We start from the raw sequence: 56,098 nt of genomic DNA, 5'->3' as shown, positions 1-56,098 counted from the left end.
ACGTTTTGTGTGCCAAACTCTATCTTTTAGAAACACAATACAAATGCAGACGTTCAAAACACGCTTGTACACTCATCTCTAAAAACGCATCAACTTCCGGTTTACTTGGCATCTACGATTAACCGATAGTGCAAGTGGTTAACTGTTGGAGCGCGATCGCCGGATCCACTGCGGCTATGAGGGGCTTATGTGGCATGGAATTTGTGGACAGAAAGAAATCGCAGCAATTTTCGGAGGAAGAAAAATTCTGTTCCATGGAGAACATTGATGGAGAGGTGGAGTATTTTCGTTTTGCGAGTGGTTTGTGATCTGAGCTTCGTACAGCCGAGCCGTGTCTTCCAGCGTCGTTTTTTCTTTCTTTTCCTAGGTTGTTGAAAGTGCTTAAGCACCTTCCTCTGTTTGTACCGGACTGGCCTTCTCTTTTTCTTTAATGAATCGGCATTAGCCCGTAAGAAAATTAGAATGCACCAACATGCCTCTGCTTCATCTAGAATTACTTGTTCTGGAGTTCTCTGCATTCGGAATTTCTTCTACTTGCTTTGCATCGTTGTTGTACTTTGTTGATAATGAAAGGGATTGCTCTTGTTCTAAGAAAATGAAGTTGACAATGGCAACTTGGCAAGTTGTTAATTAAGAAAAAAAAAGATGGCAGGTTGCTTTAGTCAGGCGCGATCTTTGGATTTTTTTATACAAAAGTCACCACTTTATTTAACTAGAAATGCGAGCAGGGATACAAAAGACATCTGGCGAAATAAGAAGCTAGGTGTGGCGACCAACTGGAAGAGAGGCCGAAGCACTAGCTAGACCATGAGCATCTAGGTTTGAAGTTCTTCGCTCGTGAACAAAACTAACCGACTCAAAGCAAGACGACGTCTGCTTGATCTCCTTCAGCACCGGGGCAAAACGTCCCCGATGATCTTCATGCATGGCTTTGATCACTTCGAGACAATCGGACGCGACACGCAGCCTCGTCACTTGGAGATCTTCGGCAAGCGCCAGCGCTTCACGGCAAGCAAGCGCTTCCAACGTGACTGGATCGGAAATACCCGGGAACACCAGAGCAGACGAGCCCAGGAGAAACCCCGTTTCATCTCTGCAGACAGCATCAACGGATCCCCCATTACCAAGCTTTGATAGTGCCGCATCGACATTGATCTTGGCATGTCCCGAAGGGGGAGGAAACCAGCGCTTGGGTTGTTCCCTTGGGCGAGGGGCACCGGCAACAGTAGTCCTCGGAGAGGACGACTCCAGGTCGCTGAGAAAAGCTTCGATGAAGGCATGAGTCGACAAGGGGCTCTGAAAGCTCCCCTCATGTATCACTTTCCGGCGAGCAAACCAGATGGCCCAAAAAGTAACAAAGCAGCGAGTAAGCTCATCATGTTTCAGGGAGGACATCATGGCAAATATCCACTGCTTTGCCTCGGGTTCCGTCGTGCGTTCCATATGCTCCGTCAAGTTATCCGGTGCTAAAGCCCAAACACAACCCATTGGGAGTGAATTTCAGGCCCGAGGGTTAAAAAAAATCTCCTCATCTGGCCCATACCAAAACATAGGTCTAAGACCGGTTTTGTTCTCACGAGACGCGATCTTTGGATGGATCAACACGTACTGGTGGGTCGTCATTTGGGCGGCATTATTAGCCTATATATAATGGGCCTTCCGCTTTAGTAGTACCACCAAAATCGGCAAAAATACCCATGCTCTGCTAAACAAAAAAAGACAAATACACATGGTAAAAAAGAAGAAGAGGCAACTATGCAGTGAGTGCACGCTGCTTTTGGAACTGTGTGTTAGGTCTTAATATTTTGCACTAGGCTAGATGATCATATTGGTAGATGTACCACCTGAATTCTTGTACTGCTGTATTCTGCAGATGTGGAGTAGTACGTACGTATCTTCAATACGTACCCATCATCGCATTTCCACCGGTGGAATGCTTAACGTGTTAGCAAGGCTGACGTACAGCTTGCCCGTACATGCATGCATGCTCAACGGTTCATAACAATCAATGGGTTTGTTATGATCAACATGCAGCTCTTCCGTGAGGCATGTAGGCATGCAACGCAAGATGAAAAATAATCAATCGGTTTGCTATAACATATACGTCACCTATTTTTTATTTTTTTTTGAGGGAACGTCACCCATTTTTCTGAATGCACGCAACAACAAGATGAAAATAAACAACCTTGATCGAGTCAAAAGTTTGAGAACTTGGGAAATACCACCTGAAGTAGGCTGAAACCAACTCAGAGCCGGCCCATGGATGATATGTATGTACACCATCGTGAATTGCATTAGATGAAAGTTCATCGTGACTGGACAGACTCATCAGTCATCACGATGCGCGACGTCCAGACGCGCGGCGCGGAGCTGGAGCTGGCCCGTCCGATTTGAACCGGCCAAACCCAACAGGCGAACGGCACGCGGCCCACACGTCCGTCGTCTCGCTTTCTGCTGCTGTAGTGCTAATCGATCGATCCGGACGGTCGGTCACGTACGACGAAGCGAGTCAGGGGTCAAACCTCCCGTACTCCGTAGCACTCCACCTACGACGCGCGTCACGTCACCTTCGCGTAGAACCAGTCGCCGATTGCACACACTTTACATATACTTCCCCCGGCCGCACACTTCGATGTGTACAACGCCGCGCGCCTATAGAACCCGGCCGGTCGCGCTCCATCATCATCATCATCATCCTCCAAGCGCGCCTGAGAAAGAGCAAGGCGCCGTCCGTGTTTTCTTTTTGATTGGCCCGGCCGGAGTATTCACCATGTCGACGACGGTGGTGGCGAGCGGCAGGGGCGTGCGCGCGCTGGCCGTGCTGGGGCGGTGCGTGCGGGCGCCGTTCCGGGCGCTGGCCCGCGCGCGCGACATGTACGTGAGCGCCTGCGCGGGGGGCGGGCCGGCGGGGATGGTGGCCGTGCCGCGGAGCCGGAGCCACGTGTTCTACCGCTCCGCGGGGGAAGACGACGACGCGGAGCTCGTCCGGGCCGCCTCGCGCGCCGGGCCGCCCAGGCGGCCCTCCGGCGTCGGCCCGCGGAGCCAGAGTCTGCAGGTGGCCATCGGGCGGATCGAGGAGGACCGGCCCAGCGACTTTGGGGTCGACGATGGTGCCGTGGTGGTGCAGTCGCTGGGCCCGAGGAGCAGGAGCTGCGCGGTCGGATCCACGGCCATGAGGCGGCGCAGGGTCGGCGGCGTCCCGGGCGCTTAATTAACGCCGATGCCACGTATGGACTATGTATCGATGCGCGTATATACGAGACCTGACTAGAAAATCTGCCTAAACACCGTGACAGTGAGATTGAGCAGTCCGGTTCAGCATTTCTCCGAGGTGGCGGATTGTTGTGCCCAATCGATGGAGTGAAATGTAACACGCCGATCAAGTACTATGTTCACTTGCTCCGTGCCATGTCGTGGGTTGGCAAGAAAAAGTGCGGAGTTTCTGTTCTGTTCAAATTCAAGTCCCCGTGATTTCTTTCGTGGGAGATGCCGGCCGCTCGGAAGAATTAATATCCCAGTCATCGATTTTGTTTACAAACGCTCCGGCATTAATATTCCCGGCCATCGCCTTTCTTGACCGTCGAAATTAAAAGAGCGGGCGGCGCCAATCGGTAGAGGACGTGCTGACTAGGGATGTTAACGGCTGCTTAAACGGCGCCGCGAAGCCCGCATAGCAGGCATTTTAGATCAACAGGAGGCCGAAAGCCTCCCGGCTCCTTATAATAAGAAACCAGGTTCGTACAAATGGTGTAACACACACAACATGAAGGCAAAATATCCGGGGAAAACCATCTCTATGGTGCAAACTGTGAAAACTCCACCGAAAAAATTTCAAAAAATTCTAAAAAAAATCACATGTGTTAGAAAAGTGATGTTTTATATATGTGTAAAATTTCGAGTCCAAACTCAATTTCGTTTGGTAGTAGCAAAAAAAACAAATTCTGCATGAATAATGATCTTTCAGTGTTTGATACTATTCATTGTAAATTTCTCTTTTTAATTTCTTCCTAATGTTTTTGATTTTGAACTTGAAATTTTGCAGGTTTGTAGAACATCACAGTCCCAACATATGGTATTTTTGTAGAATTTTTTTGAAACTTCTAAACATGGTTTTTATGGAGTTTGCACCGAATGAGGGTTTTCACCGGATACTTCGCCCAAAATGAAAGCTGGTTTGTGGCTAAACATAGTCAGCCAAAACAGGAAGAAAAAACAGTCTTAGCTGGGGTACAAAAATGCCAAGAAGATACAACAGTCCTACTCTCCAGGAGGCGCCACGGCAAGCTCACAAGCTTGGTGTTCCAGCATAGGCTGGTACTCAGCGTGAACCAGCAGTGGGTTCGGCATCGGAGGAGGAAGCTCCAGCACAGAGCTAGGGCTAACTGAAGGCATCAGGAGTTTCGGTTCCAGCACACCCGAGAACGGGGAGACAACACCTGCAGGCAGATTAGTGGGGGAAAGAGGGCCAGAAATGCCCTCATTCAGATCCCAACCAGTAGCGGTGGCGCGCCCAGGATCCGGGACACCATATAACAGAAAGAGTACACCTGTCCAACAAAATATCTTGAAAGAGAAGCGACCATTTTCTAAGAGACCGGAGAATCAATCACCAAATCTGCTTAAGAGACAACCATACTTGGTTATTAAAAATCATGTTATTACGAAAAGTCTGGATGCTCCAAAGAACAGCAGCACAGACAGAGTTAACTACAGATAGCACAGTAGCCATTTTAGTGTGTTTTCCCGATGCGTATCTGCATGCTTCACTCGTGCCTAAACGGACACTAAACAGGCCACATCCTGAGTGCTGGCGTGCATCATCGCCGACTTCTCCTCCGCCTCGGTGATATATGCCACTGTGTTTTTCTCCCGCGATTCAACGGCCGGAATGTTTTTTTAAGTGGAGCGAACGGAATGTGGGGAACGAACGGAATGTTTTGAGTTCGATAAGACTACTCGTACGTTTAAGGCTCATGTTTGGGCCGCACGAGGAGGAACCTATGAACACCCAATGCTGCAAAGGGCCCAACTTAGAACGGGCATAAAGGCCCGACCTAAGCCCTCGAGGCTCCGCGGCTCCTTTCGTGCGATCCAATCAATTCGCACCAACGAGCTGAGCCCAAAGCTGCCACCGTCAAGATTTCTTTTGAGGCATGCAATCCGTCTACCTTCTTATAGAAAAAAGGCATGAAATCCTCGTGGACCTCTCTCAGCATAAATATGCCATCACGTTGTTTGTTGGATGATAGGGTTTTTATACGTTCTGCTTGATAGGGTTTTTATACGTTCTGCTTCAATAAGCTGTGCTTTGTAAAGTTTTGCAGCCCGTTATTTCTTAGAAATTGGTTCAATTCTTTCTATCTACTACTCCTATATGAATTGCATGATCACCTGCAATACGAGTGATCCCTGCAATTTGAGGAAGATTCTTAAGAAAAAGAAGAAGAGGAAAGGCGATTGCGAGCTTGATTTTTGTACTAACTGAATAGGAGTATGAAGGAAGAGAGTAATAATCCAGCCAGCGGTCACCGTCAGTCGATGGAGTTGGTATTCGTTGACTATATGTCGATCGAGCATATATATGTATGCACATGGATATGCAAAACCTACTGATACTGAATATATGCCTTTATAATTGATTCGGTTAGGTTACCAGCTGACATTTCGTGTATCAGATGCCTAGCTTGTTATCGTTTTTGTTACGATGCACGCCTTGCGTGCTGATGGAGACGTAGCTAGGAGTACTTCTCTATTCGGCTCTTGTGAATTCATGACTAGCTATACCACTTTTTCTCCTTTTCTTTTTGAAAAGAAGACTATAAAATCCGTTCAAATAATAATGGCTTGGCACCTTGCATTCAGCTTTGGCCGAAATTAAGCCCGTGCGAGCAGCAACACTACTGCACTGCACTAGCCACAAGGGCGTGGCAGATCGAGGAGGAGGTGAAAGAAGATGCCGTTCAAGCTTCTCCGGACGCGTCGTGCTGCCGCGCAATGCCACCTCTCGCTGCTGCTGCTGAATCTCGTTCCCGGGCTCCTGCTTCTGCCGCTCCTCTCGCGCTCGGCCGCGGCGCAGAAGGTGGTCACACATCTTCCGGGCTTCGATGGCCCGCTGCCCTTCTACCTCGAGACCGGGTAAGCCGTAAACTAGCCTAGCTCCGTTGAGTCCGTTCGACCCTAAAATTAATGGTCACGCGATGATGCAGGTACGTGGGCGTGGAGGAGCAGACCGGCACGGAGCTCTTCTACTACTTCGTGGAGTCCGAGAGGAGCCCCGCCACGGACCCCGTGGTCCTCTGGCTGACGGGCGGGCCCCGCTGCTCTGTCTTCAGCGGCCTCGCCTTCGAAGTTGGTTAGTCCACCGGGCTCTTACTAATAGCTGGTTACTGCTGCAGAAGTGCAGATATCTTGATTAGTTGCATGATGATATCTACCGTCGTCTTGCACTTCAGGTCCTGTAAAGTTCGTGTTGGAACCTTATATCGGAGGCGTCGGTTTGCCGAAGTTGGTACATAACCCGCTGTCGTGGACCAAGGTGCGTTGCCCGTCCGCAACGCCGAGGGTAAATTTCACAGAATCTTGGTGCAGGGAGTCCCAAAAACCCCTAATCTCAATGATTAGGCGGCTTGATGGTGTTTCTGACGACTCAGGGCCACAAGTCAGTTGCCACGTCAGCCTCCCTGACCTGTCTCCAATGCCACCCAGACCCACAAGTCAACTGCCACGTCAGCTTTCCCAACCCGTCTCCAATACCACGGCCCACAAGTCAGTTGCCACGTCCGCCTCTCCGGCCCGTCTCCAATGCCACGTTGTGGGCCTAGGTCGTCAGAAACACCATCACGCCGACTAATCATCGAGTTTAGGGTTTTTTGAGACTCTCTGCCCCAAGAGTTGTGGTTTTGTGAGACTGTTAGCAACAACTGTGGTTTTGTGAGACCACTGCCAAAAAAGTGTGGTTCTGTGAAATTTACGCTAACGCTGAAGATGCATCTCCACCTCATTTTTCTTCTATGTTTTGTGGTTTGCTGACCGATGACTGTTTTGGTCAGATGTCAAGCATCCTCTTCTTGGATTCGCCTGTCGGCTCGGGCTTCTCGTATGCGCGCGATCCCAAAGGCTATGATGTCGGAGACTACTCGTCCTCTCTGCAAGTCCAAAGGTTTCTGAATAAGGTGATGGGATTGGGAGGCACCAATTAATGCCACATCGTTCATTTCGTACCGTCAAGGGTCAATACGGTTTCGAACGGAAGAACTTATGGGACCAGAACTTATTCGTGCGCTGATTACTGATCGATGTGCCAATGCATGGGTTCATTTTGCAGTGGTTCACTGATCACCCGCAGTACCTTTCAAATCCTTTCTATCTTGGAGGAGATTCATATGCTGGAATGGTGATCCCACTCATTGCACAGAACATTTCTGAAGGTAGAATTGTTGATTGATCTCCTTAGGTTGTGAATAGTGCAGATGATATAACATCACTTGATATGTTCGAATCTGCAGAGATAATCTAATTTTCTTTGCAAGAGTAGCACATCAAGTTTCTTAAAGAAAAACAACAACATTTCAATTTTTTTTAAAGAACTCAAGTCACCGAGCTCACTTTTGAATTTGATTCTGTTATGCTCCAGGAATTGAGAAAAGGCAGCAGCCTCTTATTAATCTCAAGGCAAGTTTTTTTTTATCCAGGGCATCACACAAATATCTCTATACTATTCACTATTGGCAAAAAGAATGCAATATTGTGTGGGGCCCTGTCTCATATTTTTTGTTATGTTAATGTACCTGTTTCCAGGGATACCTGGTTGGCAACCCTAAAACAGACCCGAAATTTGATAATAATTTCAAAATTCAGAGTGCTCATGGCTTTGGGATAATATCTGATCAAATATATGAGGTAATTTTACGCTTTTCACCAAAGTGCAGTGATACATTTTGTGAGGAAGTGATACAACTTTGTACCAGTAGTATTTATTGATCTACAAAAAGTTACGGCTTGCTTTCCTTTTCTTTATCAAAGGCTGCAAGGAAGAACTGCAAAGAAGATTATGTGAACCCGGAGAATCAAATGTGTGCTGAGGTGCTACATACTATCAATAGTGTAAGACTCATGTACTGGTTTATTGTTCTGAACTTCTGTCATTGCCAACATCAGCTAACGTGTATCCCTTTTTACGGCAGCTCATTTCTGAAATTGCAGATGCGCACATCTTGTACAAAAAATGTGTCGTCGCTGTGCCAAAACCATTGGAGGATGATTCAGGAAGAAAATTTTTGTTAGAAGAATCCATCCAGCTGAACCAGCCTCCCGGTCGACCTACTGTCGATTGTTTTGTCAGTCTTTCTTTATCCCTGGAGTGAAAATTCGAAAGATGAATTTCCTAAATGTGACAAATGCCATTTCTCATAGCAAAAGCTTATTTGGATCGATCCTCTTTCTAAACTGCAGACATATGGTTACTACCTGGCATACTTTTGGATGAACAACAACTTGACTAGAGATGCTCTCGGGATCAAGGAGGTAATTTTTTTTTCCACTGAAGAAAGCACCTTATTTGAATCATTTGGGAAAAAATGTAACCAAAATGAATTTGGCAATAGGGAACGATCGGTGAGTGGATAAGGTGCAACAGAGGGCTCCCATACACATATGAGATGCCAAGCAGCATACCATACCATCTCAACCTCACCAGGAGGGGTTACCGTGCACTCGTGTACAGGTAAAAGGGAAGCATATCAGAGCATGTTTTGTTATTCAAATTGGCTGGAATTCTTCTTTCCACGTCTTATATCTGCAACCCTGTGTGAGCGCAGCGGAGACCATGATCTGGAGGTGCCATTGCTCGGCACGCAGGCATGGATAAGATCCTTGAACTTCTCCATCGTTGACGACTGGAGGGCATGGCATCTCGATGGCCAGGCTGCAGGGTTAAGTCATCTAGCACATTTTCCTTAGACCTCCGGATTATGCAAAAGAAACGCCTCCTTGCACATGGATTGTGTGTTGTGTTTGCACTCATTTTTTTTCTTTGTAGTGTTCTCTGAATCTTCTCGTTTTTGGCAGGTTTACAATAACATACGCGAACAATTTGACCTTTGCGACAGTGAAGGTGATCTTCCCTTATTTTTCCAGATCATGTTTCCTGCCCATGAATCGAGTAGGAGAACCATATGTGATAGCCGTGACAGAGCCCTTAATGGTTTGTTTGTTTTTGCAGGGTGGTGGTCATACTGCTTCAGAGTACCAGCCTGAAGAATGCTTTGCCATGGCCCGACGGTGGCTGGACCTTGAGCCTCTCTGATGCCACTGCTTTCACCGCTTTCTTTTTCTTTGTTAGAGCAGATCTTTCCGTATGTTTGCTTCTCTCGATCTGTAAATATGAATTCAGAGATAATGTATCAAATGAAGTTCATCTTGGAACGATCTCAAGATAGCATCGCAACTGAAAGTGGAGGCTTCGGTACCTGAAAGAAGTGTATGCTGCTGAAGACACGGTCTCAAGATAGCATGGCAACTGGGGTTCTTTGATGCAAAGAGGCGGAGTGGGGATTAATCTAGAAGGACTGGAAAAAGAATGTAACCGTTACCTGAGAGTTCCCTTGGAAGAATGGTTTTCCACAGTTTCTTCATCTTTAAGAAATAAGATTGCTGTCGTTTACATGTTCCATCAATTGCAAGAAAAAGAAATGGTTTTCCTCAGTTTCTTTCGGAGGCTCTCCTCTTTTTTTCTACTCTTGCTGGCGGTTCTCTGTTTAAAACAAGTTTTCAATGGGTTCACATATAGCTAATTCTTTTCTAAATCAACATTTGTATTTTTGTACATTTCTTCTAGAAAACAACAGTTTTTTTTGCTGGAAGAGGAAGTTTTCTTTACACAGTAGGGTGTCGTGCATCGAAACACTAGAGGGATCGATTGCGAACCGTAGATGACCTCGTCAGCTTCTGGCTCGTCAGGTTGCTGCTCAAATCCTGCTTCTTCTGTGAATAATCTGTGATGATCTGCACGAGGCCAAATCATCCTCTTGACCAAACCATGTCTCGGGTAGCATTGTTTGTAACCGCTACCTGATATTGCCTGCTCATGGATGCTTGATATTGGAAGGATTCATTCTCTGTAATGAACGGTGACCTTGCTGTAATTGGGATCTTCCGAGAAACAGTTCAGTTTTTTTTTTCACGTAGGAAAACAATTCATCAGCTTTGAGGAATAGCAGTTGTTGGTTCAAGTACTCTGTTTTCCCTCTGTTTCTGACTTCTCTGAGAGGAGAGCGGATTTTCCTACTATTGCCGGTTATCATTTTGAAAAATGTTTCACATGATTTCATTTCATAGTGATTAAATAGCATACATTAGAGTAGATTATAAGATGCAGACTATTCGGTAGAAGATATGTTAAGATACAAATTTATGCCGCTGTCAATAAAATAAGTAATGTATATGTTTCCCCCCGTGAATACTTGCAATTGTTGTAATTAGAGTAAAATACACCACCAGTTCATGAATTCGGCAGAAATGAACATTTTAGTCCACGAACTGGGAGCCGAGCTCGAGCTTGATGAGTTGCAGAGCCGCCGACAAAGATCGGGAGGAGGAGCCGCCGAACAGCGCCAGCCAACGGTGGTGTCCGGCCGGCGCTGGTGGCGGGGTTTGGAGGCGGGCTCGTTGGGGGCAGCGATGTGCGCCATCACCGCCGCTAGCGTCCTATCCGGCTCTCGCCAGAACGCCCTCCGCCCGGCGATGTTGTTCCTCGCCGGCGGCGGGCGTTGGCCCTGGCACTCGTAGCGCGCCATGTTGGTAGCGTGTCGGTCCTCAAACAACTGCGCCCAGGCGCTGCCGGTGAGGTGGTCCCACTCCGGCAGCGCCCGCTCCTCCGCCGTTAGGCCGTCGAAACGGTGGTTCGTGGTGGCGGCCTGCCGACGTGCACCGTGCGACACCGGCGGCGGCGGAGCCAGGATTTCGTCAAGACCAGGGTTGTTGCGCCAAATCGCTAGAATTAGCAAGCAAGACCCAGGGCGAGTCGTGCAATCACCAAAATTACCAAAGCGAAAACCTTCTGCGCCCCAGGCCGCGGCCCTGTCTCCGCCTCTGGGCGTGGGGACACCGTCGAGACTTAGCCGTCACTCGCTGGGGAGGCGGCAGTCCGGCGGCGCAGGGTACTCCGCTGCGTGGAGGGCTTCGGCCTCCTCTACGGCGAGCCAGCGGCGGGTCCAACCGTTCGCGACAGCACCGTCCATCGGGTGTGGGTGGGCGAGAGATAAGGGGGGTGATAGGGCGAGGGCGAGGGGAAGATGAGAGGAATGGTGATGCCCAACGGGGAGGCGCGGCTTTTATAGGCGGTGAATGCGGGCCGGCGGACGGTGTGAACATGGCGAGAAATGGCATCGGGAATGCGCAGGGGCACGCCGCGTGGCAACCGAAGGGATGGGGCGGCGCTTTGACTCGACGGACAGCCATTAATCGCCTCAAGAGCCGAGGAGAAACCGGTGAAGACGATTAATGGACGCTGATAGGACGGGCCCGTCGCCATAACGTGTGCAGCCGGCGCCCCCGTTCGCCTTCCCGTGGCGGGCTGGGTCGGGGTTTTTGCACCGGCGCAGGGGCTTTTTGGGGACTCTTTCTCATGGACGAAGGTGCGATGTTCGTCCATGCCGTTGAAGATGTCTCTCTTTCTCATTTTTCTTTTCAGTCAGTCTTGTGGTTTACTGACCGCCGAGGATTCTTGATCAGATGGCAAGCATCGTCTTCTTGGATTCGCCTGTCGGCTCGGGCTTCTCGTATGCGCGCGATCCCAAAGGCTATGATGTCGGAGACTACTCATCCTCTCTGCAAGTCCAAAGGTTTCTGAATAAGGTGATGAGACAGAGGCACCAATTAATGCCACATCGTTGATGTACTATCGTCCAGGGAAGATAAAATGACACAATTTTCATTCAGTTCGAGGGCGGCCGAAATATTTGTATTACGTTTAAAAAATTCGGTGCATTCAAAACTAAGTTGTCAATCCTATAGTTTTCACATGTATAAGACTGTCACAGAGGCAAGTTGGCCATGGGATCGAACCCTCCTATTTCAACAAGAGATGGGGATTTGAACTCGGTTTGTAGAGATAGGGAGGTGATAAATATGCCAAAACTCTACTCTAGGCTTTTGTGATTTCTGGGGAATGTTCAACGTATTTATAAAATAGATTGGAATTCAAATTTGTGCAAGTTTTTGTAAATTCTTCCAAAATACGAAATTTCGTTAGTTTTGAGGCGTACCAAATTTTTATGATTTCGTGCGTTGATTGCTGACCGCTCCGTAATGCATGGTCAACTTTGCAGTGGTTCACTGATCAACCGCAGTACCTTTCAAATCCTTTCTATCTTGAAGGAGATTCATATGCTGGATTGGTGATCCCACTTATTGCACATATCATTTCAGAAGGTAATCATCTCCTTAGATTTTAGAAAACTGCAGATGTTATAGCATCATTTGATGTATTCTAATTTCCAGGACTCAGATTTTCTCTGCAAGAGTAGTACAAAAAGTTTCTCAAAGAAAAACTAACACTATTTCAAAGAAAAAAAAATCAAGTCACCAAACTCACTTTTGTAATTAATTGTGCTATGCTCCAGGAATTGAGAAAAGACCGCAGCCTCTTATTAATCTCAAGGCAAGTAATTAATTGTGCTATGCTCCAGGAGTATATGTAGACTAATGGCAAAATGAGTGCAATATTGTGTCATTGTGTGTGGGATCATGTCTCATATTATTTCCAATTATTTCGTTATGCTAATGCAACTATTTCCAGGGATATGTGGTTGGCAACCCTATGACAGACATGAAATTTGATGGTAATTTCAGAATTCCAAGTGCTCATGGCTTTGGGATAATATCCGATCAAATATATGAGGTAATTCTACGCTTTTTTAGGAAGTGATAATTTTTGTAGAGTTTGTTGACCTAAAAAAAGTTATGGCCTGTTTTCCGTTTCTTTCTCAAAGGCTGCAAGGAAACACTGCAAAGGAGATTATGTGAACCCGGCAAATCAAATGTGTGCTGAGGTGCTACATACTGTCAATAGTGTAAGATTCATGTACGAGTTAACTGGTCTATTGTTCTGAACTTCTGTCATTGCTAACATCAACTAATGCACGCCCCATTTTGCCGCAGCTCATTTCTGAAATTGCAGATGGGCACATCTTGTACAAAAAATGTGTCGTCGCTGTGCCAAAACCGTTGGACGATGCTTCAAAAAGATATTTTTTGCTGGAAGAATCCATCCAGCTGAACAAGCCACCTGGTCGACCTACCGTCGATTGTTTTGTCGGTCTTTCTATATCCCTGGAGTGACAAATGCCATATGACACTGCTCTCAAGGCACAAACTTATCTGGATTCCTTTTCTAAACTGCAGACATACGGTTAGTACTTGGCATACTTTTGGATGAACAACAACTTAACTAGAAATGCTCTCGGGGTCAAGGAGGTAAATTTAGCATAATGTTTTGCCAGAAATTATATCATAAAGTATGCATTCATAGTATTTCTTGTACCATCAAGTATCATTACCTTCTTTATCTCTAAAACGAGACCTATTTAGTGGGGCAAAACGTTGTTGTCCAACTGAAGAAAACAATGTGTTTTTTTAGATGAACGAAAGCAATGTATTTGAATCATTCAGAAAAAAAAAGTTAACCAAAATGAATTTGGAAATAGGGAACGACCAGTGAGTGGATAAGGTGCGTCAAAGGGCTCCCATACACATTTGACCTGCCGAGCAGCATACCATACCATCTCAAACTTACCAGGAGGGGTTACCGTGCGCTCGTGTACAGGTAAAAGGAACGCATCATATCAGAGCAAGTTTTGTTATTCCCATTGGCTAAAAATCTTCTTCCACATCTTGTAACTGCAACCCCATGTGAGCGCAGCGGAGACCATGATATGATTGTGCCAATGCTCGGCACGCAGGCGTGGATAAGATCCTTGAACTTCTCCGTCGTCGACGACTGGAGGGCATGGCATCTCGATGGCCAGGCTGCAGGGTTAAGTCATCTAGGCTTCTAGCTCATTTTCATTGGACTTCTGGATCATGCAAATTAAAGAAAAGCTTCAACGCACATGGATTATGTGATGTTTTTGAGCTCTTTTTTTTCTGAATCTTTTCTTTTTCGCAGGTTTACGATAGCATACGCGAACAATTTGACCTTTGCTACAATAAAGGTGATCTTCTTTTTTTTTCCCAGATCATGTTCCTGCCCATGAATTGAGCAGGAGAACCACATATGGACTATGTGATGGCCGCCATAGAGCCCTTGATGTTTCTTTTGTTTGTTTCTGCAGGGTGGTGATCATACTGCCTCAGAGTACCGGGCCGAAGAGTGCTTTGCCATGGCCCGAAGGTGGTTGGACATTGAGCCTCTCTAATGCTTTTGCTTGCATCGCTTTATTTTCCCAGTTACTAGTTCCTATGTTTGCTGTTCTCTGCGTGTAATTGTGAATTCTGAAATGATGTATTAATTGACGCTCATATTTTCGAGTCCAAAATACATTGGATAGATTAGGGAGCGGAATCGCTCTAGTGAGAAAACTGGAGTACTACGTTTCCGTGTCACGATGTTTTTCTTGAGGCCTGGTTGGCAGCTAGGGATTGGATCCTTGATGAAACCAATCCTTGCAGGTATTGTGAATTTGACCAGCCATTTAAACACATTTTTGCAGACATTGTATTTGATCGCATGGCCTACGCCTACATGGCAATAACATGGCCAACTCAATCATCGTAATAACAACCCTCTGCTAGGTTATATAAGGCACCAGCATAGTGAGACAGGGAACCGCTAGTCACTACGCTCTGTAACACTTTGCATACGAGCAATCCCATATAAGGAGTAGTGAGTGATTACCTCCCACGAGTGGAGGGCCTGAACTTTTGAGTAAAAAGATCGTGTGTAACTCGTTGTGTGTCATGTCACTTGTTTACTCCCCATTCAATCTATACGTATTTGTCTCCCGGTTAACTGTACGACAATAGTATTGGTGTTATTTACTTTTGTTTCCTCTATGTTTTGTGCGTAGTTTTATTGAGTAAATTTCACAAACCACTCAAGTTGAGGTAAGAGTTTCGACAGACCATAATGAAAAGATTTATTTTTCAGCTGGCAACTGTGTCGTAAGTTTTTCCACCTCGTCTAAATTTATCAGTTTAAACCATTTGACAATAAATCAAACATCGTAACTTTTTTTTTATAAGAACAGAGTAAATTTCACAGAACTACTACTTTTGAGGATATGGTTTCACTTAGACATAACTTGAGGAGCTTGTAATATAAGTACTATTCTCGGGGTAATTATTTTTCACTCAAAGCATTTTGATAGAAAAACTGACAAGCTGGGCTTACGTGTAAGGTCAATCTGGTCCCTCGATTTTTCACTCAGCCCCTTGGTTTTCTCAATCTGCTGCTGTGAGGACCATTGCCAGAAGAACAAGGACCCGCCCGCCCTGCAGCCGCACCGCCCGCCTGCCGGAATTGGGGCCCCACCCGACCGCACCGCCGCGGGTACCTCGTTTCTAGGAATTGGGGCGCCCCGCGTTTGTAGGGATTCGGCGCTGTGGCCCGCTGCATCCCTCTACTGTGGCCGGCTCCATCCCCTCCACGGCCGGCTACATCTCCTGCTTCCGCCGCCGACAAGATGTGTAGGGAAGAAGATGAGTGGGTCCAGAGAAAAAAGAAAAAGATCAAGGGGTCCAATGAAAAAGGAAAGGACCTTACATGTAGGCCCATATTATTGATTTTCCTGTCAAATGCTTAATAGGACGGATTTTGATAAACTGGAAACAAAAATACACAATCATCTCGAGTTGTGACTGAGCGAAACCTAGTTCAAAAGTAGGAGTAGCAGTTAATCAATCCAACGGCATGCATTCGATTGCAAGTTTCACATGGTCAGAGTGACCGGTCGACTTGTCCCTGTGGTACCTGAATGCCACATTGCCACCGCAATCAATAAATAATTTATCGTGATAACCAATCACTGACGAGTGGGTGCTCTATCAATCACTTCACGGCCTATTATCTTATCTGGCAACCCAACACAGGTGAAATAATGGCTTCGTGTACCTTGCATTCAGCTGGGATCGAAAGTCTGCGTGAGCAGCAGCACCAGGGCGTGCCCGCCCAGCAGACAAAAGAGGAGAGGAAAAGATGCCGTTCAAGCTTCTCCAGACGCATCGGGCTGCCGGGCAATGCCACCTCTTGCTGCTGCTGCTGCTGAATCTCGTTGCCGGCCTCCTGCTTCTGCCGTTCTCCCGCTCGGCCGCCGCACATAAGGTGGTCACCCACCTTCCAGGGTTCGATGGCCCTCTGCCCTTCTACCTCGAGACCGGGTAAGCGCGCATTGTAAGCTCAGTTCGATCCTCAAATGGGCGCAATCGATGCTCATAGCCGAAAAGAGATAATGCAGGTACGTGAGCGTGGAGGAGGAGACCGGCACGGAGCTCTTCTACTACTTCGTCGAGTCTGAGAGGAGCCCCGCCACGGACCCCGTGATCCTGTGGCTGACGGGCGGGCCCCGCTGCTCCGTCTTCAGCGCCCTCGCCTTCGAAATTGGTTAGTCCACCGGATTACTATATATACACGTAGAAGTTCAGATTTCTCGCATTAGTGCAGGCTTACGGTTACAGCTAGCGATATCTATCTGATCCAATCGTCACTTTGCACTTCGGGTCCTGTGAAGTTCGTGTTGGCGCCTTACAATGGCCGCTTGCCGCAATTGGTACATAACCCGTTGTCATGGACCAAGGTGGGATGTTCGTCCATGCCGATGAAGATGTCTCTCTTTCTTATTTTTCTTTCCAGTCTTAAGAATTTCCTGTAGGCCAAAACATACACTACTAATTAACTCTGAAAGTTTTACATGGCAAGCCATAATCGAATAGGATAATTACAGCAATATGTAAAAGCTGTAAATCAACTAGGCATAGTTAATTTTATAAAATATAAAAAGTAAAATACATCACTAGTTCACGAACTCGGAAAAAATGAACAATTTAGTCCACGAACTCGAAAAACGCACACTTAAACTTCTAAACTGGACCTACTGTGTCACTTTAGTCCAAAAAAAGTTCGCTGGGACTTAAACATGCCACGTGTCCGCCACATCGAACCATATAGAACCATGTGGTACCCATGATGTTCTTTTTTTTGTTTGTTTCCGCAGGATGGTGGTCATGTTGCCCCAGCGTAGCAGCCTGAAGAGTGTTTTGCCATGGTCCGACGGTGGCTGGACATTGAGCCTCTCTAACACCTAGAGCTGCAAATTTTTGACCCTCAGGGTACCCTTTGACCCTTCTTAGTTCAACCAAATAAACTAAAAATTTAAAATGACACAACTTTTTGAAAAACTAGTTCATTTGTTTGAACTAAGTAGGGTCAAAAGATACCCTGAGGGTCACCATGTTGCACCTCTACTAACGCCTCTGCTTGCATCGTTTTATTTTTCTAGTTAAGGCCTAATTCGGTTGCACCATTCCCGGCCAGTAATGGAGTGGATCGGAGGGAAATTGAAGGGGAGTGGTAGATTCGAACGGGGCCTAAGGCAGATAGTTCCCTATGTTTGCTTCTCTCAACGTGTAAATGTGAATTCAGAAATAATGTATCAAATCAACATTTTATATGGTCCACGCGGGTTGACGGTCCGTTCCAGTCGATTAGCACAAGAAGATCACCTACTGCGAAATTCTTCCGGATCGATGGGCACTCCGCTCATCTCCCCGGATTCCAGAGCCATTCCTCGCTGTTTCTGCATCTATAATCTATTGCCCTGCCTCCTCCTGCTTCTCCTGCCGCGGCTTCCGCTCTCGCGCTCGGCGGCGGTGGTCACCCATCTCCCCGGGTTCCATGGCCACCTGCCAGCAAGTTATTCAGAACGAACTTGTTTGCCGCGAAGAATCAGTACAGAGGGCACGAGAAGCATCTCGCACAAGGAAACTGAAGAGATGCTGGATCAGGATATAGACGAAGATATGGTAAAAGGAATGATGTTCTGTACAGTGGTCAATATGAATTCTTTTCTTTTCCAAAAAAAGTATTTAAACTGCAATTTATAGAATCTAGTGCACGTGCATGCAAATGGGCATTACACACGGCAGGACGCTGACTCTATATGCATCCATTATTGTACCATCAAAGGCATTTTCCCCTTCCACAAATTACAAGTTTCGGAAACTTCTATTGTATTCTACACCCAAAATTGAAGACGTGAAGCAACACTTGGGAGAGATCTCCCATAAGAAAACACGACTGAAGTGTCCATTACAAGTACGAACATTCTGCCCATATATAACTACTAGATATTACAACATACATCCAAAAGTGCCTTCACTCATCTTTTCACATTAACAGATCGTGTAGTTCATGCTAATCGTTGTTTTGGCATAATCCACAAAACGAGGTACACAAAAAAAAAGAATCCTACAATGTTGTCAGCGTTCAACTCCAAAAGATTAGCCAAAATCAGTTTTACCGCAACTAAAAGTCGAGCTTCATGTCTATATCAATCTCAGTCTGCTGAATCCTAAAATTAATTATCCCGAGCTTCTTTTGGAAGTATCTCCCGTCTCCATAACCGTAAAGGGGATAACCGGGCTGCAAATAACAAAATGATCAGCTCTGGCTAACTACAATAATATTAACTGATCAAACCATTCACAGAAGAACTAATTTCAAGGAAAAATGTGCGGTTACAGAACATACCTCGAGAGCTTCTTGAGAAAAATTTCAGAACCTCATCAATCAAAATTACCTAATATTTAGATAAATTACTCCATCAAGTAACGAGAAGTTTAACAAGTGCAAAAGGAACATATCGAGTGTTCAGTTCTTAACCAGCTAGCTACTGCTTAAACAAAATTTGTGCCAGGGCAAAATTCCTACATGTCCTCGCCATTTTTTAATATGCAAATATTAGGTTTACCAGAAATTCAATAACAATGGAAGTCAAGGTAGAAGAAAATACTAACAGGGAAGGATAGATAGAGAACAACTTTCCACTCAGCCAAAGATAATGGAGACACCTGCATAATTAAACCATGTTTTATCAAGATGTCCTTGGGAATTAGTATAAGCTATAAAGAACAAATGACCACATGACCAACTGCATAGTGTAGGTACATAGAAATGAAGATGGATGACTTACTGAGAAAAGAGCTGACAGGGGTTCCATATACAAGACTGACATGTGAAGAAGCATTGTCAGAATGATTGACCCAACAAGCCATAGGTTACTCCATGGGTGAATGACACTGATGAAAGGGAAGTGCAGAAAATGATTTCAGATTATGTAAACTCATTTATATATTAAGCATGTCCTACATCAAGCATACAGCCAAAGGTTACAAGCAGGACAAATGCCTCTGCGCCAGATATGAGTACAGATATTTTGCAGGTGCACAAGCTTTTCACAGCAGTACAAAATATCTCAGATGTTAAACTGGTGGTTACCAGCCTTACTGCCAAGTGCTGACCCCTCATAGGTTAAAAAATGCAGTTGCTTGCAGCTGCAGGGCCCACATTTGTTTGAAATGTATTGAATTTTGTCTATATTTTCACATTTGTCTCATGTATGCTTTAATATCTAGTTCACTGTCACATTTTCATAACTTCTTCAAAACAATGATACCTTCAAAAAAACAATAATACTTTTTCGCAAATCCATATTCATTTCTTAGAACAGGGCAAACTTTGTCTGCCCCATGATATTGTTTTTTAATAACCAATATAGTTTTCCCTGTTTCAGAGACACCTGTTATTATCATTAACAGAAATAAAGGGGGCCCAAACAAAAACAAGTAGCTGGCTTTGTCTCAATAGCAAATACTACTCCGTATTACATCACAAGATAACACCAACTATCAAGGAGGTATACTTCTGATATTATCGCACTGCAGTTATTCAAATAAGACAGGATACTACAGATTCTTCCACATATTTGAGGCTTTGTGCACATTAGAACAATTTTCTAGATGGATTTTGAATGGTTGATGGGAGAAAAAAGAATTGATGTTTGGGAATATGTAACAAGAGACAATGCACAGTTGAACATGTGCCACCTAAAATGGAGATTCGTAGATGTAACCCACTTAGATTATGCTGCAATATTTTAAAAAATGTTCCTAATTACATAGAAACACACATGGCTATTACAGGGGAAATTGGATTGTTAAGCAGGCTAAGCAGATATCTAAGATTACCTTCTGCACATGAAGAAAATAGATACAAGTGTTCATTTACAGGTCAATCGAGAGAGAAAGTTGCACACACAGAGAATCGAAAGCTCCAACCAAAGCAAAAGTTTTCTGTGCATTACTGCATTACAACTAGTACATGGTTGTATCGGTATTGTGTGCTAATAGTAAAAGACTTATGCTCAAAACGTTGAAAGAGATGAGGAATAAGGGCTCTTACAGGAGAGACTGATTTTCACTTAGGTTATTCAACGCATTAAACATCTCGACAACAACAAGAACAGTCATTGAAACTGTTGATGGATGACGATCCTCAAAGATGCTGCAAGAATATGAAGTTTGCCTGGTTGAACATGAATCAAAATTGACCTGCAATAGGAAAAGGAAGATATTCAGATGTCACAGAATCAGTAATGCTTCATAAGACCGCATTGAGAAACAAGATAAATAAGGGGAAAATAGACCATAAGGAACACTGTAAAGCAGGCATGTAGAGGGAGAGGAACAATACCAATCTATCAATGATGAGTTCAGTATACACAAACATAATGAATCAAGCTATACAAAATCGCAAATATGCAAGTGAGCAATGATTCAGTGGTAAGGAAGGGGTAAAAAGTACAAGCGATAACCAACCATCGCTGTGAGATCCAGAGGCAACGTACCATTGATAATTCAGATCAAAGTCTGATTTCTTTTAAAATCAAATAGATGGCCAATAGACCAGGAGGAACTAGTCAAATTCTACATGCTCAAATATGCGAACAAAATCTGCTTGGGAAGAAAGCCCACTTCTAACTGGCTCTGGCTGTGGGCCAGAACTTTTTTATATGCAAGTGTTTTTTCCTTTTATTCAGTACATCCAAACAACCATATAAATTGGAAGTTTAAAACTTCACTATCTGTCCATCCATCTAACCTGAGGCACAAGAGCAAGAATCTCTTTGTATAAGCAGATTTGAGTACGCTGGCAAAATATGATTATGGCCCATCCTGAACCAGTTTCAATGTTTCATAACTTTACAGTGCAGATCTGTTGGCGCACGCTATGATTAACCACAGTGCTAAATTAATCAATGCTAAGAAAATACTTCAGCGCAATCCTCTGAGTCCTCAAAAAAATCATCTTAAACCTACTTGAGTTCCAAGTTCCTATCAAATAGAAAGGGTTTTCCATTGTCTTCCATACAGTTTGTTTCAATATGAAAAAGTAACAGCAGAGTTCGCTGCTATTGTTTTCCTTCGACAAACAAATAACAAGGTTTCTTGGTAAGGCTCACTCAAGCATGTGTCACCAAGATCTCCCGGAAAATGCAACCCAATGAGATAAGCAAACAGTGCCAACAGCAGAAATATTTGATACCAACGCAACTGTACTACAGACTATAGGGATATCATGTCGAGTATAAACTTCTGTGGTTGATTGTAAGCCCTACAATCAGGTATAGGCATTATTGCAGTTCCAGAGTTCCCGGAAAACACCATAAGTAACAGTGCAAAAGTGGGAAAGAATTTCGAATTTCCAGCTTACCAATTCAGAGTATGGCAATCTAGGACCATTTTCAGAATAAACAAACCACCAAACAAACCCCGCTATAGTAGCAAGACCAACATAAGCTGCATTAGAAAAACTGTAAGAAACAAACAAAACATTTACGGAAGCAAAGCTAACAATAAGTAGATACAAGCAACAAGTGCATACCACCGATGACCAAATAACGGAAAAAGAGCCATCCACTGACCACAGCTTCGTTAACCTGCAATACAAATATGCAGTGTTAAAGAGCATTTCAATAGACTGGACAGACTAGAAAATATAAACCATAGCTACAACTTGAACTGACCTACCAAGCAATTCGTACTTTTTGACCAATACCTAGCAATAGTACTCATCAATGTATAACTCATGTTTTCAGATAGCATATAAGTCGTTGTGCAGTAATTAAAAGGAAATAAGTAAAGAGTTCTCATGGATGCAACAAGGAATCCAGTGTACACATGGAGCATAATATGCGCAAGCAAAAGTAACAGAAAGGGACTTCAGCCACTGCAACATCCAGTTAATAGCACTTGACAATATTCCTGTGCCAAAGGATTTTAAATCATGAAAAAATGAGGCTTTTGTAAGCCCTTTTTGCTATGGACTTGCTCTATTTCACAATTGGTAGAAGAGTTCAGAACTTCTAATACTCCAGAACAGCTACATAGTCAAGCTTGATAAATTACTGACTATACTAATACAGTCAACTGCTTAAGCCAAATTTAACTTAAGTTTACAGTAGTAATGGGGCGAAACTAAAATGCACGATGTTTTATACAAAAAGGTTAACAAGAAGCTATGAACATGAATTTTGACTAGCTATTTAACACTGTTAAGTACAAATACATGTATAGGCCTGTTAGCAAAGATTGGCCCATGTATAAGTTGTACATCCTTTCCAATAATGAATAAGATGGAAAGATCCTTCCCATCAGGTACATGACCATTTTTATATTACCTTACGAGGCTTAACTGTCATGATGTTGCCATCAGGCTTGTTAAAACCAATTGCAGTTGCAGGCAACCCATCAGTGACAAGGTTTACCCAGAGTAGCTGGACCTACAAAGAGATGGAATAGAGATGTGAACTGATTTTTCATCCAGTTATAAAATCTGCATGCTCCACAAATATGAATGTTATGGATGTCAAGAAATTTATGTTAGCAAGTACACGAAGCAAGGTAAACATGCCACATTATCTCATCTCAAGAAACATAGCAACTAAGAAAGAGTTTTGACTCACAGGTACAAGTGTGTCAGGCATTCCAAGCACTGCTGCCACAAAAATACAAACTACCTCCCCAATATTTGATGAAATCATGTACCGAATAAATTGCTTGGTGTTATTATATATGGCCCTTCCCTCTGCGACAGCCTATGAACAGATGATAATAAAAAGTTTAAGTGAACAGAAGAGCATAATAAGATCCAGTGGCCATGTCTTATTTGTATGTTATTCGATGAGGACACAATCTTACTGCGACAATTGTAGCAAAGTTGTCATCAGCCAATACCATGTCTGAAGCACTCTGAAATAGAAAGTAAACATAAGTGCATCAAATACAAGAAAGCCTGTAAAAGCAGCTAAAATGAATAGAATAATTTATGAAAGAAAAGAAAGCGCAAGACAATGCAATGTCCCTATTAACTTCCCATCCATAGTAGCAATACCTTTGCAACTGCAGTTCCTGATCCCATTGCTATTCCTATATCTGCTTTCTTCAGGGCAGGTGCATCATTGACACCATCACCCGTCATTGCAACCTTGCATGTGAAAGGAACATGGTATTGCATAAACTGAATTATTTCATGAAGAATGGCAAAAGTGAAGCATAAATTACCGTGATCAATTCCATGGCAATTAAATAAATCCATTTATCATATGACTAAAAAGTCTCAATAGAAACTTTGTCAACAGATGGAATTTGTGCATAAATGTACAGGCTTACCACTTCATTTTGTGATTGCAAGGCTTCAACAAGCATCTTTTTATGAGAAGGTTCCACTCTGCACCATCCAGTAAAACTTTTCAGGAACAGAAAGGCAGTCGAGAATGCAAAACTGGACAGTGGTGATTAGTTCATAGATTCATTGATGGATAAAAAAAATTCAACTTTTTGTCTGATTTATCACAAAGCCCAATTTTGTCACTTGCCACATAGGTAAGCATATATTATGTTCCATGCCATTAGGTGCTGATAGAGTGAAGAGATAATTACTACTCAAAACTGTGATGGTGAATGGCGTAGATGATCTATATCGGAAGTAACAAGGCACTCAATATGGGAACAAATTATCTAGTAGGAACTCCACTCCAACCAGAACTCCAACCTCAGTCATTGGATTAAATTACGACCACTTGTCACTAGAGCTAGCAAGATCCTAGTACAAGTGCACAGCATTATTTTTCTCCACTGAGCTCTGGTAGCCGCCAAACAATCAAGCATATAGACAGCAAGTACATCAGTAGTGAGCTGGGTGTCCCAATTCCTGAACACTGGATAAAAGCATTTTTCATACAGTAATGCTGCAGCATTTTGCATTATACTCCTTAAGTTCATGGAGCTGATTAAAAGAGAAACAGGGATATTGGCGTCATTACCCATTAGGGGGTAGCTACATCCTAAATTCTAGAAAGGTAATGACACTCAAATCACCTGGAAAACAGAACCATCCTTCGCAATGCATTTGCCCTTTCCAAGGGAGGAAGCCCTTCGAATTCTGATGCTGTATATGAATACCCAGTAAAGTCATCCAAATGCTCAAAAGCACCAATTTGCCGACACAGAGATTCTGCAGTGGACTAAAATAGCACAAGTTTATTTTCTCACCACTAGCATATAAGGTCTCCGAGCAAACAAACAAAAAATCAATATGCCCACCAACCTTGTTATCCCCAGTAACAACAATAACACGAATCCCTGCAGACATACAAGACTGGACAGCATCACAAACTTCTTCTCTTGGAGGGTCAAGCATCCCAACCTAAACCGGTAGCAAAAGAACTTATAGTCATTGATTATTATGTCACTACAATCTTAGTTGACATGAATTGGTCAATCAGACATAGAAGACTTCAAAAAGGACGTGTGAAACCAGGAGTGACAAAGCATACCAATCCTATAAATGTGAGATTTGTCTCATCTTCATAGGAAAGACTTTGTTGACCTTCTGGCATTCGTTTTAATGCTAATGCTAAGCACCTTAGGGTATCTTTTCCTGCAAAACTGAAGTATTTGAAGATCATTGAACATATTCAACTAAACGTTTGATTTCAAAAACAGGAGGGTGACGAGTATATCCAGAGAAAAACAACAGAATCACCCAACAGACGATATGTCAGTTCTATTGATAATGATCCAACAGTGGTGGGGTTTGGTCAGAATTACAAAGGTCCCATAATAGAAATATGTCAGTTCTATTGTTAAATCTGACTATGTGAATTGAATATTCCAATAACGCAGTCACATCCATCTAGAAGCATGCAACCTTGTGAACCTAAAAACAACATGAAAAGGCTAACCTTTGAAATCTAGCCTCCAGCTCATTACGTATGTCCATAGTCAATGGTACAGAAGAACCATCATGGTTGCACAATATATGTGTGCATCTAGCCATTACACTTTCAGGGGCACCCTTTGAAAACATGATCTCCTGTTGTTTTCGACTGCAAAGAACGCTCATCATTTTGCGATCTCGGGAGAAGTCTAAAACTGATATCTAAAGAATAAATCAGAAAATAACAAATCGTAAGAACTTTGGTACCATAAACTGAAGAAATAGAATCAAAATATAAGATAAATAAGTTAAATGAATCACGTTATACAGCATAGGAAAAATGATTTTCTTCCGCAGGCAATATCATCAAAGTTTGAGCAACATAACAGATAACATTTCATCTACGTGTCAACTGTAGTTTAACTAAATAGTGAATTAAGATAAGTAACTACGCATATTGAGTTTCATGCACCGAACCAGTTCACCCAAAAGCTCAAGCTGATGGGGAATGGAGGGCAATCCACTTATACTTCAACACCCACCCTCGTGCGTGGCTCCCTCTGGCCTAAACATGGACCGAAAGTGGGCTGCAATTTAATTGCGCCAGCCAGGTCTTGAACTCAAGACCTCTTGGCTCTGATACCATATTGAGTTTCAAGCACCAAACCAGTCTACCTAAAAGCTCAAGCTAATGGGGAAAGGAGGGCAATCCACTTAGACTTCAACAACGCAAATAGGTAAACACTGTTGAAGCCTTCCACTCTATGGGAGAACAGCTGCTGCTACCATAAGAACTATGAAAGTCCTTGCATAATTGCATAAAGTACCTGACATGTATTTTAGCAACTAAGAGTAATGCTACCTGATACAAGTCAGCTAGGTACAACGTGGAAAATGCTGAACAGTTCGAAAAATATTAAAGACACAATAGTGCAATGGCATCATAATCCACCAACCCTGTCAGAATGCCAATGCATATGTGATGCAATATCCAGTATGTATGCTAGCAGAACAATACTATGATTAAGGAAGTTCACTCACGAATGGACTAATGGACGTAGGGGGTGGGGGTGGGGAGTTAATGTAGCAATGTCAACATAGAGAAATATAACCTTTCTGAACTGATTTTCCCAATAATGATTGCAGTATGATGCACGCTCATGCTTGCTTAGCATGTTCAGGGCTGAAGGCATTGAATCAAAACCAGGAAGTCCGACCTAAAAGTTTTTAATAAAAAAATGAATATTAGATTGAGAATGATCCCATAAAATCAATAAAAAAAAGCATTGATAGGCCAATTCCATAACTAACCACTGACCTTCTCCACCAGCACACGCAAAGCAACTTCAGTGGACTCTCCAATTTTCTCATAACTTTTTTTATCAGGGTTGTACTGTAATGTTGACTCGTTGCAAAGAGCTGAGCACATGGCTATATGAAGGAGACATGGGGATTGAGGAGGAAACTCCAGCTGCAACAGATGAAAGTCCTCTCAAAAGTTAGTTCCTAAAGCCAAATGGCACATGTATTAATGTTTGCCTAAGGGGCATCATGGGTCACTTGATGAATAACCCAAAGGATTTCACAGGTCGCATAATAACTGAAACAGCTGGTTGCAGAATTGATCCATCTACAACGACCTAACACTTTCCTTGCTGGTTAGAGGTGTCGTGGTACATCTGTGTCAAAAGCCGTGTACCTCTAGAAGGTCGTGTGCCTATGTCTACTGTTCCTATGTAATGCACTGACATAATCTGTTGTTCTACTCTAATGCAAGACATTCCCTGGTAGAGCTGACATTAGCTGAGTAATGGCTGCAAGACTAGTCTTGATCAGGGGTAATGGGTCATTGGGTTGTAAACAGTTGGTATCATCTAGAAAATGTGTTCTTAAACTGCATTCAAGAAAGTATAACTTTCAGTTGTTACACACATGAAAATACAGGGTTCAGGCTGATGCATTATAAAGATCCCCAAATTAATGACAGCTGGGAAGTACATCATTACACCTGCAATTCACCGGCGTCATATATGAACCCATCTGGAGCAAATGTTGTTCCACTAATAGAGTACTCATCAGTTATTGGTCTCTGGTGCACAGACCGCACAACGCATACCTGGGATATTATTAAAAGCACTTATTAGTTATGTGGTGAACATAATATATTGACCAAGTGTAACAGACTTTAATCTTAAAGGTCATATTATATTATCCCACTGCAATTATGCATGCAAAAAGGAAAAAAGGAAAATAAAAGAGCAACCTAAAAGATAAATAAAGCTGTAAACTGAAATATTCACCTTGGATACAGACATCATGTTTGTCGTAAGAGTACCAGTTTTATCACTGCAAATGACTGTAGTGCATCCTAATGTCTCTACAGAGGGCAGAGACCTGACAATGGCATTCAAACGAGCCATTCTCTTGGTACCAAGAGCTAAGCACCTAGAAGCAAAAAGGGATCAATGGCACGTTATATTCACTTCAAGAAGGAACTAAGATAAACCACTATATTTCAATATAAAATGAACAAGAAACTTCAAACATCCGGATGGAGGATAGGATTGGTGATGCACAGTATCATGTTTCTAGGTTCTTGACCAGTCATGACAGAGACAAATGCATGCAACCGATTCTCTCCCTCATTTCACAATGGGTCAGTCGAGTAAAAATGACGAATCTTGTGGCACACTGTAGAAACTGTTCACAACATACGTGAGGAAGCGAAGTTTGGTGACTGGTTAACAGAGCTATGGAAAAGTTAACTTGTTCTGTGGATATGAATAAACGCCAATCCTTAGCTACTTCACAATTGTTTAAACATGATTCCAAAACATGTCATACACTCTTTCAAGCTTCCAAATGATCAAACTTTACCATTTAATATGACTTCATTCCCTGCTTTATTAAAAGCTACTCCCTCCGATCCTAAATTCTTGTCGTTGTTTTAGTACAAATTTGAACTAAAACAACGACAAGAATTTAGGATCGGAGGGAGTAACTGATTAAGAGAAGAACTATAATATAAAAAGAACAGGTAAATCCGGAACTATTAAGTGTACCCTTACATTAACAGATTCAAATTAGATATTTTTTGTTCATACATCAACAGTATCACACATGAAATTTTATTTGGCACTACTGAAAACCTATATAGTGTTTGTAAGGAAACTCACGTTGTTACCACAGCTGGGAGACCTTCTGGAATGGCTGCAACAGCAAGGGCAACAGCTACCTATCAAAAGTTAGATGTAATACTTAATAATAGTTAAATGCAAGCAGTATAACTAATTAACTATACAAGGGTAGGAAGTAGCAAAATCAGCTACTCCCTTCAGTTGTAGGTACATGTCATTCTAACTTTGGGTATATGAAGTAAGGTGTAATATAAAATAGCCTTGGTGCACTTCATTATTCACTAACTTTGTCATTTTTTCTCGAGAGGAAGCTGCATTTACTGACGAGAACGCATACATTTGTTAAGCAAGGGTATAACTATAACATGAATGGCACCACTACTAGGTCATGCAGATGCAGTCTATCAAATTCTGCACTGTGACTTAAGACTCAACAAGACAACAACCAGATTTCTGCTGCTTGTAGAAATAAGAGAATATGTGGCAGACTGGTGGTCAACCTACAATGAACAAAATGCTAAGAAATGTATGCTCAAATAGAACAGAAATAGTGATATATACCTTAAAATAATGAATGGCTCCCCTAAGAAAGCCACCATGAGAAGGATCTCGGAAATGGCCAATATTTACAACCCAAACAAGAATACAGATCCCTGCTATGACCTGAAAAGAAAAGGCATAATCTGATAAGCCTTAAAAAATATTTGAACTTCAAAATGATGATCCCTGAAAATTAGTGATCCGCAGTCAACACAACTTTATTCCATTCATTTTCCGTGCCATTTTAAAGTTTACCTGACGACCACATTTAATATTTTTCATAAAATACACTTGAGACAACTTATGTTGAAAGCTTGCACTGATTAACTAGAATCACCTGACTGTCTGATTAACATCATGCTCACATCTAGCGATCAAACATACATCATGCCATGAAACTGCAACCCTAGGTACATGTGACTTGAGTATATTTTACATATGTAAATCTTACAGCTTGGAAAAACATGACTGCCAATAAAGGGCATGTGAATTAATTAATAAGAGATGGATCAAACCGTAGAGTACAGAATGGGAAAAGTACCTAAAGTCGGGAGCAAAATAAAACAAATAACATTGCTGATTACAGATGTACTCCCTCCGTCCCATATTAAGTGTCACGATTTTTTCTAAATACGCATGTACCTATACACTAAAATCTGTCAAGATACATCCGTATTTAGACAAATTTGCGACACTTAATATGGGACGGAGGTAGTATTACCAGAAAAATGTAAATAGATCTACTAAGCAACTATGGCTCTTGAGCAAAGTAAACTAGATTCAGTTTTGGTTATCTTTCATTGTGGAATCTTCATAAGGCTATCTTTTTATTAATGTTTCCATAAATTTGCTTCAGTTGTAATTTTCAGGTAATACCGCTCTATTTTCTATACTTGTTGAAAAAACCATGGCCAGCCACCTTTGCCAGAAAAGTGCCAAATTCATCCAGTTTTTTCTTCAGTGGAGTTGCTTCCTGAAAGTGTGGGAATATTGTCAGAAGTAGAATCGTCACTATATAAAGCATCACGGTGAGGTCAATGTGACAACATATAAGTTGAATGAACTTTCTTTTATTTTGACAGGATAAGTTGAATGAATTGAATCATCATCATTCAATGTTCTCATAACATATAAATGAGAGGGAAATTGAATGCTTACATCCTCTGTTCTCAGCATTGCATCACGTATACTTCCCATTGCAGTGTTAGAACCAACACCAATAACAACAGCTCTTGCTCTACCAGCTACAACAACAGTACCCTGGGAAGCAAAGACAGCAGACAGCATGTAAAGCTAAGAAGAACCAACTGGGGGGTGGCTGCAATGAGCAAATATCAAGATGAGAATGTGTTCATCCAGATGTGTTCTCAAAAATGACAGGGATTTGAATTTGAGCAGTTCAAGACTATAACAATATAAAAATGATTGTAACTACCAAAATAACTGAACTGAGTGGCATAGTCAGTTTACTATACACCTACCGAGAAAAGAATGTTTGTTTTGTCTTGGTAGACAGCATTCATTGCTGAAGTTGAATCAAGTTCTTTAGCCACTGAACAGCTTTCCCCTAGGATAAGCCACAAAATAAACAAACGATTTAGAAACACTACTATTAGAACTGTTGATGGATTATAGCATGCACCTAACACAGTGTTTCTAGTGAAAGCTACATTGCCAGATCGATGCATGAATGAAAAAAAAGGAACCAGTGGCACGACGAACTATTAAACTTCAGGGTTCATATTGGGATGAATAAGAGGATGGCACAGGAAAACAAAAAGAATACCTGTCAGAATTGCCTGGTCAACACGCAGTTGATGACTTAGCATTTCGACCATTCTCATGTCAGCTGGAACTTTGCAACCAACTATCCATTAAAAACAAGAGGTAACCAAGTTACATCAGGAACACACTCGGCATGTATTCAATGGAAATCATTTAAATGGCATCGGACAGTACCTCCCACTTCTACAATATCTCCAGGGACAAGTTCTGTTGCTGGAAGTATAGAAAAGCAACCTACCAAATTGAAGATTGACAAGTGTCTCAATCATATAAATAACTATGATTAAAAAACCATTAGTAATATTTTGAAGATATATCAATCACAAATATCAAGATAAACACTTCATTTTCACTAATCATCAAACACAAGAAGAACCTTCGTCCCAGTGGAAGCTGATAAAAGTACTTCAGCAAGGAAGTATGATGTAAGTAAATATTGTTGCTCTTAGTCAAAACATTTTTTTTTTCAACTTACAGCCCTCCAAAACGATTTGATAAAAAAAAACTACAAATGCAGCCCAATTCCTACTGTACTAGACATATGGGGGCAAAAATCAACAGGAACTAAGGTTTGCACAAGAATCTGCTTTTTTAGCATGATGCTTCCATAATACTACATAATATAAGTCGGCAATGCACCAGAGGCATCAGCATTTGCAGGGAATTTTGATTCATATCCAAAAGTGGACATTGCACACAAACTTACCTGCTGTGTCGATGACATGTGTCACAACAAGTGGATTCTGTTGAACTTGATTCATTTATTTCAAGTGGAATGGTTAAAAAAACCATATTTTGGATTTCAAAACTAAAGAGTAGATGCAAATCATAGTCATAAGTTAGCAGAAGTTCAGTCAGAAGGGTGTGAATAAATAACTGTGTGAACATGTGCTAAACACAATCGAAATGCAACAATCATTTCAAAACGTTTCTTACCGTTGCGCAACACTGTTGCAACATCAGCTTGATATGCTCGCAACTCCTATAGATTTTTGTATAAAAGAGTCAGTAATAGTATGGCCATTGCAATCCAATTGTAGTTGCATAATGTAAGATAACGATAACTAACTAGCATAAGATAAGAGAAAAACGATGATTGGGACCAAAATCAGCATTCTGAATAACTATTGCTCCAAAATAATAATAATAATAATAATAATAATAATAATAATAATAATAATAAATAGGTGTTTGCAGGGGAAAAGGGAAACAAAGAAAATAAGGTAGTAAGATTCAAGCCACACACATAATTTCACAACATGTGCAAAAAATAACCATATCATACAGAAAGAAACCAGATATGCAGAACTAAAAACAACATTATAGCCTTAGATATAAGAACCTCGAGAGCTTTTTCAGCATTTGTTTCTGTGATCACACCAACTGCTGCATTTGCTGCTAGTATCATAAATATGACCTATACAATCAAAATAAAAGCCACCTTTTTAGTTAATGCCGGCATGTGGCAGAGATCATTCTCCACACATAGGATATATCCACCAAACTGGATCAACTTACAGATGGTTCCAAAAATGCTGTTAATCCAGTTTCACCATTCAGTCGAGCTAAAAGGAAGGACACTACGGCAGCTGCTATCAATATTTTGACAAGTAAATCATCAAACTGCTTCAAAACTAACTTCCAGAAGGGGGTACCTGGGTCAGAAACTTCATGTTAACATATGAATGATGAAGGGTACACAAATCCAAATTTCTTTCTTTACTGATTTTCCTTTCTTGAAATCCCTATCTGTTCGTTTTGATTTTAAATTTGGGGAACGTATCAGGTGAAAACCTCTATTCAGTGAAAATTTCCGATCCTAGCCACTAGATCTTAAATAAACGGATCAGATAAAAGGTGGAACCTCTAATCACTTAAACACATTTTATGGAGGAAAAAAAAATAGAGAATCCCACCTTGTGAGGTTTTTCCTAAAATGCATTTAAGTGATTCAAGGTCCCACTTTGATCTGACCCGTTTATTTGAGATCTAATGGTTAGGTTTGAAAGTTTTCACTGAATATAGGTTTTCACCTGATACGTCACCATAAATTTGTTGTAAATTCCTCCAGAAACAGAACGTATTGGTCCTTATAAATTTCAAATAACCTAACTCTGTAACTGGAGGCGAAGAGAAGGACAAAGGCCCAATACTATAGAATAGTTTTTTGCTCGTCCAAACTAGGTGTTTTTCTAACACATTATATGCAAAGCAAGCTATTATAAAGGGTAGTAGTATACTGCTACATGTGTATTAGGGTTATTTTTCGTATCTGTGGTTAAGAAACAACCCAAGTGTATGCATTAGAAGAGCCCAAAGGGTGCACATATAGGGCAAGCACAACAAGGACAAAATCCTAGACTAAGACTACAATACTGCAAATACCCCTAAACATTGTACTATTATACTACTACCCCAACATTTTCCGACTACCTTAAAAAAATCATTTTCAGATGAGAATTACCAAACAGTACAGCTTACGCATCTCAGTGACCTCTCCTTTTCATAATACAAGACCAATGTCTGGATATTAATGTTTCACAATGTAAGTACGCTGAAGAAATCAAGCATATAATTAACAATTTTTTGCTCTCTACCCATATTTAAATTCTAAAGAAGAGGCTGAGTAACTGTAGCATGCCACTAATAGGGTATTTGGGGCCCAACATCGTTAACTATTTCGTAGTTTCAATGCGCACTTGGTGCTTATCCACGGTGCACATAGACTTATATTCAGAGAGAGTAGATGATAATAAAACATAGCACCGAAGGCTAAATGGAAGCAGCTTATATGGTTTATGTAGTGTGTTGACTCTACAATTGTGCAGTAAGCAATCAGAGATAATGCCAAAATTGTTAAATGACAATATTTACACATTTTATTTTATTTTATTTTATTTTATGTTATTTTATTACAGAGAAGTTCATTGACCATCTGTGTTCCTATGATTAAAAAAGGAAACACCAATATTTTCTGATGGAGAACACTTTACAAAAAGGTATATACGGGTAGTATGAAATGTATTGCGCGCATAAAATAAATGCGGTTAAGAGTTGATAACTTACTTTCTTCTTGGGGTAACACTGAAGATAATCCATGCATGAAAACAATGTACACAAATCAGTTAGAGGATACAAAATGATAAGAATAATCAAAATGGGTGTACAACGCGATGCAAAATTAGATGAAAACAGGAATATGTCTGCCCTCAAGATTGTACAGGTGGTCTTGAAGCTTTCAAGTTTTACTTAGAAATAGCAGGGGTCTGAATTACAACTAAGCTGTATCAATTTAGTAAACTTGCCAATGGACATAGAATTCGGACTCACGCCATGGTGTTGCCCCTTAAAGTAACTTCCCAATTTCATTCAGGCATTGGAGAAGTTAACACATGTGAGTTGTTCTCCCTTACAGTGACTTTCCAATCAAAACGAATAGGACAGCAGGAAATTCCTCACCATTTTTGCCGTAAAGCATCGCATGCTGCTCCACCTGCCCACACAAGCCAAAAACACCAAGTCAGTTCAACCCAATCCACCCCCTTCAAAGTACCCGGATAAAAATCCACAACCCAAATGGCTCCGAAGCAGCACCTGCGAGTCGGAGAGGCCCTTAGTTCGATCCACGCCGAACGCTTCGAGCACCTGCGAGGACGGGGGGCGACCAGATCCGTGAGAGGCGGCGGCGGCAGCAGCGAAGGGGATCAAGCGAAAACGCGAGGGGATTTGACGTCTCAACGGTGCCTTACCTCCGCTACAGATTTTGCGTAGGCGTCCTCCATGGTAGACCAGCGCCGACGAGCGAGGGGGAGCGGAAGCTTGGGGACGGAGGGGGCGAGGCGGGGAGGACTGGACTGATCACGGTGGTGCGGCTAACGGAGAAGTGGCCGGATTTCTCACTTTGGGTTTTGGCTTTGGACTTTGGTGTTTCTGGCAACGGTGGGATTTGCTAATAGGAGGACAGGTGGCCGTAGGATCGGCTGCAGGTGGTCCGGCTCGACCGCAGGCACATGGCCCACAGGGAAGTGAAGTGCGACACAAGTGATGCACGCTTTAGCTTTGCTTTGCTTCCTGGCCAAGGAGGCAAAATTATTGTTGGCCGTGTTTTTCGTGCAAGCATTTCCGGACGTGCTTCTTAATTTTATGTGTAAACAGAAAAATGTTTTTTAAAGGGCTAGAAGTATCAAAAACTGAAGCAGAAACCCAAACAAATTGGGTCCTAGCATTATCATTGTGTAACATTGAACTAGAACTGAAAATGGCAATTGGTGGTGAAGCGAAGGAATGGTTCGTGTGATAGTCATTCCAAGTTATTTCAGCTCATTATGATATCTATTAGTATCTATTAAATTACAAACGGTAGCGGTGGGCGGAATGTGTTTTCATCGAAATAACCACCGCTGCCACCGAGCCCGCCTAATCCGAACCCAACAAACCTGTTGGTGTGCGCCCGTCCGTCCCGATCGATAAAAAAAAACCTGTCTGTTTCCCCATCTAATCGGTATGATCTGGACCAATGAACCTGTGCGCCTGCACCTGTCCGACCCGATCGCTAAAAAACCCGTCTGTTTCCCCATCTAAGATCGAGATCCATGGTGGGCTTGCCCCTGCCTCAGCCAAGTAGGCCCAGCAACCGTTATGTTCAATCACCGAAGAGTTGGAGATAAGCTCTATGGATCTCAATGCGTGCCTTCGATCGATCATTGCCCAAATTCCCAATTAGAGAATACAGAATAGGAGACCAAATCCTACGTAGCTAGGAAGTCCTAATCCAACTTAACTAGCTAAGGAGTCCGAATCATGACCTTTAAATCCACACATGGTGGGTGAAGGCACACGGCAGTCCAACAATTTCAACTCCAATCCACAAGGTCGCCTGCCGATCACATATAACTTGCTTCATTCTAGAAAAACTATCAGAAATCCGCCTGCCTGTGTGCGACATTCCGGACGTCTTGCCGGAACTTCGTCAATTCGAGCTCCACCCAAGATACAAGATTAGTTTCTCAAAAGGGATTTCTTGAGCGAGCGAACTGCAATTCTACAACGCCTGAATCGCACATAAGTTTGTCAATCCATAGCAACGCACGGGCATTCCACTAGTGTATGTAACATGTCTAATAGTTTGAGGGAAAAAGGTACTACCAAATATTACATGTGCAATGTGTGAAAAAAACAAGTATGATGCTTAAAATTATTCTATAAGTGTTGGGCTTTTGTTGTTTTGCTTTTCATGGCCAAAAGGCCATTCCCTAAATGTATCCAGCTCGGTCCAATGCTTGCTCAACCACCTGACATTTTCCTCTACAATCCAACTCATAAAACAATAATTTATGGTGGATGGTGAGAACTTATGACGTGGAGTTCTCAAGTTCAACACAAAACGAGACTAAAATGGTCGGCATAAATTTCGGGTATGTCTATATGGCAAACGCTTGTTTTATGGTACAACAACAGTCGCCTGTTTTCCCATACAAAAACAGTCGCTCGGAAAATAAAATTAAACCAATCACTTGCTTTTTGAAGAAAAACCAGACACAAGCAAAATCAAAGGGCTGTCTCCTTCCTCCATCCTTTCGTGCCTCCATCGCCTCCGTCATCTGTGCGGGCGGTCTTGCTCCAAGCAGCTCCTCGCACCCTCCTCCTGCTTCTCGCACGTCGGCGCGGCAGGCTCCGACATCCTCCAGCGAACCGGCTCGCACAGGCCGGCACCGGCACCGACGCAGCCGCCTGCTGCCCGTCCGCGAATGCCCGGCAAAGTCCTCGGCGCTCGGCAGGTCGGCGTACTCCTCAGGGGATAGTGCGATAGCGCGACGGCCGCGGATCCCGGGCGGCTAACTGGCTGTGGAATTGGCCTGGAACAGCAGCAACTTCATGAATCCATTTCAGAAATCTCCAACGGAGCACTTAAGATTAGCACTCCATGATTAGTTTGCCATCAACAGCAGATAGCGTCTGCTCGCCATTGCAGCAGCAGCTCAATAACAACAGCAACAGCTCCATAACAGAGAACATACCTGATCACCGTTGCAGCATCTGAAACTGAGAACATACCTGTTCCATAGCAGCTGAAACTGAGAATTCACAAGAAAACATTTTTCTCTTACTTGTTGTAACTTAGCATTGAAAATTGATACTCCAATCCGGTCAAAAAAATTGATACTCCAGCTTGCTGAAAATTAACAGGCAGAAATGGTTGAAGATTATAGCAAAGAACTTTCTGACCATGCTTACATTTTCCACTGATTGCTAATGAGTGGAAAATGCATAAATGGTTGAAGATTATTGCAAACAAGTGAGATTGGACATGTGTACTAGTAGCGGATGACATTTTTATATGTACAATTGGAATCCTATATTCATTTTGCCACTGAAGAAAGGAGTATTACTTGTAAAACTGCGGAACAAAATAAGCAGAAACCTGACCTTTGCACTGATCATCTACTGCAACCGCCAATCTATACAATCGTCGAAGTTGAGACTGCTCAAGCAGTGGAGCATCGCGTTTTGCTGCTGCTATCAAAATTAGCACCATCAAGCAGAGGACTATACACCTTATTATAGTCAAAATAGGCAAATCTATAAGGCTATAACCCTTTCATTTCCTGTAAACTAGAAGACATAAACGCTTTTCCTTTCAGAAATATGGAAGTTCAGAATGACAACCACTACTTATGTGAATAAAGCATGTTACACTTTTCAGTTTGCAGTTTGTAAGTTACAAGCATGAAAGCACAAATGATCAGAACCTAAATTACAATTTTTTTTACTTTAAAACATAGGAATTGCAGTAGTACACTTGGTGCAATTGACATAAAAATGAAGTGCAATTTGATGGGAACAACATGATTAAACCATGCCTTTTTAAAAAAAGTTTATTAAGTAATGAAATTTAAATGTTACAAGACACAAAAGAGACATACCTGAGCAGGAAAATAATAAAAAAAGCTTTGCGCTGATAATGAGATTGCAGAAATAATAGGAGTTCCCCACAAAAGAGAGTTTCACTACGACTGCACACTGGAAGCAAGAAAATAACAAACTTAGAAAATGCGATTGCAACTCCATAACGCTAGAATTGCACTACCACAACAAGTGAAAAATTGAACTACAATGCAAAGTGCTATTCCGTAAGGAATAGATTACAATATTCAGCTGAATTAAAACTGAAAAAGATGATGGGCTACTTGAACATATTGCTGATGAAGGTAGAACATTCTAAATTGCAATTCAAGAAGCTTAGAATTGCAAATTTTCAATCGCTGTAATTGACTTTAGCAAGCAATGCAATTGAAACAGTTTACTGGGGAAATGTAAAAACACATATAAAACGAGTATGTACGTCCACCCCCCTATTCTTAACACCAAATTTGCTGCAAGAAAACATATGAAAAAGAAACTAGCAGATCCATTGCTAGACACACAAAAAATTAAAAAGAACAGTCATGTTTAATAGAAACAAAAAAAATGCAATTGCAGTTGGATCAAAATCCATACTGATAAAAGAAACAAAAAAGGCAGAAATATAAGAATGCAATTGCAATTTGGAAAAGCTGTAATTGCAACCGTAGAAAGTATGCGATTAAATTTAAAGTCTGTGCAATTTGAATTAAATCCATAATGAAAAAACAAGCAAAATAAGTAGAAGGTAAATTGCAATTGCAATTTCAAAAAACCGGAATTGCAGCAATCGAAGGAATACAATTAAGTTTAAAACTCAGTGCAATTAACTTCAACTTGCAATTTGACAAAAGTTGGGATTGCAAGAGTAGAAGGATTGAAGTGTTGTACTCCCTCCGTCCCAAAATAGGTGACGTGGATTTGTATAGATCACGTCACTTATTTTGTGACAGAGGGAGTATTTAAAATAAAAAGGCAATGCAATTTGAATGAATATGTAGTGCGATTTAAAATTAAAAAGGTGGTGTAATTAAGTGAAATCCATATTGGAAAAGCATGCAAAAATATTCAGAACCTAAACTGCAATTGTAATTTGAAACGCTGGGATTGCAGTAGCAGATGTGCAATTGAAATTTAAAAGGTGCTGCAATTGGAATAAAACAACTTCTGCACATAAAAAAAGAATGAATCAAACCCTACAGGAACCGTGAACCAAAATGATTCAAACTACACAGAATTCACGCAAATGCTCAACACATGACGCGAGCTCCACCCTACCCCCCTATGCCCCCGTGTCCCCAAACCAACACCGCTCGAGCAACAAGCACACCCCCCTATCTACATAATCAAAACCCAAAGCAACCCTCGTCGACCACAGCAAACTAAACACCCCCCAAATCGGCATAAAAATGTCGACAAACTATGAGTAAGCAAACTATGGCAAGCAAAGGACCTGAAAATTATTCCTTGCTATTCACGTATGGCCTCCCCAGATAACTACATGTATTCTATGCTAGTGTTACAATTGCGATTGCAAATACAACTTGACAACATTTTAATTGCATTGAGAAAGACAGTGCAAAAAAAGATACAAAGGAGGTGCAGTTTCTTAAGAACTATTTGTTTTAATATTTTCCCATGTAACTTGTAATTGCATTTTGACAAAAGCTGGGGTTGCAAAAGTAGAAGGAGTGCATTTCAAATTAAAAAGGAGATGCAAGTTGAACGTGTACAACTACAACACAAGCAGAAGTGCAATTAAGTTTAAAAGGTACTGCAATTTGAATTAAAGAACTACTGCACATAGACCCAAAAAAGTTCATATAAATACCTTCTACTTTGAAATCAATCAGTGGTCCTGCTTGATTTTGTTCCTGACATTATTATTGAAGTCGGGTATATCACAATCGATGCACTGTCATTACTCATGAATTGAAAACTTAACAACTACAGATTTAGGTAGACTAGAATGCAAATTCAGATTATCTTACTCTAACAGTACAAAAAATTCCGGTACCAATGGAGATACAAAAGTAATAACTGATCCACTATAATTAGTTACGCAATTCCATCCAGGATATAAAGACAAAATCGACACATGCAGGATATTTCACCAAATTTCACAAAAAAATACTTCCAATGGAGGAGAAGCACAACCCGACTGAAGAAAAAAAGATGTAGGAGCAACCCTCCTGACCTCTTCAAGCAAAAACATTGAGCAAACAAGCCATGGTAACAGATGAAAATCACACCCATCGAACGAAAACTTCCTCCCCTAACCAGAGGAGAAGCGAATGAATCAAAACCGGCCTACGACATCAACCACCAAGGATGCTTGAAAATCACACACTCCCTCCATCCCATATTAACTGACTTTCTATTACATGTATCTAGAGAATTTTTAGGCATAGATACATCTATATTTGGACAACTTTGAGTCACTTAATATGGGACGGAGTGAGTACAACACTATTGGCCAAGCATAGTGGAAACAAAATGCTCAGCACAAACTCGGCCACCATTCTGAACTAGAACCACTATTTCGCAAGGGCGCAAGCTAGCTACATTGAAACCCACCAGTGAAGCGCGACACATCCCCTATTAGCCGAAAGAATCAAGGAAATCACGAGTAAGCGATCTATTAGCTACTTCATCAGGGGCCTCCAACTCCAAACAAGAAGAAACTAACTGGAGGAGCAAAGCACAAATCGCAGCACGACGCGCGAGTAAACTTCACCGGGATGAGCAGAGCTCAGAATCGCATCTGTGCGCTGTCTCTGCCTCTTCCCTATTCAGAAAGAGCAAGCAACTATCTAGCTATTTCGCGGGGCCTCGCCCGGAGCAGCAGAGCAGAAAGGGAGGAGCGATTCAAGGGAGCAGCACAACAGAAAGGAGGAGATACTCACCGTAGGGCGCGAGCAGACCTCGCCGGCAACAAACGGAGTTCCAAAATGGCCACTCTCACTCTGCCACTTTCTCCTGATTTTGTTTTGTTTTGAGGGAGCCTCTTTCCCTGTTCAGTTCTCTAGTCAATGAGATGCAAAAGAAGCCCGAGCAAAAAGAAAACAGGCTTCGTACCAAAGGCTAACGAATCTTGACGCACGCATCCAGCGGTCCAGAAATCGCCTGGTTTCCAAAAAAAACCAAGCGCCTGGTGTATAACAAAATGGTAAATTTCTCCCCTCAACACAATACAATCAAATTTCAAAAGAACAGACAACTCTTAACATAGAGATGTTGACTTTTACGGGAAAATATATGAACTTTGTTCGCTGTCTTCAAGCGCGACGAGTTGACGAGCTAAGAGTTGGGTCATTCTCCCGGATTTTCGTGAGACACTCAACTCATTCGTGCATGCGTATATGTTTGTCTTGCCGTGAGAGAGAGGCCGGCTGACGCGCTATATTGTTCAAAGATTACAACTCAAACACAAAATCTCTCGTACAGCTAAGTGGAATTTATCAAAATCGTCGATGCTAACGGTCAATCTGGTACGTCATAGATTTCTTCATTTTTTGACAGCTCATAAAGTTCTTCACGTGTCAGGTCTCGTCTTTTTGATGCGAAATTCCGTTTCGACTGCGTCTTCACCAGACTTGCCAGCAGATCGGCCGAAAACGCGGCAACACTTGGGCACGACTCCTCGAGACCACGACGGCACGACCTAGCCCAAGGATCTCTCCCCCCGGTTTTTGCCAAACCCGAATCGCCACAACAAGACCCGGACGAACGCGGTCCTGATGCACCGCTCTCCATGCCCCGAAAGAGCAAGTACCATCTTCCCCAAGCAAACACGCGTAAACCCAGTCCACCACCAAACCACGGCCCCTCCGCTCCTGGAGACGACACCCGTGACGGTGACGCGCAGCAGCTCCAGTTCCCCCGAGTCCGCAACTCTGCATCCACAAACTAACCACCGCCGTTCTCCCCACCACCACCAGCCGCTTCGCTGAATCCCAATCCTGCACCGCGCCAACAACCGCCAGCCCCGCCTCCCAGATCTGGCGCCTGTCCCGGCCTACGTGTTGGCGCTCGGTTCGGTGCCTTCCTGATCCGACATCGTGCTGAAGAAGATGCCAAGCTCGGCCTCAAATCTGGGAGATTTCGTCGGGTTCTCCCAGCAGTAGCAGCAGTAGTAGTCGCGAGTTGCGCGCCGGCTGGCTGGCCACGATGCAGGCGCGGGTGGCGTCCATGGAGGACATGAAGGAGGCGAGGCAGGCGGCGCTGGGGCAGGGCAGGGTGTTCCCGACGGGGATGCTCAAGGTGTTCCTCGGCTTCCTGCTGCTCGGCGTCGGCCTCTCGGCGCTCGGCATGTACATGGCGCGGCACACGCTGGCGGCGGCCGCCCCCGCGCTCTTCCGCCCGTGCCTGGGGGGCGCGGCCTCCGGCGGCGCCGACGAGGAGCTAGAGGTGCTGGGGCGGTGGACGCGGCCCCCCGCGCGCGCGCGGCACGCGATGACGGACGAGGAGCTGCTGTGGCGCGCTTCCTTCGCGCCGCGGGTGCGCCCGTACCCGTTCGCCCGCGTGCCCAAGGTGGCGTTCATGTTCCTCACGCGCGGCCCGCTGCCGCTCGCACCGCTATGGGAGCGCTTCTTCCGGGGTCACGAGGGCCGCTACTCCATCTACGTCCACGCCCTGCCCTCCTACCGCGCCAACTTCACTTCTGACTCCGTTTTCTACCACCGGCAAATCGCCAGTAAGGTTAGCTCCCATCTCGCGTACTTCACTTTGCCTGAGATCGTAGTAGACTAGTAGTGTGATCCCGTACTCAACTTAGCAACGGCCTTTATAGTGTGATGGGTGGCCTGCCTACTCACGCTGAATTGCTGATCTAGTGAGACCAAGAACAAAACATACTCCATCGTCTGCTAATAACTGCCAAGGTTGTACATCGAGCTGTACTGTACTGTTTTTCTGCGATTTCATGAGTCACATGACAAACTGGTTGCTGAATCACAACGTTTCAGCCTTCCTAATGAATTCAATGAGAGCATTTGTAAGGAAAGGGGCATTGGTACCATGAAACATAGTGGTACTCCATACTAAGGAGCCTGTAATTAATTCACTTGCTATTTTTAGTCCCGTGGAAGTTGCCATTCCACCTGATGTGTTTGGTAAGCTCACGGCACTGCATATATTTGGTGCTGACTTGGGTGATTCAACTGAAATTAGTATATATCTAATTTGGGCAGTTCTTGACAGTGAAAAATTCTGAACTTATCCTTCCATTTGGTTTGTTCATAGACAAATGAATTGTGCGTCTTCACATTAAAGGAGAAAATTTGGCTACAACAGGGTGCATTAGGTACCATGCTGAGTATGGATGCACAGTAGACTCCGACCAACCACCATTAGAACTGCTTAACTGGCATGTTGATTGAAACAACTAAGCAACCTAAAGCCTAGGACAATCTGACCTTAATTCTCTTCCAGGATTTCCACATATCAAGTAGCCATTTGGCAACACTTTCATATAGGTCGAGATTTCTGTTACTTCCCTGTTGTGTTGAGATGCCTGACATTAATGTGTCATCTGTTATGTGCTCACAGGTTGCAGAATGGGGTCAGATGACAATGTGTGATGCTGAGAGACGCTTACTGGCAAATGCTCTGCTGGACATATCCAATGAGTGGTTTGTGCTTGTGTCTGAGTCATGTATTCCCATATTTGATTTCAACACCACGTATGAATACTTCCAGAATTCAAGCCAAAGCTTTGTCATGGTGTTTGATGATCCCGGACCATATGGACGGGGCCGGTATAATGATAACATGACCCCTGAGGTTGAGATCACACAATGGCGCAAAGGCTCACAGTGGTTTGAAGTAGACAGAGAACTTGCCATTGAGATCGTCAAGGACACACGCTACTACCCAAAATTCAAGGAGTTCTGCAGGCCTCACTGTTATGTTGATGAACACTATTTCCCTACAATGCTGACTATTGAAGCTCCGCAAAGTCTTGCTAACAGAAGTGTCACTTGGGTGGATTGGTCGAGAGGCGGTGCACATCCAGCCACGTTTGGTAGGGGAGATATCACAGAGGAATTCTTGAGAAGAGTACAATCTAAACATACTTGTTTATACAATAATCAGAATTCGACGATGTGCTTTCTGTTTGCTCGGAAGTTTGCTCCAAGTGCGTTGGAACCATTGTTAGTGTTGGCACCCACTGTGCTCGGTTATGGTTGATGTTTAACATGGGGCCCTGTAAGTTTTGATATATTAGATCATGGTAGGATTACATCTGTAGAGAAATGGGCTTATTTTGATCGATGGAAAACCTGTACTCTGCCCACCTCTCACTGGATCATTATACACAAAACTGTATGATTATTTTGTACAGTAACCTGACAGTGGAACACGAGAGCTGTTTCTCTTGGACCATTGCGCAGTATATTTTTTGTTAATCAGAAATGTTGAGATAAAAGTCGGAGGGAAACCCTTCCTATATACTCCTATGGAAGAACGTAATAGTATCAAACGGTCTGTCCTGTGACTGGTCCAAAACCCATGCAGTACTGCAGTTGGTCAGACTTGACCCTGTCTACTTCATCCATATATAAAAACCTGTGGCCGTAATCCCTTTCAGAACTTATATGTAGGAATCAAGAGACCACACTGGAGAAGAAACTAGTGGTCATCTCATTCTCACCCTATGGCTCACCCTCTAGGTAAACCGATGGACACAATCAGAAGGCCGGTCACAGCAGCTTCATCGTTTCATCAATCAGCAACAAAGCATCTCCAGCCACTGGTCACCTTGGCCCAGAGGAATGGAGTTAGCAGGCGGTGCCTCCTCACTCTGCTGGCGTCCGCTGCAGCAATACCTGAGGCCAGTGAATCAAGGAAGGCCCTGTTGCAAGGTACGAAAGATTCTTGTCCAATTTCCCGGGTTTGTGGGCTTGTGGCACAACCAATAATCATTTGTTTGCTGTTCACCTTTGATAGATCAATAATTCTGCCTCTCATATGTAGAGTACGTGAAGAAATCGAAGGAAAACAAAGAAAAGAATGACAAGGAGGTATCATTGCTAATGAAAGAAGCCTCTTTCTTTTGTTTCTGGTCACTAATTTCGATGCACTCATCTCTCAAATTATGTTCTTTTTACAACTACTCATTGATCCGTATGCTCCCAATTCTATTGCTTCAGTTGCTTTACATCTATTTGTCCCTTTTCATTTTTTTATGAAGAGACACAAGAAAGTTGGGCCTGTGCTGTATTTTACTAGTCTTCTTTGTGGTTGTGGTACAAGTTCCGGTTCATTGGCTTTGACGTAGATGTATCATGGCTTAAGTAGGGAATCTTGCGCCATTTGCACACCCAACCTAAAGTTAAATACTCCCTCCGTCCCGAATTAACTGATGTGCATTTGTATACTTATTATCATAATAGAAACCGCAGATGAATTCAGCTGCAGCCTCTTTACAAGTTTACATTGAGATTTCTATCCCTGTAACTTTATTGATAATGGAACAACTTCAACAGCCTTACATAGTGAGATGCACACAAAAAAATTCATCAAGAACATTTATGCGGACTGGTTGAAATGATTAAGTCCTGCTGTTTTCGTATATTCCAGAGGATGGATGACAACTACAAGAGGAATTACAAGGATTATTTCGGTTTTATGGAAGGCCCTGTTAGAGAGAAGAAAGCCGAGGACCTCACGGAGTCGGAGAAAGGAATTCTGGCGTGGCTTGACAGAAACAAATAGCTATTGACGAGAGCAACACAACCAAGCCAGAGAGCTGAAACAGCTTCTGTCTCACAGTCTCAGGGAGTTAGTAAGCTTTAGCATGTCGCAGCTCACTTGCATAAATCTGGTGAAACTTGTCGGTTCCATCATTGTTACCTCATATGTGCAGTAGTACAACTATTTGCTTCGTATGATCTGTACTGTATGAGTCATTTCACGAAAATCCCAAATCTTCGAGGTTTCAGAGCATCTCTTGCATAACGATGAAATTTGTACGAGAGCAGCATGCAAAATTAATCCATGGCATCTTATATTTAGGAACAGAGGTTCTAGCTATTACAGAACAAAATTATAATCGCTGAGGAAAATAATCAGCTTTCGGGGTCTAATTTCAGATCTCTCAATAGGAGTAGCACCACCAAACCAGAGTAAGCTCGATGGTTTGACCGTTAGGCTGCCCCATCACACAACACCCACAAAGGAACAATCTAGAGTCGGGAGACAAAACCCTACTAATTTTCTCATCTCAATCTAAATCTATAGAAGTTTCATGCCAACACCATAAATTACGCAAGAATTTGAATTACAAACATTTTCCTCCGAAAGAAAAGCACATACATTCCACTTATGAATTTTCAGCCATCAATAAAAATAAAGATCTCATAAAAATAGCTTACATTCGGTAGTAAGGTGGGGCTTTTTACTACTCCCTCCGGTCCTAAATTGTTGTCGAAATATTTCATGTATCTCGACGTTTTTTAAGAATAGATACATCCATATTTGGACAAATTTAAGTCAAGAATTTAAGATCAGAGGGAGTACTATGGTTCAGCCATAATCCTTATCATGGTTATCCTTAGACAGTTAGCCAACAATAAAAGTAGCTGGCTGACGTCTGGTAGGAAGGTGCTGGAAAATCTATAATGTGGTTCGGCTTTCATCTGCTTCATAATCAATACCTCAGTGTACTGATTAACTAGTGCTAGGATCTAAACTACATAGTAAATACTCATTCCGTTCCATAATTCTTGTCGAAATATTACATATATCTAGACGCTTTTTAGGAACAGATACATCCATTTTTGGACAAATTTGAGACAAGAATTATGAAACGGAGGGAGTACTTGTTAGCTACATTTATCATGATCCACAGGGTCAGGTGCAATCACATGTCAAGACCCTCCAGATCCTTTTCGTTCGTCTACCGATTTTATCTAGCTTTTTCATGACAATAGAAAAGAACTGGTGGTGGTATGGAAAACCAGCAAGTTGTCCACCACCACCATAATAGCTCTGAGTAATTTCTCGACCACTTAAATTTACATCAGGTTCATCACTCTGGAGGGAAAGCCCGTTACTTCCAACATTCTTGTGTAGGTAGAATTTTCTACCTCCTACATCCCCAATCTTGTCATCTTTGTTCAAACCTGTCATGAGAAAACTTCAACCTGTTACTTATCTACTAAACTTTGCAAAGATACCAACCAGAAAAGGAGAATTCCCAAGTTGCCATAATGATGTCGTTCTCATCTCAATCTAATTTCTGGTTGACGAAATAAGCAAATATTTCATTTGATCGGTGGTAATAGAATACTTAGGGTAAATGGCTGACTAATTGAATAGCAGCATCACTGCACAGCTAACGGGGATAAAAGGAGCAAGTAAATTGCAGGTTAAAAAATTCAAAAAATAAATAAGCAACTGATGGTTTACAGGAAGCGATAAGTATAATTTAGCCACTAACATTCGAGTTGAAAGTTCATACTTGCACCACAACTTGCTGTGATCAGAATACAGCAAAGCACGGACACAAAGCTAGTAGAATCAAACGACTCTTTGTAGCACAGGATCAAATGATTATTATGCCTATAAAAACACAAGCCAACCTAAAACTACAGTTCAATCCGAGAAATTAGGCTTGCATCTTAGCCTTTTCGGAGAAACCAAGAGTTAAAGAGGACATGGGGACTACTCATCGCTACTGATAAGTTCCCCTGTCGAAATTCAGAGTGAAATCTGCGTCTGTACCATCTCATGATCTCAATCTGCCACCTCTACTAGTGTTTTGGAGCAAATCATTCGTCACTACCACCCGAAATTCCAACTTATTTATCGAGAAAAAAAATGGCATCCAAATTGCATGGGCATCTGATTACTGCTAGTACACAAGTGTGCAGCTTTTGACATTCGAGCTTACTCTGGAGGCAGAAGTGAGAGTGGTGGAGCTGGAAGGAGCCGGCAGAGGCCGGGTCAAGCCGGGGGCTCCTCCCCTCCCTGTCGTACCGCTCTAGGACGGCGGCGATAGCCTCCCGGATAGTCGAGCCAAGCCTCACCATCGCCTTCACCGGCCCCGCGCTCCCCTCCACAGTCACGTTGACCACCACCTTCGCCTCCTGCACCAAAACCATATATCCCTTCCATACTTAACTCTCGCAACCGACAAGTACAGTACTAGAGCAGCAACGGCGTTGGTTAGTTCACCGTACCTCCCAGGGGCTGGGGTTGGACAAGGAGGTGGAGCCGGCAAAGGTGGAGTCCGGGGAGAAGACGTCGTAGCAGGTGTGCGGACGCTCGAGCAAAGGCGGCGGCGGGGAGGAGAGACCCTGCGGCAGAGGAACGGGGTGAACGCGCGCGTCGTACCAGAGCGCCGGCTCGGAAGCGGAGCGCTTCAGGATCCTCCCCTCCCTCCTCAACCGCTGCCTCGTTTGCACGGGCAGCCCAAGCCTCCAGCCGGCGCTGCTGCTGTTACCGCTGCGTCGCGACCGGCCTGACCGAACGCCGGCGATCCGCGGCCGGCTATTCTTCGTCCTCTGCATCTTCATCTGGTTTGGTCGCCAAGCGCCACTGTCTAGTTGTGTGTGGAATTTGGAGATGGGGTGCCTTTCGTCGGTCCTGTGTCTTGTCGTCTGCACAACGCTTACTTCGCCTCGCTTCTTATGCTGCTTTACTCGAGACAAGACAGGAGGAAGCTTCGTTCCCGTGCTCCCTCCCGTGCAGATACAATAGGCGTTCTAATTTTTTCACGGTCCTCCCTCGTCCCATAACATGGGGAAGGCGCTCGTCCCTAAATCGTCAATTCCATTAATTAAATATCTATGTTTTTTAACAAAAAAAGTATATCAATAGATTCGTTATCAAAAAAACTTTCTCATGATATAATATTTTCATTATTTAATTCATATTTAGTTAGTTAAATTGACGATCTAGAGATGCGTGCGTGCCTCATACTCCTTCCATTTCACAAAGAATGGCGCACACATCTTTTGAGGTCGAACTTTGACTAACGATTAGATCAATTGTATGTAGATTATATGTTACAAATTTTATATCGTTGGAAAGGTTTTTGAAATACGAATCCAATAATATAATTTTCGTAACACATAAGCCTCAAATCATTAGTCTAATTGTTGGTCAAAGCCAAATCTTGAAACTCGTGCGTGCCATTCTTTGTGAAATGGAGGGGGTATTATGGGACGGAGGGAGTACCAAGAAACTGAGGACTGCAGCCTTGCATGCATTTTCTATTCAAGTGCACAGCCAATTACTTTGCAGCTAGTCTTACATGTTGTTCTTGGACCAATCATAGCTGCTGCAGGTAGGATAGAAAATCATTTAATAGATGAAGAAGAGTGGTCACTGCATAGGCGCCTCATATTACGTGACTTCAGGTTTTGAACAAGACGCCCCTAAAAGCTAGACGGAGGGAGTACTAGGCACTGGCCAGAGATGGCAGTCGGGTCGGGTCGGGTTTGACTGGGCGAACCCATGCCATACCTGTGACCCGTTGCCCGAACCCATCACCCGCCCGCCAACGTGCCCATGGGGTCTACGTGCATGTGCATACCCGATCCTGACGGGTTACCCGACCCGATCAGGTATCCATCGGGCAAGGAAACCTCTCTGCTCTGCACTTCACCTGCTTTGCTCCTGTCGAGCGGCGGTTCCTAGCCAGGTGGGAAAAAGGAACCGGAAGGGCCAGGAGGGCGACAATCGACTGGATTTCCATGGCCGGAGAAGGAGAAGGGACATGATTGGCAAGATGATGGGCGAGGAGTTGAGGCAACGGGTATCGGAATGGGAGCGAGGATCTAGGGTATCTTGAGAGGCATCGGGCTGAATCCCTGAGAGGGAGAGTGGCGGCTGCAGAAGAAATGGCGAATGTGAGTGAGACAAGGGAGAAATCGGGGGGGGGGGGGGGGGGTCTGGGGCACTTGGGCTACGCTAAAGCTAGGCTAGGCTGCTGTGTTGGGTTTAGTTTGGGCTAGGAGTTGGCCCGTTAGGTTAGGTCTTATCCCTTCGATCCATAATAATTGTCTCAGTTAAACTCCATATACCTTGCTAGGGAACCCAATTAAATTAAGCGGATCCAAATGAGTTAGCTTGATAATACTAAATGTACACCACTAGCTAGTCGATAATGCTGTAAAAAAACTAGTTGATAATGAATACTCCCTCCGTCCCATATTAAGTACCGAAATATTACATGTATATATAGATACATCCATTTTTAGACAAATTTAAGTCACTTAATATGGGACGGAGGGAGTAGTTCTTTGCTTTCGGCCTTTCACCCTCGAGGAGTAACACGATCTTGTCCTTCACTTGGAGATTAGACCTTGCTTGATTGCTAAGAGCCAATCCACTCAAATCCTCGGCTCGGTGGTACCAACCCCTAGCAGCACAATCTGTGGAACACGACACCGTGCTACGAAGCTCTACTCTAACCGGAAGACTGACCAAACCTTTGCTTGGTAGTACTCCCTCCGTTTCATAAAGATTGGCACGGAGGGAGTACCGATCCATCCCAAGATTCATGGGTTGCTTTCCTTAGGTACCTTCGGTAGTACCGTCTGAAATTAGTCTCATAGTATCATACCCCAGCAAAAACATTCGATACTTTGTGACGCGATGGGGGTATAGTGATGACGACCCATTAGACACTTACCCTTGCTAGTCAATTCTCTTCTCTCTCCTATTTCTCTTTTCTTAACACAAGCAAATTTTAAGAGGTAATAACACGGGTGGTACAAGTACTTGGCTTGTGCGAGCACATTAGTACAACAACTTGAAAAGTGGGGTGAAGTGGTACAAGAACTATGCATGCAGATTCATTTTTGGTCTGACGCGCTGCGGAGCCGCCACGTGTCCCTGCCACACTGGATAAGTCGTGCACACATGGCATGTGTTTTTAACAAAAAACCACCCGTGCTATGATGGTTTAAACAGAAGGCCTCAGCTTCTGTTCCCCTGTCCTCTCCTCTCCCGTTCCTTAATCTCTTTTCCGGAGCGGCAACAGAGGAGGACGGCAACGGCGAGGGAAGTGGGCGCTGAGCTATGAGGGTGATGGCGAGGGAGAGTGCGACGGAGATGGGCCAGACAGGGTCGATTGGAGGCGTCACCATGTGCTCCGAGGAGGAGTGGGCCAAAGTTACAGGAGTGGTGTGCTGGCCGCCGCCGCCGCAATGTATTCGCCGGAAGGTGAGGATTTGAAATTACATGGCATGGTGCCGCGCATCGTACCGGCCCCTTGAAATTTCATCAAAAACATTGCCTGCTGTCTCCTTGTTACTGAAGTTACTGAATCTTGTCAATTTTGTGTTCCCAGTTACCGAATCTTGTCAATTTTGTATCAGCGACACATCTCTACTTGCTCGGTTGCTCCCCAAAACAGACAAAAAGAGAACATTTAGGGCAAAATTTGAGGGACCCCATTGCTGATGTACGTGCGCTTTGCTGCGCGGCTAGGAGGACCGAGTAGTTACCTGGCTAAAGGATTCACACTGTAGGTGCTATCATATAGATCATATGGACATTGCATTACATGGAATTTGCATGTCTAGATACAACCGGATTAATCCATGGAATCATAATGCGCGAGACGTGGCATTTTTCCTCCCGAAGGACGGGTGTCTTGTCGGTTTGCATGCACTGGTGACCAAACCACTGAACCAGCACCTGATAACACTCCCGAAGGATGTAAGGACATCTCGAATGGTGAGCCCACGTTTGTTCATTTGGCGGTTCTTTGGACAAATGGGGAAACAGAATACCATGGTGTCCACTTATTGGGCAAACAAGCAGTGGAAAGACATACACTGACTGGAGTGATGATAACTTGCTCCAACAATCTAGATATATACCGTCGATCATTTATGTATTGTAGTGTAATGAGAACTTGCTCCAACAATCTAGATGTATAATACTCCCTCCGTTTCATAATTCTTGTCAAAATTTTACATGTATCTAAACGCTTTTTAGAAATAGATACATCCATTTTTGGGCAAATTTGAGACAATAATTATGAAACGGAGGAAGTACATGACTATAGCTTCTTCCTTGGATGATGGTTCTATTGCCATGATTAGTGGTACTGAGGTATAACTATTTCTCTCGCAACCATGGTCAGGCTTAAGACTGATCATAGAAAACAATTGACATGATTCCCTCTGATTGCCCTCTACAACTTAATCACACAGCCATACAAACAAGGCAATTGTATTTACAAAATATTCCTCATGAACAAAGATTCATTAGCAATTACACTCTTGACTTGTTTTCAATCCTCATTACCAAAATACTCGCTCGGGATTTCTGGCTAAACGTGGAAAAGAACAACAATCCATGTAGCTCTATATATGAACACTTCCAGCCTGACCCAAACTGAAAAAGCACTTGTACAGAGCCGTCTGCTGCTTGCGAGTCAGCCTGAGCACTAGTACAGAGTCGCGCCACGGACCAGAGCACCTTCTTCCCCACCAGCTCTGCATGCTCGTCGGATATCCATAGTGGGTTGCAGAGGAGACTGGGGGCGAGGTTGCTGCCGGAATCGGGGGGAGGGACGGGATGGGGAGCGTGCCTTGTTTTTGGGGTAAAGGACGAGCAGAGACGTGGCTCCTGTCAAATCGTGCCTCGTCAGGTAGTGGCCTAGGCACGCTCACGGCGCATCGAAGGGCAACGAATGTACAATAGGGGCCAATATGCATTTCCCCATATACATGATTTGAACACCAAGTCAAATTGAAAGATAAACAACATTAGTTTTATAACAACTCAACAAGATAGCTCTTCACTATTCAGTTATCATCTCTCGAGCAAGCTGAACCCCATCATCCCCGGTACAAGCTGCATAAAGAGAAACAGCCATTCAAGATATCAACTTTAAATGAAGCAACTTGACAAAGATGGTATTATTAAGCAACTTGACAAAGATGACAGTGCAAAATCACAGGAACGGGGGTCTCCGGCTCAGCCTGATAGATTTGTATACTAGAAAGTCTGATGCTACACCTTCTTACATTTGTTTTACCATAGTTCACGACAAGCAAAACAACTTTTGGGCGTGTTAACGTACAAATTAACACTTGAAAACTATGACTTCAGGTGATACTAAAGTACAGAAGCTTTCTAGCACCTGTATAATTGTGCTATAAAGGTACAGAAGCAGAAAAGAATAGTAAACATGCTGGTTTTCTCAGCAAGAATTGTTACCAATCATAAATAGTAAATTCACAAGACTATAATTTATGGTGCAGCTAAAGCACAAGTAATGTTGAAACCAATTATGGGCAAACAAGCAGTGGAAAGACATACACTATGACCGGAGTGATGAGAACTTGCTCCAACAATCTAGATATATATTGTATCATCGCAAAATCTTATTTGTGCGTGGGCACTCTTTTGTCCTAAGCGGTGCGCTCACGGGAGCTCCCTGAGATCGAATCGAGCGGCTGTATTTCCTCCCGAACGTTTCCTCTTGTCAATTTTTTTTGTCCGTTTCTGTTTTTACTTCCGTCCTTATCTCTCTCGGTCTCTCCCTGCTCCTTATCTCTTTCTCCCACAGCCACACACCACGAGTTTCTCTCTTCCACGAACGGATCCCCTCTCGCGGTCTCGCTTGTTGTGCTCCACAGTCCACATCAGCGCACCCGCCAGCCCCCTGCCTCCATCCTGTGAGGGCCTCCGCCGTCACCTCGCTCTTCCGCATGAACCGCCGCCTCCGCCCCTTCCCTCCTCCGCGTGAGCCGCTGGCCTGTTGCCGCAGCCGCCGCTTCCCTCCGCGAACCAAGGCCCTCCGGCGAGTTCGTCCCTGCGAGTTCCTACACCGGCGACGGTAAGTCCTTTTTCCCGGCGATCGAGGTGCTGAACGTCTCCTCCAACGGGTTCACCGGCCTGCACCCCTTCGTTCCCGAGTCTGACGGTGCTCGACCCCTCCGGCTTCTCCCGCGACATCGAGGCTGCTGCACTCTGCTCCTCTAGCCTTAGTGACAGTTTTGAGTTAGGAATTTCTTCCATAAAGAGACCATCTTATTTCTTCGGATGTAAATTCCAGGTTAGAGTTACTTTTAGATTTTGCCGGATGTAGCTTTAACATGTGAGTTACTTTCATGAGTTCAGTAGAGTTAAGAGTTACTTTTAGATTTGGTGGATGTAGTTTTGCATGTGTGAGTTACTTTCCTAAGTTCACAAGATGCGTAGAGTTGTGAATTTGTGATGTTGTTAAGAGCTACTTTTTTGAGTTTTGCTGGATGTAGTTCAAATGTTAAGAGTTACTTTTAGATTTGCTGGATGTAGTTTTGCATGTGTGAGTTACTTTGCTGAGTTCATGTTGGGCAATTTTGGTTATGCAGAAATGATATTGTTTTTAATAAAAAGAACTTAACTTCTCCATTGCAGGTCTTGTTTTTTTTTCTTATTGGCTCCCTACTTGGTCTATCTTTCTCAAACCGGTGGATCAGCGATTGGGTTTGATGGCGTGCATTAAGTTAGAGCAAGTGGTAAGGGACTTTTTTACCCACAATGGGTGGCGGTCTAGTCGCAGATCGAGTCTGCTTAGAATTGTTCTTTTTTTTTCTATGTAATAATTAAGTTTGATCTCATACTTTTTAGCTGCGTGCGTTTCGACGCAGAGACCGGGGCTGTGATACTCTTTGTGTATCGATCGATGTGCCGTAATAGTTTCCATTTTTGAAAAAAAAAACTTCCAGCAATGGGAAGATTCTCCACCCTATAGAGGAGACAAAGATGTATGCACATTTTGATGAGTACCTGCATGCTAAATTCCTAAACTAAGCTAAGCTAGCAGCTGCATCTCCTAAAGAAAAAAGCTAGCAGCTGCACATATATCTAGCTAGCTAGTTAGCACCGGAACTGTGGGAAACCCTGGGCACAGCATGAGGCTGATCGGTAGCTAGTTGGCTGAATAAGGAGAGCGGGGTGCAGCTGGTGCAACGCCAATACTAGTGGCGTTTGGGTCTCCAGTCCAACTCCACAGGTTTTGGCGTTTCGCCGGGTTGAAACGGCATAGGGCCTGGCGTTTTATTCGTAACTGAAACGTCAGCGTGAGTGACGTTTATAAAAAGGGTCAGATTCGAAAATAGTTTCGCAGAGGGGTTATTTTTGGCTCAAGTTTCAGAAAGGTATCAAATTTGTCATTTTGGCCTCGTTGCGACCAGCTCTTGCTTTCTGGCTTTCTGTTTTTGTCGGATCTTTTTCGCCGTGCTGGCCGTGGTCTATGCATGGGGTAGTGCGGTGGTTGCTGCTGCTCCTGTGTATAGGTGTCTCTACGTGTGTTGTTTTGTCATTCGGTTGCTTCCCGAGGTCTGGGCGGCGGTGCGCAACATTCGCTGCGACGGCCACTTGTCTTCTGGCTTTTTTTTATCGGATTTGTTTCGGCCGTGTGTGTTCGATTCCTTGTCGAGGCCCGTGCGGCGTTTGCCGTTGTGCAGGTTATTGTCCTGGGTCCTGCTGGGCGTCTTTTGTGCGTGGGGTGGTACAGCGGTTGCTGCGGCTGCTTTGTGTGGGTGTTTCCGTGTGTATTGTTTTAGCGTTGGGTTGCTTCCCAGGGTCAGGGCGTACGCGCACGTTATTCGCTGCGACGAGCTCTTGCCTTCTAGCTTTCTGTTTTCGTCGTGTCGTTTTCGTCCTGCTGGGCTTGGTCTGTGCGTGGGATGGTACGGTGGTTGCTGCTGCTGTGTATGGGTGCTTCCGTGTACGTTGTTTTGCCGTTTGGTTGCTTCCCGAGGATTGGGCGGCGGCATGCGCCGGGCACTACGAGGGCCTCTTGCCTTCTAGCTTTCTCTTTTTGCCGGATTTGTTTCGGTCGTGTGTGTTGGATTCCTTGTGGAGGCCCATGCTGTGTTTGTCGATGATGCCGTTTTTCGATATGTGTTCTGTTCTTCTAATCGCTGCAGGCGGCGTCATTCTGTTTGTCCGGGATGTTCCGTCTGCCTTTCGAGGACGCAGCAAACTGTGGCTGCACGAAAAACAAAAATTAGGTTTGCCTGCATCGATGGAACCATCGGTGGATGGTTTTCTGGGTTTCGCTTTCGGCGGAACGGGCGTGGGTGTCGCGTGTGCCCGTTCTTTGACGCGCGGGTAGGGTGCAAACGGTGGCATAGATGGGAAGGTAACCGTTTCTCTGGGCGTTGTTGTCAGGGTCGGGGGCCACTGATTGGGTACCTCTGTCTGAAACTATTTCCTTGGGCACTTCGTGCAAACACACAATTCTTGACATATAGCGCTTCGCTAACTGAGCACTTGTATAACTGGTCTTCACCGGTATGAAATGGGCAACCTTGGTCAAACGATCAACCACTACCCATATCGAGTCATACCCTGATCTAGTCCTCGGTAAACCTGTGATAAAATCCATGCCTATCTTATCCCATTTCCAGTCTGGCACTGGTAACGGTCGTAGCAGTCAGGCTGGCTTCTGGTGCTGAACTTTGTTGCACACATCACACAGAGCAATATATTCAGCGATGTC

At 43.6% G+C, this 56,098-nt stretch overlaps 5 protein-coding genes and 1 pseudogene across 7 annotated transcripts; 4 read left to right on the top strand and 2 right to left on the bottom strand.

The window, feature by feature from the left end:
- The first annotated feature begins 5,766 nt into the window (after positions 1 to 5,766).
- LOC100846660 (serine carboxypeptidase-like 18) lies at positions 5,767 to 9,674 on the top strand. The gene is made up of 14 exons (XM_003560197.3): positions 5,767 to 6,135; positions 6,207 to 6,352; positions 6,453 to 6,535; positions 7,050 to 7,172; positions 7,325 to 7,427; positions 7,634 to 7,671; positions 7,798 to 7,899; positions 8,023 to 8,103; positions 8,184 to 8,336; positions 8,452 to 8,523; positions 8,604 to 8,722; positions 8,817 to 8,930; positions 9,067 to 9,112; positions 9,221 to 9,674. Exons 1-14 carry the CDS (start codon positions 5,954 to 5,956, stop codon positions 9,302 to 9,304), a joined length of 1,446 nt encoding a protein of 481 aa, XP_003560245.1. The 5' UTR covers positions 5,767 to 5,953; the 3' UTR covers positions 9,305 to 9,674.
- A 1,694-nt stretch (positions 9,675 to 11,368) lies between these two features.
- Positions 11,369 to 14,520, top strand: LOC100840773 (annotated as a pseudogene).
- A 1,458-nt stretch (positions 14,521 to 15,978) lies between these two features.
- LOC106865739 (serine carboxypeptidase-like 18) lies at positions 15,979 to 18,458 on the top strand. Its single transcript, XM_014896442.2, has 3 exons — positions 15,979 to 16,374; positions 16,452 to 16,597; positions 17,208 to 18,458. The coding sequence occupies exons 1-3, from the start codon at positions 16,193 to 16,195 to the stop codon at positions 17,240 to 17,242; spliced, it is 363 nt and encodes a 120-aa protein (XP_014751928.1). The 5' UTR covers positions 15,979 to 16,192; the 3' UTR covers positions 17,243 to 18,458.
- On the bottom strand, positions 18,281 to 34,647 carry LOC100844515 (calcium-transporting ATPase 3, endoplasmic reticulum-type). Of its 2 annotated transcripts, none has more exons than XM_010232176.3 (34): positions 34,482 to 34,647; positions 34,327 to 34,377; positions 34,192 to 34,225; positions 33,799 to 33,816; positions 32,251 to 32,387; positions 32,075 to 32,149; positions 31,669 to 31,714; positions 30,907 to 30,966; positions 30,734 to 30,814; positions 30,429 to 30,514; positions 30,106 to 30,207; positions 29,867 to 29,920; positions 28,969 to 29,070; positions 28,447 to 28,505; positions 27,571 to 27,715; positions 27,279 to 27,386; positions 26,589 to 26,741; positions 26,312 to 26,487; positions 25,296 to 25,439; positions 24,888 to 24,999; positions 24,659 to 24,757; positions 24,430 to 24,575; positions 23,722 to 23,779; positions 23,444 to 23,536; positions 23,251 to 23,301; positions 23,016 to 23,147; positions 22,731 to 22,832; positions 21,935 to 21,989; positions 21,764 to 21,849; positions 20,453 to 20,601; positions 19,185 to 19,290; positions 19,009 to 19,062; positions 18,743 to 18,791; positions 18,281 to 18,634 (listed from the first exon to the last, which is right to left on the bottom strand). In XM_010232176.3, the coding sequence occupies exons 1-34, from the start codon at positions 34,512 to 34,514 to the stop codon at positions 18,570 to 18,572; spliced, it is 3,021 nt and encodes a 1,006-aa protein (XP_010230478.1). In that variant the 5' UTR covers positions 34,515 to 34,647; the 3' UTR covers positions 18,281 to 18,569. The 2 variants fall into 2 exon arrangements, with proteins under 2 accessions (XP_010230478.1, XP_003560240.1); XM_003560192.4 differs by having other exon boundaries at positions 25,296 to 25,492; positions 26,383 to 26,487; positions 34,482 to 34,646.
- Positions 34,648 to 41,370: 6,723 nt separating this feature from the next.
- On the top strand, positions 41,371 to 45,582 carry LOC100843610. 2 transcript variants are annotated; one of them, XM_024456847.1, is made up of 4 exons: positions 41,371 to 42,333; positions 43,183 to 44,498; positions 44,584 to 44,657; positions 45,217 to 45,582. In XM_024456847.1, exons 1-2 carry the CDS (start codon positions 41,803 to 41,805, stop codon positions 43,822 to 43,824), a joined length of 1,173 nt encoding a protein of 390 aa, XP_024312615.1. In that variant the 5' UTR covers positions 41,371 to 41,802; the 3' UTR covers positions 43,825 to 44,498; positions 44,584 to 44,657; positions 45,217 to 45,582. The 2 variants fall into 2 exon arrangements, with proteins under 2 accessions (XP_024312615.1, XP_014752781.1); XM_014897295.2 differs by lacking the exon at positions 45,217 to 45,582 and having other exon boundaries at positions 44,611 to 44,639.
- Positions 45,583 to 45,849: 267 nt separating this feature from the next.
- LOC100840470 (uncharacterized protein At4g22758) lies at positions 45,850 to 48,389 on the bottom strand. The gene is made up of 3 exons (XM_003559415.4): positions 47,820 to 48,389; positions 47,531 to 47,726; positions 45,850 to 46,760 (listed from the first exon to the last, which is right to left on the bottom strand). The coding sequence occupies exons 1-3, from the start codon at positions 48,153 to 48,155 to the stop codon at positions 46,489 to 46,491; spliced, it is 804 nt and encodes a 267-aa protein (XP_003559463.1). The 5' UTR covers positions 48,156 to 48,389; the 3' UTR covers positions 45,850 to 46,488.
- Between the last annotated feature and the right edge of the window lie 7,709 nt (positions 48,390 to 56,098).

The sequence above is a fragment of the Brachypodium distachyon genome, chromosome 1 (assembly GCF_000005505.3).
Source record: "Brachypodium distachyon strain Bd21 chromosome 1, Brachypodium_distachyon_v3.0, whole genome shotgun sequence".
Lineage (NCBI taxonomy): Eukaryota > Viridiplantae > Streptophyta > Magnoliopsida > Poales > Poaceae > Brachypodium > Brachypodium distachyon.
Note: the sequence above shows the minus strand (reverse complement) of the source record. Positions and strands in the feature narration are given on the sequence as shown.

What these genes read in the sequence shown, in the direction of transcription:
- LOC100846660 (XM_003560197.3), top strand. Translation starts at nt 5,954, where the DNA reads ATGCCGTTCAAGCTTCTCCGGACGCGTCGTGCTGCCGCGCAATGCCAC. An exon ending in TGCTACATACTATCAATAGT is followed by an intron (nt 8,104 to 8,183) that starts GTAAGACTCATG and finishes TTTTTACGGCAG; the next exon opens with CTCATTTCTGAAATTGCAGA. An exon ending in TGACCTTTGCGACAGTGAAG is followed by an intron (nt 9,113 to 9,220) that starts GTGATCTTCCCT and finishes TTGTTTTTGCAG; the next exon opens with GGTGGTGGTCATACTGCTTC.
- LOC106865739 (XM_014896442.2), top strand. Translation starts at nt 16,193, where the DNA reads ATGCCGTTCAAGCTTCTCCAGACGCATCGGGCTGCCGGGCAATGCCAC. An exon ending in CCCTTCTACCTCGAGACCGG is followed by an intron (nt 16,375 to 16,451) that starts GTAAGCGCGCAT and finishes GAGATAATGCAG; the next exon opens with GTACGTGAGCGTGGAGGAGG. An exon ending in CGCCCTCGCCTTCGAAATTG is followed by an intron (nt 16,598 to 17,207) that starts GTTAGTCCACCG and finishes TTGTTTCCGCAG; the next exon opens with GATGGTGGTCATGTTGCCCC.
- LOC100844515 (XM_010232176.3), bottom strand. Translation starts at nt 34,514, where the DNA reads ATGGAGGACGCCTACGCAAAATCTGTAGCGGAG. An exon ending in TGCGTGTGCTGGTGGAGAAG is followed by an intron (nt 26,488 to 26,588) that starts GTCAGTGGTTAG and finishes AAAAACTTTTAG; the next exon opens with GTCGGACTTCCTGGTTTTGA. An exon ending in CTGGAGGCTAGATTTCAAAG is followed by an intron (nt 25,000 to 25,295) that starts GTTAGCCTTTTC and finishes CAAATACTTCAG; the next exon opens with TTTTGCAGGAAAAGATACCC.
- LOC100843610 (XM_024456847.1), top strand. Translation starts at nt 41,803, where the DNA reads ATGCAGGCGCGGGTGGCGTCCATGGAGGACATGAAGGAGGCGAGGCAG. An exon ending in ACCGGCAAATCGCCAGTAAG is followed by an intron (nt 42,334 to 43,182) that starts GTTAGCTCCCAT and finishes ATGTGCTCACAG; the next exon opens with GTTGCAGAATGGGGTCAGAT.
- LOC100840470 (XM_003559415.4), bottom strand. Translation starts at nt 48,155, where the DNA reads ATGAAGATGCAGAGGACGAAGAATAGCCGGCCGCGGATCGCCGGCGTT. An exon ending in CCAACCCCAGCCCCTGGGAG is followed by an intron (nt 47,727 to 47,819) that starts GTACGGTGAACT and finishes GTTTTGGTGCAG; the next exon opens with GAGGCGAAGGTGGTGGTCAA. An exon ending in CTCTCACTTCTGCCTCCAGA is followed by an intron (nt 46,761 to 47,530) that starts GTAAGCTCGAAT and finishes TTCTCATGACAG; the next exon opens with GTTTGAACAAAGATGACAAG.